Here is a 66748-nt window from a genome sequence, read left to right as displayed (position 1 = left end):
AAACCTAGCATCACAGAATGACACACACACACACACACACACAGACACACACATACATACATATATAGCTTATTCAGAGAAAACAGGGTCCCCACTCTTTTCTACAGATCATTTTCCAGGACTTTTCCAGAACATTTTCAGTGATGATCTGGCTGGTATGACAGGAAGGTATTCTGCCCATACACTAATATATTCCTCTTGGTGGAAGTCTGATTTAAAAGATGTGCAGTCTATGGCTATCACTGGCTATTGAATCTTATATGCTCAGAAGTTATAACAAATTGATCACACCTGCAGATAAACCATATCGTTTTATTACTATAACCCAGTTATAATAATGGGTTGGACATTTATAACCTCAGATTTCTCATTTCTCTGTTACTTTTCTCCTGCTCCTTCCTCTAAAAAATAAAAGCTAGGCTAACAAAAAAATTAAAGAGCAAGCAAAAGTAAGTGCAAGTGCAAGTACAATAATGAAAATGACAAAAAACATGAGTGCATAGCCTATACCCATTGCTCCCAGACAGAGATGACTCACAAACCTTTTGCAGGCAAAACAAGCCAGCTGAACCAAGCATGCTAATCAATTTAACATTATTAGTCAAAATGGGAGGAAAGAAACATTCATCTATAAACCTGATCAAAACTGCCGCAGTTACATATGAAGCATAATGCAACTTTATTTGCAGTTTCAGCCTCTCAGTTATTGTCATCCAGCCTGCAGGTGCTACTGTGTTTAGTGACTTGAGAGTGTGTTTACAGCATGCAGTCTATTATCCTTAACATAATGTTGCCCTTTGAGTATCATCCATTACAGGGAGCTCTGATAGGAAGATGTTTAAATTGTTTTTACAGCAATGCTCTGAGTTCACATTCATAAATGTTAAATTGAAATACAATATACGATAACAATAATAATTAAAGCTGCAGCATTGGGCGGGACCTCGCACCCTTGCGCACGTCGGGCCGTGGCGAAGAGGAAAGGTTTCCGTTAGGTCATAGGCCACCAAAGTACCATTTTGGAGTGTGGGAGTCGCAGCAGAGCCGTGATTGATTCCCAGTTAAGACACTCTGGTAAGAAATGCTTTACATTATGGGCTTAAAACTGCCTTGAAATGTAAAATAACAGGATTTTAAACATGCAATTCAAAACGCGATTAATCACGATTAACCATGGAAATTCTGCGATTAATGCACAGCACAAATGAGCCAGCTGCACGCACACACACACACAGTCGTTGCCATGGTAGTTAATGACTGGACAGCATGAGGACAGAGCATGCACAGACAGCATGGAGATTTAGGACTGAATGGGAGAGAAACAAGGTGCACATGTGGGTCCGCAGATGAAAAAGTATAAAACATAGCAAGACCAAATTACACACATCTATAGATGAGACTTGTGGCTACATTTTGACGTTTGAATGGAGTCTATAACTGAAAGTATGCAGGAATAATGTATATATTTTGAAATGCCTGAAAAATCGTCAAAAATCATACATTTAAAAGGCAAAATGTGCACTTCCTGTTGGATTTCGCTCAGCACGTGATTTGTAGGTCTTGATAAGACAAACAATTGAGTTTTGGTTTGATATTTCTACGACATTCCTATCAGGCGTAGTGGCCGTTTTAGTGTTTCTAGGTGGCGCTAGAGAGCACATTTTGGCACTTTTGGGGTTAATTTTTCCATTTTATCAAATTAATGGCCAGGCCTCATGTGCTTGGTGAATTTGGTCTGTCCTGGAGCATGTTTAGGTGGTCAAATTTAGGGTCAAAGTGGCATTAGACTCTCGTCCCATTCATTGTCTATGGGAGCGTTTTGGCGAGGGTTTTTGGGCACTTGACCTTTGAAGGCTTCTAAAATCCAAACTGGACGAGTAATGACAAAGTTGTTCAGAACTTTTGTTCAGCAGGGTGTGCTAAGTCAGCTATTTAAGCAAAGTGTGCACTTCCTGTTGGATTTAGGTCAGGGGTGTCAGTGTGTGATTTGTAGGTCTTGATAAGACAAAAAAATTGAGTTTTGGTTCAATCTCTCCACGACATTCCTATCAGGCGTAGTGGCCATTTCAGTGTTTCTAGGTGGCGCTAGAGAGTTCGACGTTGTTTGTTTTTCCATTTTAGCGAATTTTTCGCCAGACCTGATGTGCCTGCCAAATTTGGTGAGTTTTGGAGCAGGTTTAGGGGGTCAAATTAAGGCTCAAAGAGGCGGTAGAATAATAAACACAAAAACAATATGGGTCCTTGCCTCCAGGCAAGGGCAGGACTCCTCTGGAGTCCTCACCCTCTTGCCTTTTGGCTCGGTTCCTAATAATAATAATAATAATAGGAAAGTAACTAGTACACATGTCTGGCAAGAGTGAGCAATGACAACAGTAAAAACAACAAAACAGTTAAATCACAAATTGATAACAAACAAGTCTGCCAGAAAAAATACAGCAACAATAAAAGTAATACATTGTGGAAAAGGTCAAATTATTAACGATAAATAGCAACCATGTCTATGAATCAACCGAAGCAGGAACAGGAGTTTCACTCCTGTGAGTGTGTGTGATGACTGATGCCAGAAGGATATGGGTTTTACAAGAGCCTCATGAGCAAAAACTTCCTCCTCTGAAGTTTGGTCTTAGCTCTTTAGTCTTGTTTTTGCTCACAAGCTGTCATGCAACCTCTGACACATCTTTTAGTTGGAAATTCACTAATTATCACAGAGCTACTCTAATTGATGTGCATCTTTATGCATCTTCTTCCATCAAAAACCCCAGGACTCATGGTGATGGATGTTTTTCAGATTACAGATTTGAACTGCTTTGTTAAAAAAAAAATCATATATATACATGTATTTGTATGTAATTGTTTCTGGTGAACAAGATAAGTGAAGAGGTGTTCCTGTTATCAGACATGTCTGGACATATCCTTATGCTTATGTATAGGCTATACAAAACATGTTTACTTTTAAAAGTGCTATATTATAAAATAAACATGAAACTTAAACATATTTATTTACAATATTTCAATCAGTGTTAAAAACATAATCATATATATTTCTGTAAATATAACCTACGCTAAAACGTCACTTTCATTTTGCCATTCAAACATTAGATAGCAACGCTTATAATGAATTATAATAACTTACCCCATTGCTTGAGTTTCCTCTCTGCAAGTAGTGGCACAGTATGAAGATGCACGACCTAATACAAAGGAGTGGTAGTGTCATGCAGGTTTACTGTATATAGCCTAGGCCTAGGCATTTCCCCATACAGCTAAATATCTCGAAAATGACCCTGTCATCGATCGGTGTATTTTATCTCAAAGCGGTGTGCCTACTTCATGCAATTGACGATTTCACTTACTGTCACTCTGGAAATGCATCCAGCGTTAAACAATACCACAAAATGCCTCCCCGATCGATGTGTCTATAATTATATGCTGGTATTAAACGCACCTCAAAAGACGTAGGTTCTCCGGCTAAACCTTCCTCTACAGCTCCAATATGTAGTTATGAGAAAAAAGTGGACTTAGACAGAAAATCTTTAGCAAATATGAAATATTTACAGACTGCAGCGTTAAGCATGCTGAACTCAACTGCTTGAAATGACCCGCCCTGCTCTGCGCGGTGAGTATGTTGGGTGGTGGGGGTAATCGTGTACGCTACTTAAAGCTGCAGTTGGTAACTTTGAGGAGAGAGGATTTAACTTAGCATCAAATTTGAAGAAGTACACCTGTCAGAGGAGGAGGCTGACCTGCGCGCGACCACGTGCACGCGACCGGTAATACATGAACTACACTCCACACAGCTAGATATAAAACGCTTTACAGTGATTTTCACATGGCTACACCTTACCTAGAACATGGGGATGTGAGGTTGACCGAGCTGAGGAGGAAGCATAGACTGTATATAAGAGAGGAAGGGGGAGTGTGTGGGGCTGTGTGTGTGTGTAGCATCATCATCCTGGCTCTGGTTGGTTCTTTTTTCCGGTCGCGGTGGATTTTGGCCATTTGCAGTAGGAGCAGTAGGTCGGGCTAAATGAGTCTGTTTTATTTTTTTTTATTTATTTATTTTTTTTTACAGATTACTAGTTTCATGTAATGCTGTCTTTACATAGCCTACTGACAGTTTTTTTTTTAGCTATGAAGTTACTTTGATAAGACGCCAGAGGGAGATACCGAGGGAGGTTTGAAAGAGAACAATAGGTTTGTACTGTGTGTTGGTTTGGGGAAATGCACATAAAACAACAAATCCAATTTTTCTACTACAAAAAAGAGTAACACGAATAATAAACAGAGCTGATTATTATGAATCAACCAATATGTTATTTGTAAATTCACATGCTCTCAAATTCAGTGATTAGGTGGACATAAAATTGCACAGTTTATGTATAAGGTGAAAAATAAGTTGCTTCCAGACAGTATCCAGAGGCTGTTCCAATTTCAAATGAGTCATTATGAATTAAGAGGTATCAGCATGTTTACAAAACCAAAGATTAGAACAAATTCAAAGCAAAGATGTGTAGTACAGGTATTTAAAAATAAGACTATTAACAAATATAAAACAGAGGCATAAATATTATTGTACATGAACTTTGAACACTGTATTTTTGTGTGTGCATTATGTAAATAGCTAACTGTGGATGTTTTGGGTTTGTTAGACACATTGGAATCTATTGAATGATTAATGAAAGAAGTGGTGCTATAAGCAAATTATTCAGCCTAAACCTTTTCGGTCAAACTGCTTTATTTATTTATGTATTTGTTTATACTTTTGTTTTGTTTTGTTTTGTTTTTTGGTTCCCTTTCCGCTTTTTGGTAGATGTGGTGGACATGGAGGAAGGAAATATGATTATCTGCTTTGTTAGTCTTCTTGAACATGAGTTTTTCGAGGTCATGTGACCAAAATAAACTAAACTAACTAAACTAACCAAATGCAAGCAAACTGAATGAATAGTAGTATTGAAAATGTGAAATTCTGTATGGAATTTTCTTCTTAGTATTGACAATAAGGTATAAGCAAAACATACTGCTTTTTAAAAAAATCTTTATTGCGCTTTTGCTTGATGACGACACCCAGGTTATTTTTGTGAAAACAGCAAGGTGCTTTATTCTAAAATTGTAGCGTCAACCTCCTGGGACCCAAGCTTTTGTTTGGTATGCATGTTTAATTTCTCTTTCATATTTGGGATCAGTAAGACCTGATAAATACAAAAACTAAGCATTGTCTTTGATCAGAAAGTATTTTTTGAAAAACATAATGTCCTCATATGGGGACAATGGGTTTATTTTACTGTATAAAAATTTATTAATCAGTCTATAAAACAGTTGATTTCAATGCCTGAAACATAGCTGTGTAAAAACAAAATTGTAAACATGCAGCATTTGTATCATGAGACTAAAAAATAAAAGTAATGTGGATTCAAAGTTAAGCAGAATGACATATAAGGTCCTGCAAACCTAAAATTGAATGTCCCCATATGAGGATGCAGGGTCGCAGGAGGTTAGAGCTGATCTCAAACATGAAGTGAACAAGGAGTGTTTGAAAATTTGCATTGTCAGTCATGTCAGGGAAGCTCGTTTTGACAGAGCTGCTGATCACTTGGCAGGTTGCAAACATGTTTCAACATACATGTCTGAATCGAGCCATTTCCATGTCAACGGCTGTGCTGCATATTCTATGAAAATAACATTTCTAAAAAAAACATCCTCCCAAAACTCCAGTCTTATTGTCAAATACACAAAAAACAACAACAGACATATTGAAACAATATATTTTGGCTTGTTATCAATGTGTATGCAAGTTTGATGTCCACGACTGATGAACGTATAGTATAATCAAACGTGAGTTGATTCAGGCATTATTTCACAGTTTCAGTTCAACCAAAACAGAAACAATATTACTTATTTCTTCTTTTTAAACAGAGAAGAGATCTTTCATGGTGAGAATTCCTCAATATGGATGCACTCTTGTGGCATCACCTGCCACAAACAACCTCTGTAAAAAAAAAAAAAAAAATTAAAAAACACTGGTTTATATTGTGAGAGATTATTTCTAGAGATTTTAGCCAGGTTAATTCATTCTTTGATTTCCTTTATGTGGAAAAAGCTTTTGGAAAAAATAAAAGTTTCTATTTAACAAAAGAAATAAAGAAGAATGTCCAATGCTGTTGTTTGGCTTGTGTTTTAAGAGGGGCTGCTGAAGGGTTTGATGAGACCGAGATCCATAGCTTTGACCAGGCATGCACGTGCCACATCGATGGGCTGCTGCCTTTTTGGATTGTCTTCTGCTTTGCCGATCACTGAGAGGATCTCCAGAATCTCACACTCAATCAGTTTCTTGGCCACATCACTGTCATCACAGTTGAGCATGTTGTAGACAATCACAAGGCCACGGTGCTGGACATTGGGGTTGTCATGGAGACACAACCTCTGCAGGATCTCGAGCCACTGGGTGGTCTGTTGGGAGAGATCAGTCTATCAGTCTGTGACACTTCAGTAAAGCATGTGAATGAAGAATCAAGAATGTCACATACTGCTTTTAAAACTTGGTCAGCATAAAATGCTCTCAAACATAACACATTTTGTTCAGGTATTACAAATGAATACAATAATTATATTGTAATATTACAGTTATTCCAAAGTAAGTTCTTCATTTAGTGAGCCTAAAGAGTGACACTTGGCACAGTGAGGTGTATGTTCTCCACAACATTTACATACTGCAGCACTGCATGAGCAATCATAAGAGTAAACCATCAGTGTATTTGATAACCTCTTGACTCTTTCAGGAAGGGGTAACAGCAGATGTTGAAACAGCAGCTGCAGTGAGCTCTGATGAAAATAGGAGTTAAACAAAAGCATGTCTCTATTATTAAGAGCCATGTTGTGCTATGTGCCATCTAGGTTCTTTGATCCTGTTGCATCTGCCTGATTGTGCATATGATGAGTCACAGAGGGAGATTTCACATACTTTCAAAACAGACCCTTATATGGAACTACAATTCACCTTCTACCATAAAATACTGTTAAATGCTGTTGGACATACCACAAGGGTAATTTTAGCGCAGAGCGTCTTCTGAGCAGAAGTGAGCATGGCCAGCGCTCCAGCTGCAGCCACCTGAAGATCATCGTCATCCTCCCCACAAAGCAGCACCAGCAGCTTCAGCCTATCATTGCCATCTTCCAGATAACGTTCTTGGACCTAAAATAAACAGAGTTGAAATTAATTTCAATTAAGTCACACCTGTTGTAATACTCTGTTCACAATTTATGCTGACTTTGTGCAATATGACATTTTAGCTGCCTGTCTGTTCTCACCTTTTTTAATGTCACAAGGTTGCACATGCATTCAGTGGCAGCCTGTCTGATCTGGTCATGGTCCTCAAACATGTAGCTTTCAATGTCCGGCAGAGCATTCTCTTTGACAATCTTTACTCTACAAAGAGATGATGGGTAAGTTTGTTTGTTTTTAAACGTGATAATGCAAAACCTGCAAGCTGCAGTGAAGTCACTAAGTTGCCGGGAAATTCGCTTTTAACCATCATACTGTGTCTGAGAAATACAGGAATACCTTAGTTTTTCACTGAAACCAGCCAAGTTGGTGAGGCTTCTCAGAGCTTCATAGTTCTGTATCCCATCTCTGTCTGTGTGAAGGAGGTTGACTAATGGCCGCACTACCTCATACACCTGCCAAGAGAGATAGAAAGATATGGGAAAAAGTTGCAGTGTAGGGGATGGCTCAGGAGTAGAGCAGTTGTCCACCAATTGGAAGATTGGCAGTTCGATTCCAGGCTCCTCTAGTCCACACATTCGCAAGAAAAATCATGAGTGATTGGATGAGATTGAGTTTAGTTAGTGTCAGTTCGGTTCCATGTGAAGATGTGTGTGTGTGCAGTTATTGTTGCATTTCTTACCCTCTCACCAGGGAAGGCAATTTCTGGGTTTGAAATGGCTGCAATCCTGGCAAGGGCATGGCAGGCCTTCACCTTCCCTCCCTCTGTCCCCTCCATAGCCAGTGGTATCAGAGCCTGAGGGCAGAGCACAAAGTCTCATTTTGTATCTTTTCAGTGTGAAAGTATAAGGATGCAAAGCAACAACAACCAGTCCCACCTTCCTGAGAAGACTATATGACTAAAAATGGACTTGTTGTGAAACACACAAAAAGCTCATACTTTGTTTTATTGTCATTTCATAAAGCATTATAGATTCACTTTTACACTTATTCCCAATGTTATTACTCACCTTTCCCCCACCTTGGGCTACAAGAACGCCACGATCTTTGGGATCCTCTGATAATGCCAAGAAGACCCTTAAGATAAAAGATAGATAACAGGTTCAACAATCATATATTTCTAGGCAATGGTGCAGTTTAAAGTGAAGTGAATTAATACTATCTTTGACTTCCATTTCCTCATGGCTATACATTTAGAAAGAATGTCTGTGACTCAAAGCCATTCAGTAAGCTTCAAGAATCACTGCATAAACATATGATTATTGACTGATAAGACACCAGAATGCCACATCTACACTTAGGATTCTTCTTTTCCTACCTTGATAGCATCTCCTTGGTCTGGTCGGTCAGGATTGTACTGTCTGCTTTGACCATAACAGCAAGAGCTGATGTCACTCCAGCCTTCAGCAGCCTTTTTACTCTCTTCTCAATAAAATCTTTCTTGTCCTGAGAAGAGGAAATGGGTAATATTGAGTGTGTGCTCTATCTATTCCAGTTAATATCACAAGTCACATTTGCTGTCTGAGAGAATAATTCCTTTTCCTTCCCTTTTTTTTTTTTTTTGTACCTTGGGGTGTTGCTCAGGCACATGCTGCTTTGAGAATTTCGCTAGTTGAACCAGCTCAGGAATTATTTCCTTTTTATCATAAGAGTTGGTACAGTTAACCAGGGTGCAAGCCACTGCATATATGATGGTCTTATCTGTAGACTAAAAAAACACAGAGAAAGGAGAGAGGTTATTTCCAATGTGTAATGAATAACCTGACATTTTATGCATGACTGCTACATGTTAACTTGCAAAAATATTTTCTTTCTTTCTGTCTGTCTGTTAATTTCTTACCTTGGACAGTTCAAACATGGATCTCAAGGCAAGCTCATCCTCAACAAAGTCATCTTTCACATCAGCATCATTAGTCAGATAAGCAAGTCCCTCAATAGCCCACTTCCTTGTTTTGGAATCTATCTGGGGATTACAGAGCCACCTAGAAGTAGAAAAAAGGAAATTAAACCACAATTAGTCATGATGAAAACTGTAGGATTGCAAGTTGCTGTGATATTTTAGCACTTCATTCCTGTTATAAGGAATTATATCTATCTGACTTCAGACCAGATTGAACTTTATTGTCATTGCATGCAGTAAGTACCAGTCTGGAAATTAGATAGTAGGAAGTATCAACAGAATTTTTCCTGTCTTTATGGATAATAACATGCTCGATTCTGGCACAGTCACTTCAACAATCTGTGTGTGAATACTCACTTTCTGCACTGCTTGGCCAACTTCTCAGTGGAGCCCTCAGCAAACTGCCTTAAACTGTAGTCATCACCTCCAGCTGAGCCCAGTTTACAGAGACCCTGGTAAGGACATGGATGCATGTATAAACATACACACACTGTACAAAGGAAGTTGTGTAATTTCCTGTACTCTAATTTCCTGTCTTGTCATGTTCCTCCTGCCAGCTGGGATGTGTCATGGTATTTGTGTATGGGCTGAATGCAAAAATACACTTTGGCCTGTGGAATGTAATATAAGGTGTTTGTAATATAAGGTTACACTCCGTTCTATTTTGTTCTATTTACTCACCACAAGCGCACGTATTTTAATCTTCTCATTCTTGGTCTTCTTGTAGATGTCCTTAAGTAGTGACACGCCGTTGGTGATGATGAAACTGGCACGGCTCATCTTCGTGGAGGAATGGATCAGCGCCTCCACAGCAACCATCTGGTCCACCTCACGCTCAGAGCCACACAGAGCTACCATCATCTCCATGATACCTTGATGTCCAATCAAGGCATTACCAACATCAAAGGGACCCTGCAGCAGCCCTGAGATGACGTTGATAGCATGAATGGTTTTGTCCATGTCATTGGGGTCAATTTTGGATCTGTGGCAAAGGAAGGGAAAGATTAAAAAACACAATAGATTAAGAAACTTGTTTTATTGTCATAGTTGTTGACTTGGTCTCAATTAAGAAAGTCTTGGATATAATGCTCTGTTTTATTGGCCTACTTGATATATTCATCACAAATATCCCTGTAGTTATTCCTCTCTGGGTCACATTTGAGGTCATCATAGATCCTGTTGAGGACCACACTGGCGATCAGCTGTGTGTTCTCTGTCATGGGCAACTGGTCTGGCAATTCAGGAACCTGTCCGCACACTTTGAGGATTTTCTTCAGACCTGAGGAGCAAACATATATACACATGTATATAAAGATATCTGTTAAATACACATGTTAAAGAGTCTAGATTACTGTGATGGACAGTGGCTCGATTAAATTAGTGACCTGCTACAGCTGTGTGGCTTACCGTGATCAATAGTGAAGAGGGCAGTGGAGTTGTTTTGATCTTTCTTGGTTTTGCGAGGTACATTCTTGCTTAGCAGGTTCAGTGCCTGGTCTCTGCCATGGCCAGACACCTTTTTACTAGCAACCATCTCCAGAAGAGAGAGAAGGATCGTTTTCAGGTCTTTGGATGCATCTGCAGAGAGACAGGTGATATGGTAGATTGTATGTCTCAGTCATTTCCCCATGATATGTGGTACTATGGAGTTTCATTGAAGTTTAGAAAGAGATTTTGAATAAAATTCTGTCTCACCCAAAACTAAGGCCTCTTCTTTCCCATATTCTCTTTTATCTCCACCAGTAAGGGAGTCATTGATGCACTGGAAGAGGTTGCATGTTGCCAGTGCAATCTCCTCATTATCAATAGCCATGATGCTGCACATTTTATCAATGCCCACCATGTTAACAACGGCCATTGCCTGTGTATGGGAAAAGAAAATACATATTAAGTAAGTGCATATAGTGAGAAATAAAACGCTGCAATTCTCATTATGTATAATTGTAATGTTGTGAATATAGGAGGTTACATAGTTGACATCACTGTCTCTGTCTGCATTCTCAATAACTCTGATTTTATGAGTATGCTCACCCGAGCTTTGTGTCCTGTGCACATCCCTGACAAAGTACGAACAGCAGCCAGGATCATCTCTGGTTTGCCTTTTTCTATCATGTTGAGCAGCAGAGGCACGCCATTATTCTGGAAGATTCTTTCTGCTCCAGCATCCTCTCTGGACAACACAATCAGGTTGTTGGCAGCCTAGACATAAAATATGTAACACTGTAAAATGAATAATCTTTATACCCACATCCTAGCAAGAAGCTAGCTTCATCATATTTCTTTTTATTAATTACAGAGAAATCTTACTTTTTCCGTCTTGTCCTTTTCCATTTCATCATCGAGGAGAATTTCAAACATGTTCTGTACCCTTGAATCTGTTGAAAATGTTGTTTTGAGCTGTGGAGAAAAATGTAACCGTAAATGCACTTTGATAATGTCCTGTAGCAGTAAAGCAACAATTGACGGTGGATATACATGTATATCTGACTCTTACCTTAGCATCATGCTTCATTTAATTCTAATCTCACAAAACAATGTTGAATACACCTACAGTAACAGTGTTGAATGCATGTCTGCAAAGTCATTTTACTATCTTATATACACTTCTCCGTTTGTGTGTGTGTCTGTGTGTGATTTGTTTTGTTCTGAGTACTCACCTTGGCTTGGATTTCTGCTCCCAGTCTGCGGAGTGTCTCCAGGAAGGTCTTGTTCTTTGGTTCAATGGTGGCACATCTCTGCACATCCTTAAATGCCATGTCAAGTTTTCCTAGCTTCTCCAGAGCTTGGCACCGCCTGAATAAGGCTTTAATATCCGCTGCATCAACATCAATTGCTATATAACAGGAAGACAGAGTCATAATGAGTTTGTTGTTTGGTGTCATTGCAGTTATTATTTGGTTTTATTCAGTATTTGTTTGTGCTAATTATTCCACAGTACCTTTAGATGCATCAGATGCTGCATTGGCATAATTTTCCTGTAACAATAAAAGAAACCTGTAAATGAAAGTCTACATTTGCCAAATCAATTACACATTTATTCAGTGCTTGTTAATTTTGTACTGTTTTACCATGCTGCTTACCTTCTTTAGGTAGCACGCAGACCTATTTCTGTGAATGACAGCGAGTACTTTTTTGTCCTTGCACACTTTGATGGCGCTAGTGTAACACTCAATGGCTTTGTCAATGTTTCCTGCCTGGAAGTGTTTGTTTCCCTCATCTTTTAACTGGATTGGATCTCCCATCTAGTGGAAAATGAGATTATCATTTATTAGTTTCTTGTCTCTTGTATCTGACAGTATCAGCTCACCAAAGCCCAATTTTAACACTGTCAGTGTTGTCAACCAATCAGATGTAGTACTTCAGTAAAGCCACCAAAGAGTCACACAAAAGTCAAATAATCCAATCACACAAAAGCATTACTGAATAAAACACCTTTAAAAAAAAGAAAGAAAAAAAAAAAGCTAAAGGTAAAAAATGAATCTGCAGAATGGTTTAGCAGTTTTACTGGGTTTGACTTGCATCATATGAACTGATTTCTCATTCACCCTGAAGAATAGCAATCAAAATCTGACAGCATTATAATATTATTTTAAACTATTGTAGGAGTAGGAACGTGTTTATTCTCACCATGCTGGTCAATCAGTGTCCTTCTGACCTGGGTCTTTTGAAGCAAATGGCCATGCACATGGCATCTCTAACTTTAAATGGCCTCCCCTCAAGCCTTATTAGGGCATGGTCTTGCACCCCAGTCAAGCCTTGCAACACATGCAATCTTCCTAATGGACAGACACCCTCTCATCCTACTCCCCTCATAGGCACAGGGTATTCCCTATTTTCACCTTATCCTATCCTCTACCCATCAGAATGTCTCTCAAAAGTTGAAAAAAAAAGAACTCTGTGGAGGCTGTACAGTACCTTGAGAATTTGTGTGTTGTGTATCTTGTTCAATCCTCCCAATATTTTCTTTTCTTCTGTTTTTTCCTCCTGCTTGGAACCGCTGGATCTTCAGTCTGTCAGTTTCAAACTTTTTCTGTCTTGTGTAACCATACCCCCACCAACACCTCCATTTATATTTATAGTGGCTCTCAATGAGGTGGGACAGAACCAAGGTGTACCATCCATGACAGTAATGGCTTCCTGCCAGGAACACAAACAACACAAAGAAAGAGTTTTGGACTTAAGATTTTTATAAAATATGATCACTTATGTTGCAGCAAATTTTCCTTTAATATCAGTTACTTTATGAAGAAAACAGTTACAATGGATCCAGAGAATTTATTAAGAAAGACCCCCTCAAAGATGGTCTGCTCCTGATAAGGTCTATTTAGGGCACAGACAGCTGAGAACTCACCAGCAAATGCCTGATGCTTAAGTAGCAGGCGGGGGTTTAAATGTGTATGTGTGTGTGTGTGTGTGTGTGTGTGTGTGTGTGTGTGTGTGTGTGTGTGGAGACCGTGGGGGGACTGACAGCTGTAAGACCACAGAGAAAGCTGGTAGCTTCTGGAAAGAGAATGATCTAGAGCTTTGACATGTTGTAGTAGACCATTGTTTAATAATGTCACAGTTTGGAAATATTCTCCTATGGACAGCACCATGACTTATAATATGCTATTGATACATAACTTACAGTAACACAATGACTTTCTCCATTCTGAGGAAGCGTTGTATCGTTGTATTAATTTGACATGTCATTTAGTTGTATGAGTGTTGAGACTTGCATTTTCAATATTAATATCTACACTGTCACCGATGAAAACATTAGGTAAACAAATCATTTTCTAATTTAGTGTGTGGGTTTATGAAACACTAAATTGCTGATATAAAGGAACAGCCATCAGTCATTATAACCATCTGATGAATGAAATATTGTAAAATAATATTATACAACATTGTGGACACTGAGATCCATTTAGTTTCTGCAGTAAATAGTATTAGTTATCTGTCCTTATCACCCAAACAACATCTCATCAACAGAAGATGGTAAGTGGTGACAGGTAATCCCTCTATCACTATTGTGAGAATTTCCATTAATTATTTACCACAAGGTGATTCAAACTGCTACAGCTTAACCCTGTGTGCCCTCTGAGCAATTCACCAGTTCATCACACACATACACACACACACACACACACACACGACACACACACACACACACACACACACACACACACACACTATATATATATATATATATATATATATATATATAAAAAATTAATATTTCTATAATAAATAGGACTAAGACAAGGCCATCTTTGAATCTGATTTAGTAGGGCAATCACGGAGTGTAACCCTTTGACTTCTGTTTCTGCTCCGCACCATCCATCCCACACACTGTGGCCACAAAGACACACATATTTCCATCATATCAAACACAAAGATCAGACACTACTGCTGAACTTCTGTATCACCACCAACACTTTCTCAAAGGCCTGATTGATCTTCCCCCTTGTATTGGGCTCAGATTATGATCACGATAGAGAATGAAGTGAGGTGAGAATGACACATGCCTTGTGAATGAACACACACACACACACACACACACACACACACACACTATACAATTAATAATTGTAATAAATAGGTCTGTCAGTTGTGGACTTCAAAGTCAAACAGACTAAGACAAGGCCCTCTGAATATGATTTAGTAGAGTAAACTATCACAGAGTGTAACAGTTCAAATTGCATTATGGTTGGCCACATCACCACCAAGATTTTCAGGAAGGAAGACACATTACCCTATGACTTCTGTTTCTGCTCCGCACCCCACACACACCCCACACATCCCACACACTGTGGCCACAAAGACACACATACTTCCATCATATCAAACACAAAGATCAGACGCTACTGCTGAACTTCTGTATCACCACCAACACTTTCTCAAAGGCCTGATTGATCTTCCCCCTTGTATTGGGCTCAGATTATGATCACGATAAAGAATGAAGTGAGGTGAGAATGACACATGCCCTGTGAACGAACACACACACACACACACACACACACACACACACACATACACACACACACTATACAATTAATAATTCTAATAAATAGGTCTGTCAGTTGTGGACTTCAAAGTCAAACAGACTAAGACAAGGCCCTTTGAATATGATTTAGTAGAGTAAACTATCACAGAGTGTAACAGTTCAAATTGCATTATGGTTGCTCACATCATCACCGAGATTTTCAGGAAGGAAGACACATGACTTCTGTTTCTGCTCCGCACCATCCATCCCACACACTGTGACCACAAAGACAGTGCTAAACATGTATCAGGTAATAGCACACCTTTTAAACCTTCATAGTGCTTATTCATACACTATATTGCCAAAAGTATTCACTCACCCATCCAAATAATTGGAATTTTGTGTCCCAATCACTTCCATGGCCACAGGTGTAAAAAATCAAGCACCAAGGCACGCAGATTGTTTCTACAAACATTTGTGAAAGAATGGGTAGCTCTCAGGAGCTCAGTGAATTCCAGCGTGGTACTGTGATAGGATGCCACCTGTGCAACAAGTCCAGTCGTGAAATTTCCTCGCTCCTAAATATTCCACAGTCAACTGTCAGTGGTATTATAACAAAGTAGAAGCGATTGGGAATGACAGCAACTCAGCCACGAAGTGGTAGGCCACGCAGAATGATGAGTGGGGTCAGGGGAAGCTGTGGTGCATAGTGCGCAGAGGTCGCCAACTTTCTGCAGAGTCAATCGCTATAGACCTCCAAACTTCATGTGGCCTTCACATTAGCTCAAGAGCAGTGCGTAAAGAGCTTCATGGAAGGGGTTTCCATGGCCGAGCAGCTGCATCCAAGCCATACATCACCAAGTGCAATGCAAAGTGTCGGATGCAGTGGTGTAAAGCAGGCCGCCACTGGACTCTAGAGCAGTGGAGACCATGGACCGTATATAAGAAAGGTGGAGACGCGTTCTCTGGAGTGATGAGTCGCGCTTCACCATCTGGCGATGAGAGACAATACAGGCAGGTGAGACAATATTTTTGGCAATATAGTGTATTTTATACTTCATATAATTTATACTTCACCTTTTTTGGAGAACAGAATTCAGAGTGATAGCACAAAATGTCTGGGTTAAAATACTCCATGTATGTTTGAATGACTATCTGAAAGGCCTGCTAGTTACATAAAGAGCCTTGGTGCCATCAGGTGGTAAATTCCACACATTACAATAAGACATTTGATAATTTTTCAATAGTAAGATGGTGTTGCAGTATGCCATGCAGTAGAGGAGCTTGTGGTTAAAGTACTCATTCTACAGGCGAATCACCCTTGTTAGAGTTATATTATAATATATGATATTCTGCCTGACATATTACTGTTGTGTTATTGTGTAAGCCAAAATTCAGTGTTATTTATTGTACATACTGTTTGATTATTTTGATCAATGCAATCATATTTAATACACTATACATAATAAAGTAAATATACAGTAATAAAATAAAGGGTCATAAATAATAATTACATAATAATTATACATTATACATTTTTTTGAAATATATAATAAGGAAAGAATAAAATTAAGTCACTATAGACAGTGAGTAAAACCAGAAATGTTAGGAGGGATATTAAAAGAAAAAAGACAAGAGGAAAAGAAAATAAAACAACCAAGAGTAAAAGTAATGAAGTAAAACCAGACATAAAAGGTGGGTTGTGGGTTATCAGGAAATAAATAGGATTAAAAAAAGAATTCGACCAAGTAGTAAAACAGGCTAAACTATAAGATAAACGATAGATTTATAAATAAATAAAGTTTAATTGAGATGAATTCTCTGACTTAATTTTCAAGTCTGGTCAGTCAGGTCTTACTTTGATCTTATTTTGAAAATGCCGGACCGGAAAGGAATTAGCTATTCTTGGTAGCTACGTAATTCTAGCTCATTCTTCCTCCCCGAACCAAAGACTGAACCAGCATAAGAAGCTGCATTTCCCCGGCTCATTATAAGTCTTTAGTCCTGTTTCTGTTATTTGTATAAGTGATGTAGAATGGCGTCGGCCTTTGGGAAGCTAGTCGTCGGTACTTACGTGGAGATAAAACGCAGTGATGGTAAGTTTGACCCTGCCTTTTCTTTTCTGTGTGTTAATAGTTTAGGGCTCTTTTTGTTGCTGCGGTGCTGTTAAACACAGCAACCGTTGTTCCTGTCTGCAGAGCGTAACGCTAGCTGCAGGGAAACCTTAATATTAGCTGTCAGGGCGGAGTGCCTCAACATGGCCAAAACCTTTTGAATGAGCTCGTCTTTTTTGTTAGCTGGGCTCCTCTGCGAATAAAAGACACATTTGTCGTTACTGTTAATTAATTCATATCGTCTGATAACAGCAGGCGCCTTCTTCAATTTCGTATCTAATGTAACTACGGTTAGCCAAAACACCGACGTCCAATGCAGCTGTATAACGCTACCTAAATGATTTTATACGGACGGTAACCAAGCATTTGTAATACAACATTAGCTTAGCTGGCTAAATTGCTAACCAGGCTAACGTAGTGCGGTAGAGAGCAACATTAGCTGGAGATTAGCTTATGGGCTAAAGCTAACGTTGCCGGCTTTTTTCAATTTTATTTATTCACTTGTTTATTTTTACGGTAACGTGCATTTTTCGCTTTGGTTTTACTTTGTGTTCCAACCTAACGCTATGTGTGATTAATGTAGCCACGTTTTTTTTTTTTGCTTAGCCTCGATATTGACAGAGCCAACTTAACGCTATTATAGTTGTTATGGAAACCTTTAACTTAATTGTCCTCAAATCAGCAATATTGTTTTTTAATAAGCTGTACATTTGACACCATATCGATTGATTATAAGTGCATAAACAGACCCACAATCTTTGTTGATACATTGCTTTTGCGGATAATGGTCTGGATCGGATCACCCTTTGCACCAAAAAGAAATCCAGCCGATCTTCGATAATACATTTCAGTAACATGAAGATAAACAAACAACCAGTAGTGTCTGATATACTTGTGACAGCCTTGTGCTTTTTACAGAAGTGCTGCCTATCGTTCACTGCCAACAGGAAGAAACTGGGATGACAAACACTCAGTGGAGCTTCAGCTTTTGAAACAGAGGAGTTGTTAGACAGAGAGAGGGCAAGGCGGCTTGTTGTATGACTCCTCTTTATGTGAATGTCAGCTTTATTCTGAGTGTGTAACTGTGTAGTTGTTCTTTGCTTTAGGGCCAGGCAGCCAAAGATGACGGAAAGGTTTGTGTAATTCCCGCTAGGCCCTCTTTAGGATTAGGCTACACCCAGTGATAATGTTTTTGAATAAACCCATAAATGACAAATATCCATTTGAACACTGAGAAGAAAGCTGGTGGCGAGGGTTTGTCTTGAACCGTTTGTATTGGTGTTTGTTGATGATAATGTCCTTAATGCCATCATCCCTAGGCCATGTGATTATACTCTCCTCAGTGAAATGTTAGAAGAAATGTGCAGCCTAGAGAGTGAAGCGGTTCTGTGTGTCCGTCTCCCTGCTGGTTGGGTTTGCATCCAGAACAGGGATTGCCCTCTCTCCAGGGGGTTGGTGGCTGGGCTGGTTCAAATTCGAGCCAGATTCAGGCCATTAGCCACCACCCCATCTGTTGCAGCCAGCTCCCTTGATTCTGCCAGGACTCTCTTCTTTCCTCTGCGCCCCCCCCCCCTTTCATAGTCAGTCCTGATGAGAGCTATATCTTATAGACAACAATTTGGCAGTATTGAGCACATGGCCTGTAGTCATTGCTCAGTTTATTACCCTAGATACCCCGATTAATCCTACAAATGGATTATCTGTTGTTGTTCTTATTTGTTTGAAATGTAAATTTGTCTTTTAAAGTAGAGTACTGGACCCTGGCTGCACATCAGCCTAGTTATTGTGGACTGCATCATTTTTCTCAAACAGTGACGTGTTGACACAGTTTCATTGTGGTCCCCTTCAGTGAAACTGATGCTTTGAGGTCTTTGTTTGTTCCTCTGGCTTAGCAGGGCTTGAAGCACCCTCTTCAAAGCCCCCTGGGTTACTCAGGAAGAGTCAGCATACTCATTCAGTCAGGTTTTAGTATAAAAGTGGGACACAGTGGACAGTGAGTTCAGTTTCAGAAATCAACAGATTAAAGACTGTAAGACGAGCCCGTGTGTGACTTAAGATTTCAGCTCATGGATGCAGGTCTAGAAATAGAGTGATAAAGTGATCTTGTGTGGAACTCCACTCAACTGCTTCACTCTGGAGGTAAAATGAATGTTCCTTTATCCACGATCAGACTGTACAGGTGCTCAGAACTGTCTCTGCGTCTGGCAGATGATTAGCGTCCGAGACATGGTATGGACACCTGAACCCAGTTTAAGGCTTTGTACTGGTTTGAAGTAGGTAATTTATTAATTTGATTAATTGATCAGCAGTAAAGCCTAACCATTTTTTTCTTTCATTAAACATTTAAGATATTTAACAATTAAAACTGATAAGAAGTTTTATATTCTTACAAATGAAATACTTTTGGGGTTTTTTTTTTTAAGTTTGAGTATTTCACTACAGCACCCAGCCTCCTGCGGCTGTGGAGGGAATGAGTCCTTACAGTAAAAACACTGTGTGGGGATGGTATAGAGCTTGTTTTTGTGTTCATACATCTCTCAGCTTCTGGGTGCAGCAGGTGAAACGGGTCACAAGTTTTACCTATAAGTAGCGACCTCTTCCTCAGACTGACTGTTGATATGAAATTATCTTCATCTATCATCTACTGAACGTCAGTATTCATGCCACATATTCTCTTGATTTGTGTTTGAGGTGTAATAGGGTCTCTCTCTCTCTCTCTCCTGGCATTATCAGGGCGTCATGTAATGTTTGTTTGTGTGGAGCTGGTTCACGGCTGCTCCGTCCTCTTCTGTGAGTCCCGCTGAGAAGAGCAAAACTAAAGTTTGTGTACTTAAGTTATGAAAGTGCTTTAAATCGTATATATTTTAATAAATTTGAGCTTTAGTTGATGTAGTGTGCTGTGACCAGATATTTTCCTCTTCAGTGGTTTTTAGAGGAAGTTGCTGCTCTGCGGTAACATCACAGGGCGCTGAGAAGAGTCTGATTTATACGACCAACAGGAAGTCTGTGGTTTGATCATCACTTCTGACGTTAGCCAAGCTGTAAGTTGTAAGCAGAAAGCAGCAGTGATTTGGTGATCCTTGCCCGACCCCCTGTAAGGTCCATGCCCCCCTGTAATCCTCGGAGTATTGCGGTCACTATCTCAACACTCCTTAAGTCGAGGTGTGTGTGTGTGTGTCTGGTGTCGAGCGCCACGTGCCCGCTCCAGTCACCGTTACCACCGGTAAGGATTTCTGTAACTCCGTCATCAGGGTGTCTATCTGGTGTCAGATGTAACTGATTTTTGCAAACTAGTTAAAGTTATTGCTGTAGAGTTTCGTTCTCCACAGACAATAATTTAGTTATTCCCCCCTCCCTAAGGCATCTGAAATATAATGTGGCGTACTTGGCCGTGTAGATCCTTTACTCTGAATTTGAAAACTGCTGACATGAGCCCAGGCAGTAAGGAAGAGCTGTATGAGGATAAGTGTCATTTCTAGTAGAGGGACGGAGGATAAGGCTGCGTGTTAAGATTTACGTTATTATTGTCTGTGTAAGCTGTCAACATCACAACAAGGTTTCCCTCTTTTACACTGAGGATGAATCATGTATTATCATTTCAATATGTAATGACACAAGGATGCATCATTATAAAGCATTAATAACGACAGTGTTAATTCACTTTTGTCACAGTGAAATAAATGTTTGTGTATTCAAACATTTAATTTTTAATAAATGGTTGATTTGTACATTATTCTTTGACCTTTTTAGACATAAGATTTCCTTTTTCTGTGTTTTGCAGATGTGAAACCATTGTATGTGAGATCAGTGAAATGTTGAGCAGTAGAGAACACTAAAAGCATCTTTGCTCGTTGTGAGTCTGAATAATGCAAACAGGAACATGCACAGAGTTTACAGCCGATCGTCACAACCAGACAAAGATGGGCGGGTTGAGCCGACTCTTTACAGCTGGTGTGCTGCAGCTGTGCTCATCTCTGTTATCAGTGATTCTCTCTAACGGGTGATTATTAAACCCTATGGTCAGAGCTCAGCTCACTGAGATTAGCCTCAGGCTCTTGCCTCGCTCTGATGTTTACATCTGAAGGAGCTGGTTGCCTCCCAGTGTTTTAGAACACAGACAGGTTTTGGTTTATGAGGACGTCTTTCGTGCTGTACTCTGTGTTTCAGGCTTAGTGATGAGCCGGAAATCATGACGATATTAATGTTGATATTTACCAACACTGTTGTTTAAGGCAATGAAGTTTGTGCCATAAGACCGGGTTGGTCTACACAAAGACTTAAAATTAATTAAATGTGTTCATCTTTAATTAAACTTGGATAATTGAAATTTGTAGAATGATAATAAATTGTCTGGAGCTGCAACGATTGACACTGTAGATCGAATCAGGCTCTCAGGTGGTAATAACTCTAATATATCACCATGCTAATATTAAAGGTAAATATAAATGAGATCTATTTTATATTTCAGCCAGTGGAAAAGAGAGTGAACACAATATATTGAATTATCCTTGTTATCACTTTTTATTAGTAGAACATGAGGGCTGGATAGTGCCAGGTTTTTATCACTCCACTATTTAACAATGAAATTGTATTTGGTAGAGTTTGTCATCCTAGCAGGAACAGAAGTTTGTGCCTATGAACGCTCTACTTCCCCTCTTCAGTGTTTTTATCTGACGATGTCTCTCCTGGCTCTGTGATACTTTCATAGGACGTATACACCAAGCGATGGTGACCTCACTGAACGAGGACAACGAGAGCGTCACAGTGGAGTGGATAGAAAATGGAGACACAAAAGGGAAAGAGGTAAAACACCATTTATTACCACTCAAGGCTCCAGCAGCATGAGCTTTTATTGCCTGAAGCAATGAATAATGCATCCAATGACATCAGGAGCCATGATGATTACGCAACTGGGCTGCATGTACGACAGCCCCACCAGACGTCCCCCTCTGTACACCAACTTGCATGAGCTAACAGCCTGTACTCATATGTATATGTATGTGTATATGTGTATATACAGTTGCAATCAAAATGATTCAACCCCCATTGCATTTTAGGTTCATTAGCAAAATTAAAAGATTTTCAGGTGTTTGCAATAAACAAATTACACAAGAACAGTTTTAAATAGTTCAATAAAAATAATATTACAAGGATTGTATCCAAATTCAACACTAAATCCTACTTTCAATGACTACTGCTGTTTCAAAAAAATTCAACCCGCTGAATAGAATTCATCATAAGAGCACACATTTGCAAATCAGGTGTGGTCTAAAGCACACCTGATGCAACATATCAAGGGCTTCATTAGTTGCATCAGGTGTGCTTAATACAGAACCCCTCAAATATCTGGACTGTTGACATTGCATCTTAGAAATATGGCTGAGTCAAGAGAATTGTCCAAAACATTCAGAGAAGATCATTGCCTTGCACAAACAAGGAAAAGGATACAAAAAGATAGGAAAGGCACTGAATGTTCATAGAGATACAGTTGGAAGCATAGTTAGCAAATTTAAAGTTAAAGGAACACACTACACTACCTGGATATGGCACAAAGAGGAAGCTATCAATGGCTGCCACCAGATTCCTGAGGAGGCAGGTGGTCAAAAACCCTCGACTGACTGCAAAAGACCTGCAGCAAGACTTGGTGGCAGTAGGCACTGAAGTTTCAGTTTAAACAGTAAGGCGCATACTAAAAGTTGAAGGGCCTATGGATCAGCGGTATGTCTGGAGGAGGAAGAATGAAGCATACGCTGAAAAGAACACCCTGCCTACAGTGAAGCATGGCGGTGGCTCAGTGATACTCTGAGGCTGCTTTGCTTCCTCTGGCACTGGGAACCTGCAGCATGTGGAGGGCAAGATGGATTCAATCAAGTATCAGGAAATCCTGGGAGAAAATGTCATGCCGTCTGTGAGGAAGCTGAACCTTGGATGTCATTAGACCTTCCAACAGGACAATGATCCCAAGCATACCTCAAAGTCCACCAAGGCTTGTTTTCAGAAGAAGTCCTGGAAGATACTAGAGTGGCCATCACAGTTGTCTGACTTGAACCCCATTGAAAATCTCAACTCATTGAAAAATTCAGTTGCAGCACACAAACCCAAGAATATTAGTAAACTGAAGGCCTTTGCCCATGAGGAAGGGGCCAAGATCTCTCAGGAACGCTGCCAGAAGCTGGTGTGTGGCTATGCATCACGTTTGCAGCAGGTCATAACAGCAATATTTATACTTTCTTCTTCTCAGCCTCTCTGGTTAACTGATGAGTGAAAAGAGAGATCATTACAGTAACCTATGAAGTAGTTTGAGCCACACTGTAATACTCATTTTTATACTTTTTAGATTCAGAGACTTAACCCATGTTGGGATAGAAAGAATTTGTGTTTCCTTATTCCGAAAACAGCATTTATGGTCAGTTTGAAATAATGTCAGTCACAATGTTTTCCACTTGTAAATTCATAGTTGGAAAAAGTATCAAAGCATCCACTGAAACTCATCAACTTACTTTGGCAGCATAATCCACTCTTCTGCCGTCCATCTGTATACTCGTTGTGCTCCAAAAATTCAGTTAAGCCCTCAGATCAGAGGTTTTAAACAAACTTGGACGTATTGACCAACATGCAAGTAATGACTGGCCTGGGGAGCCGTTTTTTTAAGACAATCAGGTCATTCAAGTCAAGATAACTTAAGAGGCTTTAATGAAACATTTAACATTAAAGTCTTTATTAGATTATGATTCAAGCGTGTCTCAAGTCCAAATGACTCGTCCACACCTCTGCTAAAGTCCATCTCTGCTCTTTAGCTGATAGGGCAACTTAAGCCTCTTTGACACTGATCAGCAGAAAAAGGCTGTTTAATATCAACTTGAAAACAAATCATAAGTACAAACTTAACACACATAAAACTCACAGCTTACCGCTGAATCGCTGATCCATCTTAAAGCTTTTTTTACAAAAATTTTGGTCGGAAACTGTCGACTGTCTATCTTCAGAAATCATTTTTATGATGATTTATGATTTATGTCAATGAAACAAGATTTATTAAGCTTTATATTTAAACGACAAACATTGGTTGATCGGCATGTAATGAGTTGGTGATAATACTCTTCTGTTTCTGGACAGATTGATTTGGAGAGTATATTTGCACTTAACCCAGACGTGGCTCCAGATGAGGAGATTGCCCCTAGTCCAGAGACTCCACCCCCACCTACACCCACATGTGTGAAAGTCAACAAAATTGCTAAGGTGAGTACAAGTACACTGCCTTATCTGGCAAATCAGTGAAAGGTTTGTTTAGAAGGATTAGATTAGAGTTTACATCCTTTGTTCACATTATAGTTGTAGTGTATCTAAAATGTTCAGCTCATGTTGTTGCTGTATTTGGCTACTGTATGCTGCACCTTAATATAGGCCCTGGATCTTCCAAGGTAACCAGTCAATTGGTCTGTTAAGTACACTGTATTTACTGCACTGTAGATTAGGGATGCTTTTTATTGTAATATAATGTTTCAGTTTTCAGCAAAGAAAACATTTTAAATGAAAACTATGTATAAATTGAAAATTAGATGATTTATTACCTTGCGACGCAGCTGGATTCACGAGATCACGACATCATGAGATCACAGGAGAATCCATCTTGTCAGGCCTCAAGTTACGAGCTCAAGGCCAATCGGCGTCCTATGAGGATTCTCGTGTGATCTCATGAATCCTGCTGCCTCGCAAGGTAAGATGATGATAGACAGAGGGTTCATCCAATCACCTGCCACATGTTTTTTGAAGTGACAATCCTTGTCTAAACAGTGTCCAAGGATGACTTCTCAGACAGTTCTGTGTAACAAACCATCTTGTGCCAGATCATCTTACTTTATAAATTATAATGTGATGTTTATATTATTGGTCAGAAACTGTGTCGAGCATCAGAGTAAAATATTGCAGCCTATTTTACACACCTGCAACTCTAATAGGATACTGTAATTTTGTTGATAATTGAAGTACTTTTTGAATATAAAGTGTAGCTCTAAAGTAGTCCTCACTAATAGATGCAGAGGTGTTACAGCCTTTTGTGTTCTGGACAAAGTGTGCTCACATTTCTTTTTTAAAAGGTGTCACTACAGCAGCACAAAGCTGTGCATTTGGCAGTGTCATCACAAACACTGATGTCAACAAAGAGGCCTCTGTAATCAGCACTAATCTGATTCTCAGGCTTTGTCTATTTCTGTATCTCTATATAACCAAGGAAGTAACTAAGGAAAACAGAAGTGGTTGAAAACTGAATGATAGAAGAAGTGTGTTTCTTTATCAAATGAAGATATGCAGACATGAACTATTTACCCACTTATCCCACAATATCTCACTGCTTTTTTGTTTCACCTTGCAGAACCGTCGGACGATAGCACCTACTAAGAATGATACTCCGTCCAGGGATAATAGAGGTTTGTTTCAGACGATGCTTGGGAAATTGTACCAATGTCCAACCATAATGAATTACTCTTAAATCGTGAAATTTAATTTAAATTAACTGAACAGTTGTTATCATGGTAGAGAAAATATTTTACTATTTTGATATCAGATGTCTGTGGTATTTATGGCAGATAAAATACCAATGGTCATTATCAGATTACAGGCTTGCTATATAAGAATTAATTTATTATTTTTTGCACATTTTAAATGTTACAATGTTTTGTGTGTGTGTGTGTGTGTGTGTGTGTGTGTGTGTGTGTGTGTGTGTGTGTGTGTGTGTGTGTGTGTGTGTGTGTGTGTGTGTGTGTGTGTGTGTGTGTGTGTGTGTGTGTGTGTGTGTGTGTGTGTGTGTTCAGTTTAGTTTTTGTCATAACTGGAACCTGGAACTGGACAGCAGGTTCAATTTTAACAGCAGGCTCAGAAGTCATGTGTTGATGGCATCTGGATCAAGAGGTCTCTCTCTTAACCTTTGATGGTTTTGTGTTTCCAGTGATTCCGACCCGGGCCAGACCCCCACAGCCTCAACAACCAGAACCGGCACCGCCACCTCCATCCCAGCAGCCTTCACAGCCCACCCAAGCTCAGACACAACAGCAACTGCAGAATGGTAATAGGATTAAAACTAATTATGTGTTTTTAATTAACCAACGCTGTGATCTAATTATTGTTCTCAAATGAAAAGTGAAAAATGCTTTTTATTACTATGTGGACCCGTTTTGATCGCTAGATTTAGCAGAGAAGAGAACCTGTTTTCTAAACTTTTCAGTATCTAATGTTTTTTTTGACCACATGTTTATCACAGAATCCTCACATCAACCGATATCCAGAAAGGAGTTTGGACAGCTTTGTATGTATGACCTGCATGTTTCCCCTGCCCTCAATGCTTCTTGGTGATTCTGTTAGAGTCCCCAATAGAATCTGAGAGTCCTCTAGTCTCACAAGATGTTTGTACGCCTAAAATGTCTGCCAGATCTGTGGTGTCACTGCTGTGTTGGTGAAGTAGCCCAGATGCAATCCATCCAGCAGACAGGCTTACTGGGTATTAGACAGGGAGGGGAAAAAGCGTTTTGTGCTGTTCTTTGACTGCACTGTCTTTTCCCTGTCTGATTTCTGCTGAGTCACACACAAGCACACACATGGAAAAGCCTGTGGCACTGGGCACTACTGTGGGCCACACAGCAACAATAACCTTTTTATTTACCCTCCATTCCTTGCAAGTGTTCACTATCATTTGATGAGCTGAAAGGAGAAGTCTCATTTCCCCTCTTCGCCCCTCTGCCCGAGAGAGAGAGACTGAGTAACTCACAAGTAGTGATGGTCCTCTTACTGCCTTGTCCTAGAGCTGACCCAGCTCATCGACTCCTCCCAGATTAGAGCAGATTATTAATCCGTCTGCTCTGATAGTCTGGTTTCTCAGGGACTGGAGCCAGCAGGAGGCCAGGACTGTATTACAGGGCTTCGGACAGGCTTTGCTGTGGGAAGCTGGGGCTATAGCAGCGAGCCAGGGCTAATCAGATAACATCTGGCTTCATAAATTGCAAGGAATCAGAAGTGGCTATCACTCACATATTTGCTAACTTGTGTTCTTTTATTACCATTACTAATTGTTAGTGATTGACATGAAACAACACTAATCTGTGGGTGTGCTGTGCTGGGAGATTTGGAGTAACCTTCTGTGTGATTCCTGAACTGTTTTCTAATCATCTTTGAGCACCATTCATTTTTGTTTCCAGTAGTATGAGGCACATTTCCTCTGCTGTGAGTGATGGGTTTTAGCAACCTTTCTAGTCCAGTTGTGTTTTAGGATGCAGATAGAAAGGATAAATGAGGAGAGCAGATTTTGAACACACTGTAAAGGCCTTTTGTTTATGTAGAGAGAGCAGCTAGTGTTATACTGGAGGCACTGTGTGCCAGCCACTGCACCCTGCTCTGTGCTTAAGAACTATCACTGTTTTGCTTTGTTGGAAATAGCCCAAGGTCTCCCATAGAGTTCTGTTTGAAAGAAAAGAAAGACTTGCCGAGAGAATGATACTGCTCGAACCAAGGAAAAAGACTGAGGAAGTCGCAGAAGCAGATTGAAAGAAGGATAGAAAGAGGAAAAGCTCTCTTTTACAAAGGAAAGCTGACTGCATATCCTGTGAAAGGTAATAGTTATCGTTTCTCTTGTCTTAATGGCAGCGAGGAGGAAGTCAAACTGTGTGAAGGAGGTGGAGAAACTGCAGGAGAAAAGAGAGCGGCGTCGACTTCAGCAACAAGAGCTCAGGGAGAAGAGGGCTCAGGTACATGTTGTTTTCCTTTCTCCTTCTCAAATAACAAAATATATTTATTGAATGATGATTGCCACTTAGTGACGTTGAGATACTAATTTAAAAGACATAATTATTGTATTGGTGAGTAAGAAAACACTTAAATCTTTGTCTCTGCTCGTCTTCCTTCAGGAGGTGGATACAACCATCCCTAACTATGAGATCTTGTACATGATTAGAGATTTCCGAGCCAGCCTAGACTACCGGCCCCTGACCACAGCAGATGTGGTGAGTAAAAACTGTAGCTTCTCCTCCTATCCTGATTGTCATTTGTGTCAGAGAAGATGAATAATAAGAATTCCCATTACAATACGGACCCTCAACAACAATAAAAATAAAATGTTCCCTGTTGCATTGTCCAGATTGAAGAGCACAGAATATGTGTCTGTGTGAGGAAACGTCCACTCAACAAGAAAGGTGAGGTCCTCTGTCAGAAACAACGTTGGTCTGTGTGATGATGATCATATATCTGTGCATGCCTGAACTGTGCAATTTAAAAGTTTGGTCTCCGCTGTGTTCCAGAGTTGACTATGAAGGATTTGGATGTGATCACCATCCCCAGTAAGGACGTGGTGATGGTTCATGAACCTAAACAGAAGGTAGACCTAACCCGCTACCTGGAGAACCAGACCTTCCGCTTTGACTACGCTTTTGATGACAGCACTACCAACGAGATGGTTTACAGGTGGGTTTGATCAACAGCTGCTAGTTGGTTCACTCAGGGGAATGACTTGTTTACAGAATGGAAATACTGACCATCACGGTTCTTTTCTTTGTTTTTCTAAAGCTTGTAGGTTTATATCATGCATTTGTAACTTAAGTAATGAATCAATATGTGCTCTGCCTCATCTTGAAGGTTCACTGCCAGACCTCTAGTGGAGACCATTTTTGAGAGAGGTATGGCAACCTGCTTCGCCTACGGCCAGACAGGCAGTGGAAAAACACATGTGAGTGACATGCAGTGAAAAAAGCCACAACCACATGACTTACTTGAGGATCAACACTCAATTCTTGTTTTTTTTACACTTGCATACAATGTAAAAATATCTCTTAACTGATATTGTATTTTAGACTATGGGCGGAGATTTTTCTGGGAAGAACCAAGATTGTTCTAAAGGAGTTTATGCATTAGCTGGTAAGTCATTGAGTTATGCTGTCTACACATGTATTGCATTCTAGTGAGTGAAGATTATTAAACAAAATCTATTTGGTTCCCTATTTTAAATGGGTTTGTTAGCTTGAGTGAGGTTTTTAGCTCTTCATCTTTTTTTCATGCAGCTCGGGATGTATTTCTCATGTTGAAGAAACCCAATTACAAGAAGTTAGATCTACAAGTGTACGCAACCTTCTTTGAAATCTACAGTGGGAAGGCAAGTGATACATCATCATTTCTTTTGTTTTGTTGTTTTTTGTCCTAAATAAAACATTAACCAGTGCCCATTGTGTGTATGTACTGATAGGTGTTTGACCTGCTGAATCGTAAAGCCAAGCTTAGGGTGCTGGAGGACGGGAAGCAGCAAGTGCAGGTTGTGGGTCTTCAGGAGAAGGAGGTTAAGTGCACAGAGGACGTCTTGAAACTCATAGAAGTGGGCAACAGCTGCAGGTGTGACAACAAACTTTTTCAAAATAGTTGTCATCAGTGGTGCAATTCAAAGGCTTTGAGTTAATTTCGTCCTTTTCTGACTCCCAGAACATCAGGGCAGACGTCGGCCAACGCCCACTCATCTCGCAGCCACGCCGTTTTCCAGATCATTCTTCGGAGGAAGGGGAAGATGCACGGCAAGTTCTCCCTCATCGATCTTGCAGGGAATGAGAGAGGGGCCGACACATCAAGTGCTGACCGTCAGACTCGAATGGAGGGAGCTGAGATCAACAAAAGCCTGCTGGCGCTCAAGGTCTGTGGGCAGAGACGTAAAGTAGCAGTAATGGCAGGAGCTGTGTTTTAGTACTAGTTATGCCACCTTAGGTGCCTCTTGAGTGCACCTTACCTTTGTTTGTGATCAGACAGTGTTGTTTTTTTTTTGTTTTTTTAAAGGGTTTTATTGGGGGGGTTTTTGCCTTAATTGTGTTAGTAGGTGGCATAGAGGCTGACAGGAAACAGAGAGAGAAAGAGAGGGGAATGATGGAATCGAACCGGATGCTGCAATTATATGGCATGCGCTGTAACCACTAGGCTGCCAAGGAACTCCACAAACTGTTATTTTAAATTTGTATGTGATAGAAATGTATAATATGTATTACATCCTAATAATGCCATACAGGTAGTTTATAATGTGTCTCTGCCTTCCTTCTTGCTTCAGGAGTGTATCAGGGCTCTTGGCCGAAACAAGCCCCACACTCCATTCAGAGCCAGTAAACTCACCCAGGTCCTGCGAGACTCATTCATTGGAGAAAATTCACGCACATGCATGGTCAGTTCACTGCCTTGATATATCTACCTGTGCCCATATTTTCATACTTGAATTCATACATCTGAATGGTCTTCTCTTTGTCTGGACAGATTGCAACAATCTCTCCTGGTATGACGTCCTGCGAGAATACCCTCAACACACTACGCTACGCCAACAGGTACAAATATGTTGAGCTGCTACAGTGCCTTGTGGTCACAGGAACAGAAGTCATGCACTGTTATGAAATTATACCATCCTCATAGCTCCTAACTCCACAATAGTCCCCAGTGGTCTTTGTATAGATTGAAATGATCTTAGTTGTATCAGTATTTAAAGTGTAAACATAACATTGTGAATGTCTTTGCTCTTCGGTAGTTCTGTCTGACTCTTGTGTGTCCTCTCTCCTTTCTTTTTCCTGCCTTTTCCCTCTTCTCTCCCGTCCTCTGCTCCTCTGTGCGCTGGTGCTGCTGTGTAGAGTGAAGGAGTTTGGGATTAGTCCGTCGGACATCCCCTTCTCCCAGGGTGGTCAGGGGAGTCGCCCTGAGCACTCGCCCACCAATACCTTTGAGTTTGATGACTTTGCTGCTACCTCTCCCAGCAGGTCAAGCACTCCCCAAAGCACAGCACTGCACGCATACACAAACACACAAAACACACACACACACACACAATGTGCATGCGCTCCCTGCAGGTGTTTATGACATCATTACATAATACTCATTTATGAACTCATTTTGGCAGCTTCCATTCACTTCATCAGCTGGCGACCTTCACTATCTTCTTATCCTTCCTCTGTTGTGTCTGCATGAATTGATACTTTTTCATTCTCCTCACCTGCTGTAACTTGTGTGCTTCCATTTGGCTGTTTACTTTTCACTGACTCCTGAAGAAAAACAAACCCGTCTCTCCGTGTAGGTGTGTCTTTTGTTTGTGCTGAGCAACACCGTCAGCGGCGAGGCCTGAATGAAGCTGAGCAGTTGGATAACAGGAACAACTGTGAAAGCCGGGTGTGATTAGTCAGAGTTAATACATGGCGGTTCACGACTTGACTCAATGAAGTATCAGCTACTGTTTGGTGCCAATAATAACAGTAAGACATCCATGAAGCAGTTCAGTAATAGCATCTGGGATGAGCTCTTGTTTGAGCCAACTCGGCAGATAATCCTTCTCACGTAGTGATAATTAATTAGCGCTGTATGTGCAGGTCAAGAACAGGGCGGTACTATCTCATGAGCTCTGTGAGACCTCTGTGAGACCTCATTAAACCCTATCACTAACCATCCAGATTCATCCCCTTTAGTAATAGAAATTCCTGTGTGTGGCATTTATTGTACTACATTATATTGTAGAGGAGCCTGATGAACTGGTACCTGTGCAAGACTACAAACTACATAAACAGATGAGCCGTTTGTTTGTAGTGAAAGGGACTCAGCTAGCACAACGCTAATTATAAGAACAAACGGACATCTACAAACAAAAGCCATCTTTCCCCATGCATGATGTCACTGCTGCTGTTATGCTACCATCCTGTGCACAATGTGACTCCCCAGTTAACCTCATACCCGATCAAACAGCAGCCATGTTCAGAATGGGTCCACGAATTGAAAGAGTCGGTCCTGACCAGCTCATTGTCTCTTACATCTGCAGGGTGAAGGAGCTGACGGTGGACCCCAACCAGGTGATTGAGGGAGGTCGACCCAACATCAATACTGTCAACCAGCTGGATCTTTTGGACGAAGAGTGGTTGAGTATCTCACCACAGAGAGATGACCTCAAACTGCTCTGTGAGCAGAATGTAAGTATGCAGAGTTTGTTCATTTACATTCAAAAGGGTCATTTATTGAATATCAGTATGGAAAAGTAGAAATAGACAAGTTATGTTTTACATGTTTATGTAGTATATACAGTATATGGGCCAATTTCTGACATCTGAAAAAAGTTAATTTATTCTGGTAGGAGTGGGCAATATGGATAAGCTCCTCTGTCACATTATTGATTAACAGTGTATTGCACTACAATACATTTTCTGGCAAATAAATAGAAAAACTGATTTTAGATTAAATGGCCAACAATGTCTGTTCAGTCTGCTCCTAAAGGTCAAGGTACCGCAATGTCTCCAATACAATTAACTAGTCTGGCCAAGGAAGTTACTTGAAATCTAAAAACATTTAAAAATGATTTGAATAAAGTGTCACATTGTCATCATTGTAGCACAGCAGATTTCAGATTTCTCCATCACTTGTGAGAATTCAGAAATGTGTTTAAACTTAACTTTTCAAACAGACTCTAATCTCCTCGTTGACTCTGTAAATGTTTCCCAGGAGGAGGAAGTGTCTCCCCAGCTCTTCACCTTCCACGAGGCCGTGTCTCAGTTAGTGGAGATGGAGGAGCAGGTCCTGGAGGACCACCGCGCTGTTTTCCAGGTCAGTAGATGATACTACTTCAGCTTATTGTGTCTATTATCATTTTTTATGTACAGGTGTCTGAAGACAGATGTACGCCATTTGTTATTTACAGCATCTTTTATTTCTGTATGTATTGATGAAGGTATACAAATATAGACATTACCAAACATTGCAAATGTTTAAATAAAAGCAGTAATTAATGATAACAAGGGAGCTGTATTTTTCATGTTTTCTCCAGAGGTCATTCTTTGGTGCTACCGGTTCTATTTTGTCTCAGGCTATAAAAAACTAATCTAAATATACACTCATCTGTGTTTCCTCTGAACAGGAGTCCATCAGGTGGCTGGAGGATGAAAAGGTGCTGCTAGAGATGACAGAGGAGGTGGACTATGACGTTGAATCGTACGCTACTCAGCTGGAGCAGATCCTAGACCAGAAGATAGACATCCTCACTGAGCTCCGAGGTATGACTGAAGCATGGAGACTAATATAATACATCCTGCTCCAGCGAACTGTAATCATTATTTTATAATGATCTCTTCTCCTGTCTGTTTTTTTTCTCTTTCTTACAGACAAAGTGAAGTCATTCCGCTCTGCGCTCCAGGAGGAGGAGCAAGCCAGTAAGCAGATCAATCCCAAGAGGCCACGTGCTCTTTAGAGACTGACAGCTGGAGCGGTTTAAGTGGCACGTACAGAAACATAACCACTAGATGTTTGGCACAACTCAGGCTGTCACAAGCAGCTGTGAAAACATGAATAAAAAGGACTGATGTACCAACAGGCTCAAGGAATCGCATTTGTTATGATCCCACTCCTAACAAAACTGGCTCTTCTCTCACTATGGTCTTGTTAGAAAACTCAGGAAGGAAAATAGTTGTATTTCCTTCCTTTTTTAGTAGATTTTTTTTTTCCATGAAGAATGTTTAGTTTCCCCAACTTGGTTCTTTTTAAATTATTTTCTTTTATACTTGTTTGTACTTTCTTTGAACAGAATATTTCTGATCAGGTTTCAGAAGAGATCCTCACTGAACATGTTTTAAAAAGTTTACCACACAAAACCAGTACTTGATTCCTGGTTGCTTGGGCTGACATGTCTGCATGTGCACTCTGGTAGCGTATGTATGCCACTGTCCTCAGTTTTCATGCTTTTAGGTCCTCACTGTATAGTCATCTCATTATAAGCGGACTCTTCTCTGTTCATCTTCTTTCTCAGAGCTCTTACCAGTTTTTGAAGAAGCCTTTGACCACACTAAGCTTCTTCCTTTGTGTTTGGTTTCTTTCCTTGTGTTCCTGAACGGTTTTTACATGTAGTTGCGCCATGTCATTCCATGTGGCGACTGACTTAATAACTCTTACTTAATGTAAAACATGTTTTCCACCCTTGTTTAACACTTTGTTACAAAAATGAAACTAGAAAAAACAGCTATTAATAAATGTATAGTGAAGACCACTGACCTACTATTGGTTATGTTGCTCAGTGTTTGCACCGGATGTAATGCTGGATGAAGTAATAAAGATTCATGTGTTTCATTTGAATGTTTGAGTTCTTCATATGAATGGACAGAACAGCTTCCTGTCTCAGGCCTCAAGGATTCAACCTGGCTTTGTTCAAGCCACCACACACACTGGGCCCTTTCTACTCCACCTTTGTTTGCATGTGTGACGGATGTACAGTTTGTTATATCGTTCTTCGTAATCAGTCTTAAGTAGAAACGGATTACATTATAAAACCCTCTGACAATGAGTGTACAAGGGTGCTGAGTTTAACATTTAACTCCACTGCTGCTTAATAGAGACACATGCTCATGATTTTGGTCAAATATGCATCCCACATGCATCTGACTTCCAACCACATGTCTGCATCAATTACATTTTAAAATACAGCATGTACCTCATTGCATCATGCTGACCCAAATGATGGGTTACCCTCCACAGGCCCATGTGATGTCATGCATAATAGTGAAGCTCTGGGAACCAGTTTGGGAAAGCAACAGAAATCCATCCATTTTCATAAGATCTATTTTGAAAGGGTTTCACTGGAATTGTTAACATTGATGTAAAGTCGACGACTATATTTCCCTCCTGTGGTCAATACTATTCCACACAATGACTTCTGGCCATAGTACCAGCCAATGCAGCCTATTATAACAACTTTGCATTAAATTACATATTTTGATACTAATTAATCAATAAGGAGCTAACCAAAAGTTCCAGTACTAGTCTGCAGCAAACAGTGAAATGGTTTTAGCATAGAAAAGGAAAAGCATGGCATACAGAGAAACTTCAACAATCTGAGTTTATTTTACAACACTCAAAACAGTTGTTAAATATTTACTTTTAGCTGGAAAAAGTGATTTTGAAGTTGTTTAGAAAACATGTAGGTGATTGCTTTAAGACAGAGAAATCATTCATAGCATATTTTCTACAACCACTGACAGTAGTCCCTGCTATATTGTCCTTGTAGGTGCAGTGACAGTCTATATTCATAAAAAGGTAAAATTACACAGTTAAGAATCTCAATATGAGTTCTTTAAATGCTCTAATATTTTTATACATTTCAAACATTGCAACACTTGAGATTCAGTTGTTCAAAGCAAACCACGACAAGGAAGAGAAACGGTCAATTAGCAATCTCATCTGACCACTAAAGACTGTCCTCACACCATAAAGGCATCATACGTCATAAAGCTATTTCTGGTTCACCTGCCATTTAAGAAAAGTGGATCCCAGCAGAGTTGAACGCGTGGAGCAGTCTGGGGATAAAGAGAGCACCCGTGATTAAATTTAATTAAACCATTTATTCATTTCAGTGGGCTTTGGGGAAAAAAAAGGTTCAAAAGTAAAAAAAAAGATGTTCAACTTACACCATGAAGTCATCAATATCCATGGACCTGGCTCTCTTTTCACTGAAATCAGCCTCCTGCAAAACACTCTCTATCTTCTTGGTGATGCTAAAGTCTGCTGGGACTTCCTGTGAAGATGAAGCACAAGACTTCAGATTCAAACTGTTACTGCATTAAAAATGAGCAACACTGAATGAGAGAGAAATGTTTCACTCACCACGTTGTGCACAGAGCAGTGAATCCTGTAGTTCTTTTCCAGCAGCTGCTCGACCGCAGTGGACCTAGACGGACAAAAAAAACAACTTGAGTATTTCTGTTTCTTCCCCCTCTAGACATGAAATTTGGCGGCAACGTTTCCAGCAGGCAGATACTCACTTGAAAGCTGCATTGAGGGTTTTGTTTTTCCTTACAAAGGCTATTCTGACCAGGCCATCCCACTCCTGCTCAGGAAGACAGAACACATGTTAAATATCGTTGAACAGATGACCAGCATCACTCTCACAGCATCAAACATTCATAAATACATAAATAATTAAAATAAACTCACCTGGAAGTTAACTGGAGGAGGAGGATTTTTCGGCTCTATCCTGACAACACTTGACTCCACTTTAGGAGGAGGACGGAAATTATTCTTTCCCACCTGATCAACGGGGAAACATGAACGTTTACAGTAGTTGTATCACAGCAAAGAACATGGACAAAAACAGCTGGAGACGCTGTCATGATGTGTGCACAATGGCTGTAACCGTGTTAGACAACGCACAGCAAACACTCACTTTCATGAGATGATCTACACGTGCCAGTAGTTGTGTGTTGATGGACAGTCTGCAGTACAGCTTGTCTCCGGGTTTGGCAACCAGTCGCATGGCAAACTCTCTCTGGAACATCAACACGGCACATCTGAAAAGTGAAGCACAAACAAGCTGCAAACTGCTGCACAACAACCTGAGCTAAACTTTTTCAGTGGGCCTCAGCTGTTTACCTGAAGAAAGGTCGATGCAGCAATAGTTTGAAGACAAAAGGCGATGAAATCTGCACAATTAAGAAAGGTTCAGTTTGAGACACGCGTCATGTTATTTTACGGAATGTAAGTGTTCAGTGTGGAGGAAACATGTCTCTACCTGGTAAGGTAAATTGGCCACACAGACGTCAAAGAAAGGCAGATCTGTTTTTAATACGTCTCCGACTAATATCTGAAGCTTGGTCTGCAGGGGTCTGTTGGAAAGCACAGCGTCCTCTATTTAAAACATATACCGGTATTCACTCCATACTCAGCTGCAATTATTACGCAAATATATGGAGGCACCGTGCCAACGTCTCCACTCACGTGCACTGTACTCTTTTCTGAAGTTCAGCCACCAATCTGCAGTCCAACTCACAGGCCACCACCTGCAAAACAGCAACTTCTGTTAAAACCAAACCATCAAAAGAAATGTATCATTGCTGATGACGCTGGAAAACAAAAACACAACAACAACAGCAGAATAGGAAAGAGAAGCCAAAGTGTCACATAACTGCCCACAGAGGGAAAAAAAGTGATAAACAAGCTTATAACAAGTTATTACTCTTCAGTGGTGAAAGTACATTTCATTAGATTAATGAGAAAACTAATGAAATTAGCTTTGTGACTCATTTTGCAATGAGTAGAACATAAAGACAATTTTCCTGCGAGATTCCCATTTTTGAAGATGTTTTTTACAGGCCAAAATAACTATTGTCCCATTAGATTGATTTTCAAGCCAGTGAGAAGCTGAATCAGGGTGGAAAGTTTCTCAAAATGACATATGCTGGAAAGAAACGTTTCCCATCAGGGGTACAGGCAGTAATGGAAATACAATAATCCTGCCTGAACTACATTACTCAATCATTTATACATGCTGGAATCTTGAAGGCTTTAAAAGTGGACACAAGTACATGGGAAATAATGAGGACAGCAACATCAGACATGATACTGTCTCATCTAGGAAATTATCAAATGCATTTTCAAATGAAAATAAAAAAGTGACATATCAGGGAGACTACACACTTCAGAATGTGCTCTGGTTAAACCATTTTTGCTTCCTGTAGTTTACACAATGCTTAAACATTCAAAATATAGGGGGAGATTTGGAATAGTGAATACAAGCAACACTCACAATGCAGTTTAATGCAGTATACAATAACAGAATTAGAGCAGACATTCATATCTCAACATGAGCACTTACATGTAGGGCAAAATAGAAAACACTGATATTCTCACCTTCTTGGCTTTTTCCAGCAGTTTAACAGTCATGTTACCAGTACCAGGTCCCACTTCCAGAACCACATCTGTTGGCCTCAGGGCAGCCTGGAAAACATGTAACACACAAGTTCAGACAGTGGTGAATTAGAAATACTCTGCATCATGTTTGTCTGTGTTGTCTTTAACATTAACCTCTTAAACTCCACAAGGATGTCAGCATCCTCGGCCAACATGACTGTCTTTCAGAGGCTACAGTGAGCTCAGTTTTAAAGCTAGATACTGATATCATATGAAACTAGATGACCTGAGGCATTGGTACCAACCAGTGCCATGCTAGCTAGGGGATCAATAATGATCCAAACTGTCTGTGAATGTTCTCATTCGTCCAGGTCATAGTTATCTATAGTCTATATTATCAGCCCTTTGAACAAACGTATGGCCCAACACAGAAGGGCTAACTCCTCAGGTCAGGTTTCAGCTGTCTATTTACAGCTAAAGGAAAAGGCACATTCCTTTGAGGACAGCAATGTAAAGATCTTGGACAGGTAGGACATATGGTTTGAAAGAAGAAGAAGAGTGAAAGAAGCCATCTATGGATTACCTGAGGCACACCCTGGAGCACTAACCTCCACAGAGGTTAAATACCTGGGTTTCTCAACCAGTTAGTCAGACTAGCTCATACTGGTCAGACACGTAAGAACTGATGAAGCCCCTTGGATAAGAGGCGAAACGTCTTCACAGACATAACAAGTCCAGTTGCTTTCGATTCAATTGCCCAGAGATAACGCTCCAAAGTTTGGCTAAATGTTGGTGACGGAAAAACTGACATGGCCATTTTGAAAGGACTCCATTGACCTCTAAACTCAAGATATCTGAATGAAAATGGATTGAATGGGTACAAACAAGACTCCTCTCTACAGATATGCAAACTTTATGGTAATCCCAAGCAGTTTTGGGCAAAAACATGTAGTATAAATGTGTTATTTTCCACTATTCTAAAAATGTTGTATTTGCACACTAGGATCCTTAAATAGCCTAAGAGTTGCATACATTTGGTATGACTGGAAAGCTGAGACTCTTCTGAACTCAGCATGCTTAATTGTATTCATTAGTGATGATGATACTTCCCACAGTAGCCATTTCATTTTTTTCCAAACTTGACCTCACTGTATAAAATGACCTATTGTGACCTCTAGGATAATCACATCTTCATAAAAATGTACAACCACAAACTACAGAACTTGGGCATTCAGAAGATGCTTGGCTTTCATAGATGGATTGACAATAAGGGAGTGTCTGAGCAATTTCCACAAAAGAAGAGCTCACCATCCAATTCTTACAGAAATCTCAAAATGTCAAGTTTTTGATACTAATTCACAGCATTTCTCATGGTTTTGCTGTCTTAATGGGGTTTTGTGGAGGAACTTTGGACCATTTCAAAAAAATCTATTCTCAAGTAGTCAAAAATTGTTAACAAAATCTGTGTCAAAATTGTATCAAAAATTGGTGCAACAACTTAAGGGACATAATTGAGCATGGGAATGACCATTGTATACCTCTATCATAATGATCTAAACCCTTATACACTCTATACTGCCAAAACTTGAAAAGGCACCTAACGAAAGCACATGTTTTGATATATTGATAGAGATTTATTACTAGTAAAACTTCACACATACTGCTGTGCTGCATCTTTAATACATCTTTGGGCTCCCAGATTGGATACCATTATGTGAGATATACTGTTGACCTATAATCTTGACATAAAAAAGAAATAATGGGTGCATGGTAGGAAGGGAGAGGATTGGAACAGGTTACCCTCTCAGTCCCAGAGTGCAGTTGTACAGCTCACCTTCTCAATGATCCCATTGACGACCAGAGGATTCTTCAGGATGTGCTGACCGATCCCAGTGTTGAACATGATCCCTGCAGCAGACAGCCATCAACACATTGTTTACTGTACTTGTGTAGCTTTGTATGGTTTGTCAAAATAGTGTGTGTAAGGGGAGTCAACGCCAAGTTCAAAAAATATGTTTTTTATCTCATTATAGTATGGTTCAAAAAATAAACTAATGGTTTTAGTGTTGACTGTTTTCAGTGCAGACTGGAGTCGATGTCTCAGACTTAAACTGGGAGCATCAGCTGACTGGAAAATAGCTCACGTAAACAAGCCTTCAATGCCAAACTAAGTAACAATAGTACCCATAAATGTGTGAGTTCTTTTAACATTTGTACAACAGCAGCGTTCAGAGGCCTCATGTTAGAGGTAACACTCCTATTACTTTAAAGCCCACTACCTTCCCTCCAGCAGCTGACAGTGTTGTGAGCTAATCTGCTAACGCTAACTTGGCTTCACGGCGTGTCTACAAAAACGTACCTTGATTTTTGACTTCTTGGTGCTGCCTGGTTTTCTTCTCCGCCCTGACCTTCGGCATTTTGATTGTTGTATTCCACTTTAGTATCAAGAAAAACCTAAATTGTAAACGCTCGTGCAGGAGGTAGGTTGACTGTGCTTGTTAAACACGTGTGCAGATGGTAACCCTGGACTCGCGAGATTTGTACAGAATTCGTAAATTTTGACCCACACCACGTTCCAAGTGATTAATTACCCTAAACCACGATGGTTCTCTAACTTTTTTCTGTTCCTAAACCCAATTAGACCTTAAACACAGCGTTGTCAAGGTTAGTTTTAGATTGGATATACAAAACTCCCGCGAGATGTTCTCTCCTCTTCTTCATTGACAGCATGTACACAGGTTTAACATCTCTGCTCGCCCTGTGAGTCGCCCTCTGGTGGCATCTGGACGATATCTACGTTGCTTGTAAAAAAGAAAAAAATCACAATACTGGTTTTTACACTTTATGGTTATTTATTGACAGTTTTTACAACACAATACAATAAGACACATATAAATATGAGTTAAGTCAATCAGTCTTTAATCAGAGATGGGAAAGTCCTCCAGCGTCATGGCAATGTTTCGAAGTTCGGGATCATCCAGCCAGTTGACTTTACACGCCAAGAAGATGCCCTGAACACAAACACATACATTAATACATCAGCCGCTAATTTCACTGTAGACCTTTTCAAACACTGAGCCAACAGATATTGTGTGTATTTTCTTAAACATTTATGTTTTAATTTACCCTCAAGACATTCTGTGTCATGACAGTCATCTTTTTGTATTTCTCCAGATTTGCCTGCCCTTTCTCCAAAGCTGCTTTGTATTTTTCTGTATCTGGGTGCTCCTTCTTCTTCAACTCTTCCATCTCTTTCATTTTCTCACGTGTGAGCCGCTTCATCTCTACACACAAAATAAGTTGTTAAATTTGTTAAAAAGCATGAAAAAGAAAATCACAATCAGATAGATCACATAAATGACAAAAAACACACATAGGTTACAGAAACACACACAATGACTTGTCTGTATGAATTACCAAAAATATATATTTATACAAAAGTACTACACTAAAAAAATAAGTAGATTAAAAGTAGCTTTTTAAACTTCATGGGATTCATTGTAGATGCTCCTGCAGTGAGTGAGAATGGCCCTCTGTAACAGTCATTACTGCAGTGGAGCTGAAAACACTCCATTGTCTGAGCAGAAGGTTGTGTACAGCATATGTAGTGTTGTCCATTATGTAGACTAACTTGAGCAACATCCTTCTCTTCACAACAAACTCTAGTGGCTTTTTATATATCTGTATTTTTGTTACATACCAAGCCTCTTTTTCTGTATTTCTGTGATTTCATCTTGAAGATCTTTTGACTCCTGTTGACAAATGAAGTGGTAGTTTAATGCATAATTAATTATTTCAATGGGACAAACCACTTTCTTTCCCTTCAATTCATACATTTTTGGATATGCAAACATGTAAAGAAGCTATAAAATCTGATCAGTTATTTATTACAAACAAACCTGTAAGAAGAAAGTGATATTACTTTGATTACACACTATATCAAGGATAAACTTTAAGACTAAGTTTCAAAGTTACCAATAAATATTTTACCTAATGAAATATTGATTTAGGAATGTGTGTCCTGGGCTAATGAAGGTTATTGAAAACCATCTCAATATTCCTGCAGTATCATTCATAATACTCCGGCTTGCAGAAACATTTTTAACTGCCAATGCATCTAATGTAAAAGCACAGTTTGAATCTATTTTAATCTCCAAAAACACTTTAAACACAGCAATAACAGTGCAGACAGACACTTAAAGGATGGATACACAACAATAAGGCTACTTACTTTCTGAAGTTGTTTTACGTGTGAACAAAGAGCCATGCAGCGATCACTCACAGCTTTGAGCGAACTGAGAAAGACAAGTGTATGAAACCATTGTCAAAATTTAAAAAATAATAAATGCATCACAGTTGTTTCAGTATACTGTGAGTTAACTTACTCAGCCTCCGAATCATTCTGCTTCAGCTTTTCTCCAATAGCACGCCACATCTGCATTCTGAAAGACACCAGTCAAATCACTGATTTGTTGAAGTAAATCAACGTTTAAAGCTTCATTATTGATTATTATGTCTCTGTGGTATATAATTATATACCTGTGCAACGCCAGTGTGCTGTTAAAATGAATTGTCTTGATTCTTTCCAGCTCACTGACATAATCTGGCCTGTGATATTTAATGAAACATATGTTAATAGTGTAAACATGCACATTTGACTCAAATTCTACATCATCAAATGTTCAAATACTCACAAGTCTCTCTCAGCTTCAGATGTGCTGCATGATCTCTTGTTTTTTCCTGTTGTACAGCAGAAAAAATGATATTTACATTTGTGGACATGATGAACATACAACATGATGGGAAATAATACAGAAACCAATTGACCTGCATTGAGTTGTACTGCCATCTCAAAGCACTGGTTGGACATCTGCTGTTTGATTCTGAAAAAAAGTAATTTTAGTCATTATAAAGAGTGTAATAATTGTCCTGTAACAAGAGGTGATGTACTTTCATAGGAGCATGACACTGGTGGAAAAAATGAATTGTGTACAGTGATCTTGGAGATGAGATTCATCAAATACACCCATCAGTGTAAAAGTAGTAATAATACAAGTATTAAAGCAGACATAGAAGATCAACCTCAGCATGTCTGTAGGCAGGGTCTCCTTCTGTTCCACAGAGCCATCAGAAGCAGGACTATCATCTCTCACGTCGTCGGATGGATCCATTACGAAATAATGAAGGTCTCTGGCAGGAAAGAACAGCACAAAACCAAAGACAAAGTTCGTCTTACCTAGTATTGATTGAAGAACCACAAGCTCTGGTTCCATTTAGTCTAGTTGATGCAACTTAAATGAATTTCAGCTCATATTCTGTAAAACTATCTAATGTATTGAATCTATATCCAAGCACATTTTCAGGAGAATGACACTTTTTTTTTTTATTACAGACAGAGCTGGAAGCAACATTTAGGGTGAATCTGACAACAAGGTTAGCATTAATCATAAAAGTTAGAAATCTGATTCTCAGAAACAGATATGCCAAAGTTTGACCTCTCTTCATGAAAGGCAACAACAGAGACTCACTGTTTGTGTAGTCCATCCAAAACATATAAAGAAAGACTATTTCTGTAAATTGCTTTGTAATAGTAAGTCGTGGAAGAAAATACCTTACTTAAGAAAATGTAGCAAAATGCCAAATTACGAGCAAACTTATTGCATTCAAATTTTACAAAAAAATAAACTACTGTACTGAAGTATCATCAGCAGAATGTACTGAAAGTGTAAGTACATTTTATACATGTTAATGGCCCTGTCAGTGTTGTGCTAACTATTGTATGTAATGTATGTATACATTGTATTAAATACAATCACTAATGTTAGCAGCATTTTGAAGTTGTAGCTAGTCGAGATGCAGCTGATTGTAACTACTTTACATCAATGCATTTAACATCAAGCTTTAAAATAACTGGCTGTCAAATATGTGTAGTGGGGTGACTGCTTTCTCCTTTCATACAGTTTACATGCAGTGAGTTATAGTAAAGTGACAGAAAAATGGAAATACTCAAGTTAAGTAAAAGTACCTTAAGTACAGTAATACTCGTATCTGATGATGGAGTTTAAACAAATATGTAACTACATAATTACAAACACGAGTCAAAAACACCCGCATACAGGCCAAAGCATTTTTCTGTCCATTTCTAACATAACTGTAATTGTGCTGAAGGGCCTAACAGTTAGGATTGTGTATTAATGTTAAACAACTAGTCTTACCTTGTTTGAATGAGACTAAAGTTACCGGAGAGTCAAATCACATAAAGACAACAGCACTAAAGACTTTCTCTTACTTTTAACCACCCGAACTACCAAAAACGAGCAGACTGATAGTTAATGTTACATTATCCACTGTCTACTTCTGTTTATTAACCCTTTACAATAACTTTGTTTATTTATCGAAACCCCGCCAGGAAGTGATCTAGTAACCCTTCTTCTTCTTCTACTCTAATGGTGAGTAAATCAGAGCGAAAGCGGCTTGCTGCCCCCTATTGACAGTGTGTAATGTTTTCATTGCAGGAATTACTAATAGATCCTGTTGTTCATGCTGACTGTTAAAAGATCCTCTTCAATTGCGCTTTCAATGTAAGTGATGGGGGCCAAAAATGTGTCCATACAGTCATTTTGAGTAAAACATGCATTTAAAATAATAACAACAACAACAATAAAAATAAATGTATTTAGTATAGCACCTTTCACACAAATAAAATTCACAAAGTACTCCACAAGATACAATTTGAAGAGACCATAAAAAATGCAAAACATAAAAAAAACCCAATAACAAATGCACTAAAACATACAATCAATGACTCAGAATCGAGAAGAGCAATAAAAACTACATTCAAACGTAAAAGACCATAAAACATAAAAGCAAAAACACATGCAAACAGAGGACATAAGCTTTTTAAAAAGCCATTACAGAGGCTGTAGATCGTAACACTAAAGGTAGAGAATTCCACAATGTTGGAGCCACTACTACAAAGGCCCAATCACCATTTATTTTAGGGGACCTGCTCAGCAGAACTCAATGACCTACTGGGTATACGGATGGAGGTCACATAAGTATTCAGGTGCCTGATACTGCAGGGCTCTGTAAGTGATTACAAGAACCTTAAAATAAATTCTGAATCTGATAGGGAGACAATGTAAGGAATATAAAATGGGTGTAATGTGAGACCCCTCGGCTGGACCTGGTTAATAGCCAAGCAGCAGCATTGATTGATTAATTGATTAATGGCTTAATAATTGTTAATAAATAATTTACTAATGCTCTATACACCATTTATGAGCAGAATAGGTAGAATTTGTGGGTTGCCAGGTTGTGGAAAAACCCTCCTTTATTAATCAAAAGACACCCCCAGATCACTGATGTACTGAATCAGTAATAAAGGGTTAAATGTGTCACAGTCTAAAAAGTACATTTTTTAAGTCTCCAGGTCTGCAGTTACATTTAATAAGCTGTCAATGAAAAAGTCTGCAGTTAATTGTTAAGACATTGATTTGTGCATTTTGCATTACAGCAGTTAAACTTATGAAACACAAATATTTGCATGTTGCATGGAAGATGCATACACACAAAAAGTGCAACCCCCTAGCGTTTAAGGAGTGATGACACGGCACTATTTTGCACGGACATGAGTACAGGTATGTCTTGAGATTTTGACTTGTCTCGGGCAAAAACAGTTTGAAAAACACTAGCACTTGACCACCGCCTGTTGCTGATGCGCACTATAGCCAGTATTGCACAGCTGACCGATGAAGACTGCGCATCTTCTATCTGTGGACATGTTGCTAGGCTGGTATTGCCATAAATGTCTAACCAGCATAAACAGGTTCTTACTCCTAAACTAGAATAAGTCAAACCCATGCGTGACGTCAGGACAGCGCCCCTTCAACCTTCAGGGGTAAACAAAACGCAGCATATGTTATTGGATGTGGTGAGATAAACGGGGTAGTTTCAGCGTTAAGACAGCCACCCGCCGTGCGTCTCTGTGCAGGATTACAGCTGCATCTCGCGCATTGAAGCCAGCTTTCTTTTCAGGCTGCCATCAAAGAGTTGTTATCTACAATGGAGAGCAAGAAGAAAAGGGTATGGTCACAAAAACAACTCGTGGGCTTTGTCTTGTCTTTAATGAATCTTTTAAATTAGTTAAAATTGCCAAAATTACCTGAATGTTAAAAGCTGTATAAGGTATTTAACAGAAAAAAAATGCACTCTGAAGTTCATCCAACATATGAATTACAGAAATCTTCAGGTAGAAAAAGTGAAACGCAACCTGATATTACAGCAGATGTTGCTACTAGACAGATGAGAAGACAATAAAAATTGTTTAAGTTAACAATAATGTGACAGCTGTGGATTTATCACACTTTTGATATAATTTGCTACTCATCAGTTAATCTAATTTGGGACCGTTTAGTGCTTTGGTCTTTCATATGTGCTGTCTATTAACATGGTAGTTACAATCACATAATATTGTAGAATATTTATTACAGACTCTTAAATATGCAACAGTCCAGTAAATATTATTCACAACAGAGAGCCTCCAGGTGGGTTATGTTGTTCTACTTGAATTACTTGTTTTTATTTTGTAACAGAAGATGTTACTGATTACAATGAGGTGCTCTTTCAACATCGCCAGAGCAACTTTTCAGGAAATCTGCCAAATCCGAAGCAGAGTAAACATGAATGCAAGCCTCATAACTGTGTGTGTGTATGTGTGTGTGTGTGTCCTCAGAGTATCCTGGAGCGTTTGAATGCTGGGGAGGTGATAGTAGGAGATGGGGGTTATGTAATGCAGCTAGAGCGACGTGGTTATGTGAAAGCAGGACACTGGACACCTGAGGCTGCTGTTGAACATCCTGAAGCTGGTACGTTACATGTTAAAATGAGTCCACAATAATATCCATATAGTTTTCTTTTTATTGTCCTTACGACTGTCTATCTCTTATTGTCTTACTGTCAGTGCGGCAGCTGCACAGAGAGTTCCTACGAGCAGGAGCCAACGTGCTGCAGACATTCACCTTCTACTGCAGTGAGGATAAGCTGGAGATCAGTGGCAATGTCACCAACCTCACTGTCAGTAAAAAGAATAAATCATTAATAAAACCTTCCTCCTGTTTACCAGTCATGATGAAAAGTATCCACACATCATTCTGGTATTACTCCAGTCTGTTATCTTCTGTTCCAGGGGGCCCAGATCAATGAGGCAGCATGCAACCTGGCCAGAGAGGTGGCTGATGAGGGTGATGCATTGGTCGCTGGGTGTGTGTGTATGACTCCTTGTTATCAGAAGAGTCACAGTGAGACAGAAGTCAAGGCCATCTTTAAGAAGCAGATGCACGACTTCCTCAAGAAGAACATTGATTTCTTTATAGTGGAGGTATGAGCAGCACTCCAAGAGGAAAAACTCTACAACAGATGATGTTAAGTTTTTTAGTGTCGGATCTGGTCTCAAATCAACTTGTAATGATTTACTGCACATTTCTCCTGCAGTTTGTGGATCATGTGGAAGAAGCAGTGTGGGCAGTGGAGGTGCTGAAGACCAGTGGTAAAGCAGTGGGAGCGACACTCTGCATCTCCCCTCATGGAGACATGCAAGGAGTCCAGCCTGGAGAGTGCGCTGTCCAGCTGGTCAAAGCTGGTACACTGACTGACCTGTGTTATGATACATCAAGTTAAATGTTGGATTAATGTTAGCTGCAAAGCCTAAATATATTTATGTTCATGCACAGGAGCTGACATCGTCGGAATAAATTGCCACTTGGACCCTCTGACGTGCGTTCGCACGGTGAAGTTGATGAAAGAGGGATTAGAGAAAGCCGGTTTGAAGGCCCACCTCATGATCCAGCCGCTGGGCTTTCACACACCAGAGTGTAACTTCGGTGGATACTTGAGCCTTCCTGAGTTCCCCTTTGGTCAGCAACAACTCTTTTATATTAAATTAGATACATAGAATTTCACTGGTTCAAGTATGTTATATTATGTTTCCCTAAGTTCACTGAACAAAGTCTGAATTTAAATGGTTTTGCTCAAATAACCCCGCTATGCATTCCTAGCTTTTGGTTATTTGCAAACTGTATTTTTGTGTAGTTTGATTGTTTTTGTGTAGCATTGAATGTTTTGTCTTCATCTCAGCACTGGAGACCAGAGCAATGACCCGTTGGGACATTCAGAAATATGCCAGAGAGGCTTACAATGTTGGAATTCGCTACATTGGAGGCTGCTGTGGATTTGAGCCCTACCATATCAGAGCTATAGCAGAAGAGCTGGCTGCAGAGAGGGGGTTCCTCCCACCAGCTTCAGAGAAGCACGGACTGTGGGGGGCTGCTCTGGAGATGCACACTAAACCCTGGGTCAGAGCTAGGTAAGACTGAGCAGAAACTCTGCACACATGTGTACCATATATAAAAATACTCTGGTCAGACAAAAAAGTTTCATTATCCCTTTTCAAATTCTTAAAATGACATATCCTCCCCCTCCCTCAATAAAAATCCAGAATCCAAAAGTTTAACTGTTGGACACAAATGTCTCCTACTTCACCTCTCAGTGTTTGTGCACTGGAGCTTTCAAGTTTCCACATCACACTTTGGAAGTTGTACATTAAACCACGATGGACCACTAGTTGTAATGTTGTAAATCATTCTTGTTGGTACATGTCTTATTTTGTGACATAGTGACTGTTATTATGACAAAGGGGGCTACATAAAGTGTTTATAACCTACTAAACCTAAACCTACCAAATTTGTCTTAGGGCTCATCGAGAGTACTGGGAAAACCTCCTGCCTGCTTCTGGACGTCCCAAATGCCCTTCCATGGCCACACCAGTCAATGATTATGAAAAACAGCAGAAATAAAACATAATCAGATGTATTCTTTACATGTGTGATCAGATTATCCACATTTCTTCATATCAAGAGTATTAATCAAGCATCTCATCAATAATTGTTTTGCAGTGTGTCCAATAAAATTATTTTCACTGTATTATTTGTCCAATCCAACATATGAACATAATTGCTGATATCCTTTACGTATGTTCAGATTATCCACATTTCTTCATGTCAAGAGTATTAATCAAGCATCTCATCAATAATTCATGTCCAATAAACTTGTTATTTTCACTGTATTATTTGTCAGTCTGTCCAAGTGATTCAGCCTACCAAAACTGCTGCCTCCATTATTTTTTCTTTACTGTTCCTAAATCTACTAATAAACTGTACATGAAAAGGCAGCACAGCTTGTATTTTTACTACTTAATACAGTTGTAATTACAGTCTCCATAGGCATATCATACTTGTTGACTCTTGTAATCTGCTACTAAATATAATTCATACATATTAAATTTTTTAAAAGTCTCTTGTTTTTCCATACTTTCTCTTTGTTAAAAAACACTGCTGTATTTGTTATTGTATAAAGGTGTGAGGCAGACATTGCTTGGTTTACTGTTGTTGTTCATTATATTTTCTTCAACAATGTGCTCTTTGGATTTAATCATTTACTGTCTACATCTAAGAAAATAATTGATTCATCTTTTCAACCAATGTTGTGTTTTCCATTCTACCAATATATGCTTAAAGTTGAAAGTAGTGGTGAATGAACTGGCCCACACTGAGAAAAATCTTTTATCACTCTGGATTAACATTATCAGTATGTAACTTATTAACCTGACTCAGGGTGAGAGTAAGTGAGGACACACGCAATCTAAAAAAAACAAAAAAAACTATGATGCAGTAAAAATGAATTAACATTGTTAGAGATAATCTTACTTTGGAAATTTTCAAACACTGAGCTGACAGAGTGTTCGTATTTTCTTTTATCATTTAATTTACCCTCAAGACATTCTGTGTCATGATGGTCATATTTTTATATTTCTCCAGGTTTGCTTGCCCAAATTTGTCCATTGTAAGTCCAAATATGCTCAAAGATTTGGATTCAGAGAAAAGACCACCATAGGGTTTCTACAAAGTCGGACATAAACCAGTCTCTCTTGATGACAATATATGACAAAAGTGAGAATATAATTATTTGCAATACTGCTGTTCAGCCACTGGAAACTATGGAGTTACTGTTCCCAGCCTAAAAATAATCAGGCACATAAATCCCTGTAAAAAATGTCAAATACAAAAATGTTTCTCTTTCATTTAATTTAAACATATAGACATGAAAGTGGCATCAATCTTCCCATGTAACTTTCTGAAAGTGAATAAGCTTATTTCAAAGAGTTAAACTTTGTTAGACTTTGGTTTGTATAGAGCCACCAAGTCGATGTTTAAACAGGCCTCTACATTTTGGCTCATAGCACATGATCAATGAGACATGGAAAAAGGAGTATTTGGATCATGGATCCCTCAAAGACATGGTGGTACAGACTATGCTAACATCTGCCTAAACAGATTTTCTGCCACGGCACTTCATCTAATTGGATGTATAACATGCAGTATTTGGATTACCTAAATGTCAAGGAAATAAAGAATGATAAAAAGATGGTACAGAATCATGATATAATATATGAACGACCATAACTCAGTGGTTATGAGTCTGACCCACTTGAAATTCTGCACAATGCCTCCTTGCACAAAGCCTTAATGCTCCTATTCCAAAAACCACACTAATATCAGACAATCATAATAATTGTGACATATCACTATGTGTATTTAATGTAGATCTGAGTCCAGATGCATATTAAACATTCTAGTAGCAAATTCATATGATCCTAAGAGGATTATAAAGCATTGATGCAGGTGCAGATCTACAGTACATGTGTGTGTGTGTGTGTGTGTGTGTGTGTGTGTGTGTGTGTGTGTGTTTAGCTAGAATGTTATATGGGTCAAATGTGGTGACTCACAGGCCTCCTATAGTTTTTTATTTGTTACCTTCCCACAAATTTATCTCTACCATGTATCCTAAAACCTTCAGCAAAACAAGTCCGAACAACAAACATCTGTTAAAAATCTATTTTTGCAAAACAACTTAATGCTGCATGATAATAATGGCAAACACCACATTGTGGGGTACTGTGCATACAGTAGGAATCCAGGAAAGTGAGGACCTGTCCTCACGCAGCCTCAAGCCTTTTATCTCTCTCTGATGTAACACACACACTATATTCAGCTGCTGCACATCCTGTAAAACATTCCAGCCCCATTTAGTTATGTCTACTTACTTACTCTCTTTAACACAAAGAGCTCTGACAGGTAATAAGCACTCATTGTTTATTTAAACTTGAGGATCTCTTAATGTTTTGCATGTAATTGCAATTTCTTTTACATTATTTTTTTGTTATCTAATCAATGAGTAGAGTGGAAAGTAATCAAAATTGCTCCTAAAAAAGTAGAGTATCATTCAATTTTGTGACCCAGTTTATACATGAGCCAGCCAGACTTTTATTTGTCAAAATCGAGAGCACCTGTCCATAAGGGACTCAGCTATTTGTTAGCTGAAGGAAATATTACTTTCGCAAAAAAACTCTTTATGTCCATGTTGTCTGGGGGAGCAAATATATCAAACCAAGAGACTGTCATCCAAAAAATGGACCAGTCTACTATTCACTAACATTCAAATGAAAACTAGCCTCTAAGTGCTTCCTTTTTGAGATTCTGTCGGTGTGTTTTGCCATCACTTGGCAATTGCTGATAGAGGCCAACAGAACAGGTACATAACAATGATCACATTTCTTTGAAATACCAGGAGTACACTTTAAGTAAAAGATTTAAATTCTATTTTGAAATAGTTGTCACAAAAGAATATTTTTACTACTCAATCTTAAGTCCATATTGTGTTTTTCTTAAAATCACTAACTACTTTCTGTCTTCAGCCATGTTGTAGTTAAATGTGGCTTAAAAGACAGAAAATTCAGCTTTATCTGATGGAGGACCTCGACTGTCTGATAGTCAAAGAATCAGCTGTTTATGGCTTATTGAGAGCATAGATTGAGAGCTTTAATAGACCAATGAGCTTCATGCTTCCAGCTGACCTGCATAATGAAGTTCAGCCTGAGCTGTTGAAGTTACTATAGAAATTGTACATCAGAATGATATTTTACAGCAACACCCTGAGGTGGTCTATTATCAATGTGAAGTTTTATGATCTATTATTGTTTTTAGAATTATTGATTTTATTTATACTTTGATTCATTTTTCTTCCTTTAGTTTTAAGTATTTTCTTTTGTTTACTCATTCATTCATATTTGGCAGAATATACATTATGAAATCACTTTACTCTGAAGGTGGGTTGTATTTTGAAATTAGGCCTCGCATGTTCTTACCGTAGTGCCTAATATATACACGCACTGCAAAATAATGTGCGTCTAGTTATTCAGTTTGACCGGCATTTGTCACTACCCGATGTGAGTCGCCTACCCGATGTGAGTCTGACATGCGCAGTAGCGTTCTCGATCGTCCGCCATCTTGGACGGATATCTACGGCAACACCGCTTGGACAAACTACTGCTACCATAGGTAAGACTGGTTTTTGTGCGTTGCGTTTCTCGCGCATGCGCCATGACGCTACCTGACGTCAGTCTACCGCGCATGCGCGTTGTGTTACCCGATGTGAGTCTGGTTACCCGATGTGAGTCTGTAGCGCATGCGCTTTGTATCTATCCGCGCTGTTACCCGATGTGAGTCGCGCATGCGCCACTTTTCAATCTTGCACCGTCAATTTCAGCGGATTGATTAAAATGAGCGATTTTGAATATTTCAGTCAACTCCATGCTTACCTGCAATCGGGACAGTTTAATCCCAGTTGTGGAAAAGCTGTGAAGTGGAAGATTACTCGTTCTCAGAGTAATTACATCTTGAAAGGTAATTTGGCTAGCTAGCATGGTAATTTGATAATGATAATCATGGTAATCATTTGAATTATAATAATAAAATAATGAAAATATTTTAGCACAACATTTCCTATTTTCCAATATTTTTTTTCATATTAATCATAAATTTTATTTTTAATCTCTTCACGAAAAAATGTTTTAAAAAGTGTTACACATGGCTCATTAGTGACAAAATATGTCTGTTTCAAGAGGTTGTCATAAATCAATACATTTTGTAATCAACATTATTTTAATGAAAAACATGAATATATATTGCAAGACAGATAGAAGACACAGACAGACACACACAGAGAGAGACAGACACACACACACACACAGAGACAGACACAGACAGACACACACACACACACACACAGAGACAGACACACACACAGAGAGACAGACAGACACACAGAGAGACATACAGACAGACACACACAGATAGACACAGACACACACAGAGACACAGAGAGAGAGAGAGACACACACACAGACAGGCACACGCAGAGAGAGACAGACAGACAGACACACACAGAGAGAGACAGACAGACACACACAGAGACAGACACACACACAATTGTAATTAAAGAATTGTTTTCTACACAGATGGCAGACTGTTCTACACTGGCCCAAACAAACTGTACATGCGGCTGGTGGTTATGTCTGAGGAGGAAAAGAGCGCTGCTCTCAAAGAGTGCCACAACCAGCAAGGCACAGGCAACCACAATGGTGTCAGAGGCACCAGAAACTGTTTGGTGGCAGGATACTACTGGCCCACCATCACGGAGGATGTTACTGACTGGGTAAGGCAAAGTTTGTTATCTGGACGATAGAACTTCCAACTATATTTTTATTTCAAGAAAAACTAACTAACATGAGATATCTATTCAAGTACATTGACCTCTGTTTCAGGTCACGCGCTGTCACCAATGCCAGTTAAATGATCCAATAAAAACAGTGGCACCAGTGCTACACTCCATCAAGGTAGTGTTGAACACCAATATATAATGTTCTTTTCAACATGTGTCAGATGACTCTGTGATAAACTATCGACATTTATATTTGCAGGTGAAAGAAAATTGGAGTGTGCTTGGAATGGATCTAATTGGCCCATTAAAGGAGACTGCACGCAAGAACAAATACATTCTGACAATGACTGATTTATTCAGCAAGTTTGTTGTTGCTGAACCGCTACAGTCAAAGTCAGCTGTGGAGATTTCCGCTGCAGTAACTGCCAAGTTTTACATGTTTGGCATGGTCAGCAAAATCATAACTGACCAGGGGAGGGAGTTTGTGAATGAGGTATGATAAATACAATATTAGATAAACCGTGATCATCTTCATAGCTGCAGATCATTCATGTATTGTTTTTCTATTCAGTCGATGCTTACAGACTTTGTTGTATTGCTCTTGTATACATATTTACAGCTCAACAAAGAGATCTTCACACTGCTAAACATGATGATGTGGTCCTGTTGGCTTCATCAGACCGTGACCTCCTCGGTTCGCAGCCAAGTGTGAAGCGGCCGGGATGGGAATCAGCACCTCCAAATCTGAGTCCATGGTCCTCAACCAGAAAAGGGCGGAGTGCACTCTCCGGGTCGGGGATGAGATCCTGCCCCAAGTGGAGGAGTTCAAGTACCTCGGGGTCTTGTTCACAGTGAGGGAAGGATGGAGCGTGAGATCGACAGGCGGATCGGTGCGGCGTCTGCAGTAATGTGGACTCTGCACAGATCCGTCGTGGTGAAGAGAGAGCTGAGCCGAAAGGCAAAGCTCTGGATTTACCAGTCGGTCTTGGTTCCTACCCTCACCTCTGGTCATGAGCTTTGGGTAGTGACTGAAAGAACAAGATCGCAGGTACAAGCGGCTGAAATGAGCTTCCTCCGTAGGCTGGCTGGGCTCTCCCTTAGAGATAGGGTGAGAAGCTCAGTTATCCGGAGGGAGCTCGGAGTAGACCCGCTGCTCCTCTGTGTTGAGAGGAGCCAGATGAGGAGGCTCGGGCATCTAATCAGGATGCCTCCCGGACGTCCACCGGTAGGAGACCCCGAGGAAGACCCCGGACACGCTGGAGAGACTATGTCTCTCGGCTGGAACGACCTGGAAGCGAGGATGAGGACAATCACAGACCTCAATGAAAAGGTAGTGAGGCACAAAGCTCATGTATTGAAGTTGTTGTATTTTTGTGTTTCATGTTATTTACTTTATTTGTGGCTTTGGCCAATAGCTTCTTGCCAACATAGAAAAGGCCCAGGAGAAGCAAAAGAGCTGTTACGTAGCACGCAAAAGGAAGCGCTGCAAAACAGTAGAAATTAACACAGGTGATGACATTCACCTTTTCAGGCATGGCCTGAAACATATGCATCAAGGCCCCTACAAAGTCCTTGATATGTCAGAAAATGGCGTGGCCACCATCCAAAAGAACACTGGGTCCTTGCAGAAGGTGAATGTCGATCGCCTGAGGCCGTACTACAGACAGAAACGTAAGTGTTTTCAGTATACTGCTAAACTGTTGGTGTGGCCATTGTTCCATTCTCCACTCTTGGTAACAACCTGATTTGGTAGTTTGTACTTTGTCTATGGGATCAATGCCCAACTTCAATTTCTTGTCTTACTTCAGATTGACAGTCTAGAGGACTGTCTAGGAGAGAGTGATCAAATCTGAGCTGGACATCTACGCCAAATACAGTAAAGTCATCCTCATCATCCTCCTCAAGTACCTGCCTCCCCATCTACGACACCCTTTCAGTCTCCACTCTCGGTAAGAGCCTGATGTCAGTAGTTTGTACTTTGTCTGTAGGATCAACACAATACTTCACTTATTTCCATCTTCTTGTTGTCTTAATTCAGATTGACAGTCTAAAAGACTAGGAGAGAGTGATCAAGTCTGAGCTGGACATCTATGGCAAACACAATAAAGCCAATTGTGTTTAAATGACACCTGTTCTCGGTAAGAAGCTGATTAGGTAGTTTGTACTTTCTCTGTGGGATCAATGCCTAACTTATCTTATTTTCAATTTCTTGTTGTCTTATTTCAGATTAACAGTCTAAAGGACTGTGTAGGAGAGAGTGATCAAATCTGAGCTGGACATCTACGTCAATTGTGTTTAAATGACATCGTTCCAGTCTCCACTCTCGGTAAGAAGCTGATTTGGTAGTTTGTACTTTGTCTGTGGGATCAATGCCTAACTTCAATTTCTTCAAAAAACTTCTACTACTTCCAACAAATAACAACTACCCAAGTGAGAATGATACAAGAATTAACATTTGAACACAAAGCTTGAAGTAACATTTCACCTTGTATTCAACAACCATTTTTCTAACATTTCTTTTCTTTCAACACTGACGGCATCAATGACAAGAGGTGCAGTTCCAGGGAAGGAAGCTCTTGAGAGGAGAGTGCAGCATCCCAACACAAGACACTGAGGTAAAGTTAACTAGTATGAGGTAGAACTGCTGCTTAATTTGTTTTATTAACTGTAATATCTACTGAGTGTGTGGACACATGTTTAAAAGACAGTGCCATATAGTTTCAAGTTTACTATAATATCTGTTGTACTAATATCTTTATTTTTGTGCAATTTCAGGAAAAGATGAAGATGATCGGGAGACTGCACTGTTGACAATCATCCTTCTGCCTTAAGCACCTACATACCTGTATGCTCCAGATTCAGATTGCTTCAGTCTTTCTCTCTCTCTTTCTCTATCAACCCCAACCGGTCAAGGCAGATGGCCGCCCACCTAGAGCCTGGTTCTGCCTGAGGTTTCTTCCCGTTACGGAGTCGCCAAGTGCTTGCTCATGGGGGGAATGTTGGGTCTCTTTAAATTAAAGAGTACAGTCATAACTTATGTCCATCCATCCATCTTCTTCCGCTTATCCGGGGTCGGGTCGCGGGGGCAGCAGCCTAAGCAGGGAAGCCCAGACTTCCCTCTCCCCAGCCACTTCGTCCAGCTCTTCCCGGGGGATCCCGAGGTGTTCCCACGCCAGCCGAGAGACATGGTCTCTCCAGCGTGTCCTGGGTCTTCCCCGGGGTCTCCTACCGGTGGGACATGCCCTGAACGCCTCACCAGGGAGGCGTCCGGGAGGCATCCTGATTAGATGCCCGAACCACCTCATCTGGAACTTCTTATGTGATTACATAAAATTGTCTTTACTTGAATATGTGCACAATTTTTCATATAGCTATGTACATACATGTGTCTTTAGTTTCCTCCATTGTTTATATTCATTTTTTAAAGCATGTGGTTAAAATTCAAGATTTAAATTCTTTGACAGTACTGTTTAAGCTCTGTCTTTTGTTTTTCCATCTCTGACATCAATTTGATGGAAACACATTTTTGTATCTTTAGATTAAAATGTTTGGTTCATGTTCAAAATGGAATCCTTTGGTCCTTCAAAGTTATAAACTAAAAGTTAACAAACTTTCAGTATTGGCTTGAGCATTCATTCATTTGAAATGGTCTTGTAATAGTGTGTCAAACAGAGGCATGCATACCACAGTTTAAATATCTGTCTGCATCAAAACAACAGCTGAGGAAGTCCATCAGGTGAGTGGAGGAGCTGTGACAGAACTAGAGAGGGTGGTACCTGTGTCTATAACAAAGTATAAAAGAGTGCACATCACACATCAGATAAATCTTGGCCTCTTTTTTGTTAACAAAACTGTTCCAAAATCAAAGCTCTATGAATGTAAAATGGATGTAATGTAATGTTAAAAACTTCAGTTAGTTTATACCATTCTCAATTGAAAAAATATAAAATATATAATATGTTTATAGTACAATACATCTATATGTACATATATATAATAAAATAATATTATATAAATAAAAAGATAGATACATAAGATAGTGTGTATATATCTATATATAATTATATATTGTATATATATACTATCTTATCTATCTATTTTATATATGTATATAATAAAATAATAATACAATATAAATATATCAATAAAAATATAGATAGATAGATAAGATAGTGGATAGATAGATATAATTATTATTACTATTACTTTGTATTATTTTATTTCCATGTCTGATTTCCAGATAGTTCCATGATATGTATACTTACTCTTAACCTCTGACAACTATTTATAAACAAACTATTTATATTCATTCATATTTATGTATTTATACTATTGATTTATTTTATTTATATTTATACATGTCTGATTTCCAGATATTTCCATGATATGTATACTTACTCTTAACCTCTGACAACTATTTACAACCAAACTATTTATATTTATTCATATTTATACATTCATACGATTGATTTATTTTATTTATATTTATATGTTTATACAACTGATTTATTTCGCGTATCGCGTTTTGAGTCTGGGGGCGTTTTTTCCAAGCGGAGTTGCCGTACATGACCGTCCAAGATGGCGGACGATCGAAAACGCTCCTGCGCATGTCAGACTCACATCGGGTAGGCGACTCACATCGGGTAATGACAAGGAGAAAAAGAAAAAGAAACGGAAACGGAAACGGATTTCATATTTCACCAGAATGGATACTTGGCGAGCTGTACAGAAAGTCCTGAGTCATAAGATGATCGTTGTGGATAAAGGGAAGACATTGAAGGTATGTAGCATTATAGCTTTTCTTACTTTAGCTGAGTGGCTAGCCGAGCTAATCGCTAATACTATTACGGCTGTGAGCAACCATATAAGTCGTGAGTGGTCTTGAATGAATCAGGGCAATCTAAGCTTTCTAACAATGTATACAACAATATATATGTTTAAGGGTTGGTGTTTAAACAATTCAGAAGAACTTGTCGCTACCTCCCAACCTCCGACCCGTTCCGTAGGCGGAACACAATGCCTTCACGGTGCTTGATTTTACACATTTTTAATTCAGGCCGCCCCTCTGGCCCCTTGTAGCAAGTTTTGGGACAATCCCCCACCCTTCCCATTTTTGACTTTTTCAACACTACCGGCCCTGTCATTTTTTTCAATTTTTGCCCCCTATGGAAAATCCTTGACAATTTTCACACAATGCCTTCACGGTGCTTGATTTTACACATTTTTCATTCAGGCCGCCCCTCTGGCCCCTTGTAGCAAGTTTTGGGACAATCCCCCACCCTTCCCATTTTTTACTTTTTCAACACTACCGGCCCTGTCATTTTTTTCAATTTTTGCCCGCTTTGGAAAATCCTTGACAATTTTCACACAATGCCTTCACAGTGCTTGATTTTACACATTTTTCATTCAGGCCGCCCCTCTGGCCCCTTGTAGCAAGTTTTGGGACAATCCCCCACCCTTCCCATTTTTGACTTTTTCGACACTACCGGTCCTGTCATTTTTTTCAATTTTTGCCCGCTTTGGAAAATCCTTGACAATTTTCACACAATGCCTTCACAGTGCTTGATTTTACACATCTTTAATTCAGGCCGCCCCTCTGGCCCCTTGTAGCAAGTTTTGGGACAATCCCCCACCCTTCCCATTTTTGACTTTTTCAACACTACCGGCCCTGTCATTTTTTTCAATTTTTGCCCCCTATGGAAAATCCTTGACAATTTTCACACAATGCCTTCACGGTGCTTGATTTTACACATTTTTCATTCAGGCCGCCCCTCTGGCCCCTTGTAGCAAGTTTTGGGACAATCCCCCACCCTTCCCATTTTTGACTTTTTCGACACTACCGGCCCTGTCATTTTTTTCAATTTTTGCCCGCTTAGGAAAATCCTTGACAATTTTCACACAATGCCTTCACGGTGCTTGATTTTACACATTTTTCATTCAGGCCGCCCCTCTGGCCCCTTGTAGCAAGTTTTGGGACAATCCCCCACCCTTCCCATTTTTGACTTTTTCAACACTACCGGCCCTGTCATTTTTTTCAATTTTTGGCCGCTTTGGAAAATCCTTGACAATTTTCACACAATGCCTTCACGGTGCTTGATTTTACACATTTTTCATTCAGGCCGCCCCTCTGGCCCCTTGTAGCAAGTTTTGGGACAATCCCCCACCCTTCCCATTTTTGACTTTTTCGACACTACCGACCCTGTCATTTTTTTCAATTTTTGGCCGCTTTGGAAAATCCTTGACAATTTTCACACAATGCCTTCACAGTGCTTGATTTTACACATTTTTCATTCAGGTCGGCCCTCTGGCCCCTTGTAGCAAGTTTTGGGACAATCCCCCACCCTTCCCATTTTTGACTCTTTCGACACTACCGGCCCTGTCATTTTTTTCAATTTTTGGCCGCTTAGGAAAATCATTGACAATTTTCACACAATGCCTTCACGGTGCTTGATTTTACACATTTTTCATTCAGGCCGCCCCTCTGGCCCCTTGTAGCAAGTTTTGGGACAATCCCCCACCCTTCCCATTTTTGACTTTTTCAACACTACCGGCCCTGTCATTTTTTTTCATTTTTGGCCGCTTTGGAAAATCCTTCACAATTTTCACACAATGCCCTCACGGTGCTTGATTTTACACATTTTTCATTCAGGCCGCCCCTCTGGCCCCTTGTAGCAAGTTTTGGGACAATCCCCCACCCTTCCCATTTTTGACTTTTTCGACACTACTGGCCCTGTCATTTTTTTCAATTTTTGCCCGCTTTGAAAAATCCTTGACAATTTTCACACAATGCCTTCACAGTGCTTGATTTTACACATCTTTAATTCAGGCCGCCCCTCTGGCCCCTTTAGCAAGTTTTGGGACAATCCCCCACCCTTCCCATTTTTGACTTTTTCAACACTACCGGCCCTGTCATTTTTTTCAATTTTTGCCCCCTATGGAAAATCCTTCACAATTTTCACACAATGCCCTCACGGTGCTTGATTTTACACATTTTTCATTCAGGCCGCCCCTGTGGCCCCTTGTAACAAGTTTTGGGACAATCCCCCACCCTTCCCATTTTTGACTTTTTCGACACTACCGGCCCTGTAATTTTTTTCAATTTTTGCCCGCTTTGGAAAATCCTTGACAATTTTCACACAATGCCTTCACGGTGCTTGATTTTACACATTTTTCATTCAGGCCGCCCCTCTGGCCCCTTGTAGCAAGTTTTGGGACAATCCCCCACCCTTCCCATTTTTTACTTTTTCAACACTACCCGCCCTGTCATTTTTTTCAATTTTTGCCCGCTTAGGAAAATCCTTCACAATTTTCACACAATGCCCTCACGGAGCTTGATTTTACACATTTTTCATTCAGGCCGCCCCTCTGGCCCCTTGTAGCAAGTTTTGGGACAATCCCCCACCCTTCCCATTTTTGACTTTTTCAACACTACCGGCCCTGTCATTTTTTTCAATTTTTGCCCCCTATGGAAAATCCTTCACAATTTTCACACAATGCCCTCACGGTGCTTGATTTTACACATTTTTCATTCAGGCCGCCCCTGTGGCCCCTTGTAACAAGTTTTGGGACAATCCCCCACCCTTCCCATTTTTGACTTTTTCGACACTACCGGCCCTGTAATTTTTTTCAATTTTTGCCCGCTTTGGAAAATCCTTGACAATTTTCACACAATGCCTTCACGGTGCTTGATTTTACACATTTTTCATTCAGGCCGCCCCTCTGGCCCCTTGTAGCAAGTTTTGGGACAATCCCCCACCCTTCCCATTTTTGACTTTTTCGACACTACCGACCCTGTCATTTTTTTCAATTTTTGGCCGCTTTGGAAAATCCTTGACAATTTTCACACAATGCCTTCACAGTGCTTGATTTTACACATTTTTCATTCAGGTCGGCCCTCTGGCCCCTTGTAGCAAGTTTTGGGACAATCCCCCACCCTTCCCATTTTTGACTTTTTCGACACTACCGGCCCTGTCATTTTTTTCAATTTTTGGCCGCTTAGGAAAATCCTTGACAATTTTCACACAATGCCTTCACGGTGCTTGATTTTACACATTTTTCATTCAGGCCGCCCCTCTGGCCCCTTGTAGCAAGTTTTGGGACAATCCCCCACCCTTCCCATTTTTGACTTTTTCAACACTACCGGCCCTGTCATTTTTTTTCATTTTTGGCCGCTTTGGAAAATCCTTCACAATTTTCACACAATGCCCTCACGGTGCTTGATTTTACACATTTTTCATTCAGGCCGCCCCTCTGGCCCCTTGTAGCAAGTTTTGGGACAATCCCCCACCCTTCCCATTTTTGACTTTTTCGACACTACTGGCCCTGTCATTTTTTTCAATTTTTGCCCGCTTTGAAAAATCCTTGACAATTTTCACACAATGCCTTCACAGTGCTTGATTTTACACATCTTTAATTCAGGCCGCCCCTCTGGCCCCTTGTAGCAAGTTTTGGGACAATCCCCCACCCTTCCCATTTTTGACTTTTTCAACACTACCGGCCCTGTCATTTTTTTCAATTTTTGCCCCCTATGGAAAATCCTTCACAATTTTCACACAATGCCCTCACGGTGCTTGATTTTACACATTTTTCATTCAGGCCGCCCCTGTGGCCCCTTGTAACAAGTTTTGGGACAATCCCCCACCCTTCCCATTTTTGACTTTTTCGACACTACCGGCCCTGTAATTTTTTTCAATTTTTGCCCGCTTTGGAAAATCCTTGACAATTTTCACACAATGCCTTCACGGTGCTTGATTTTACACATTTTTCATTCAGGCCGCCCCTCTGGCCCCTTGTAGCAAGTTTTGGGACAATCCCCCACCCTTCCCATTTTTTACTTTTTCAACACTACCCGCCCTGTCATTTTTTTCAATTTTTGCCCGCTTAGGAAAATCCTTCACAATTTTCACACAATGCCCTCACGGAGCTTGATTTTACACATTTTTCATTCAGGCCGCCCCTCTGGCCCCTTGTAGCAAGTTTTGGGACAATCCCCCACCCTTCCCATTTTTGACTTTTTCGACACTACCGGCCCTGTCATTTTTTTCAATTTTTGCCCGCTTTGGAAAATCCTTGACAATTTTCACACAATGCCTTCACGGTGCTTGATTTTACACATTTTTCATTCAGGCCGCCCCTCTGGCCCCTTGTAGCAAGTTTTGGGACAATCCCCCACCCTTCCCATTTTTGACTTTTTCGACACTACCGACCCTGTCATTTTTTTCAATTTTTGGCCGCTTTGGAAAATCCTTGACAATTTTCACACAATGCCTTCACAGTGCTTGATTTTACACATTTTTCATTCAGGTCGGCCCTCTGGCCCCTTGTAGCAAGTTTTGGGACAATCCCCCACCCTTCCCATTTTTGACTTTTTCGACACTACCGGCCCTGTCATTTTTTTCAATTTTTGGCCGCTTAGGAAAATCCTTGACAATTTTCACACAATGCCTTCACGGTGCTTGATTTTACACATTTTTCATTCAGGCCGCCCCTCTGGCCCCTTGTAGCAAGTTTTGGGACAATCCCCCACCCTTCCCATTTTTGACTTTTTCAACACTACCGGCCCTGTCATTTTTTTTCATTTTTGGCCGCTTTGGAAAATCCTTCACAATTTTCACACAATGCCCTCACGGTGCTTGATTTTACACATTTTTCATTCAGGCCGCCCCTCTGGCCCCTTGTAGCAAGTTTTGGGACAATCCCCCACCCTTCCCATTTTTGACTTTTTCGACACTACTGGCCCTGTCATTTTTTTCAATTTTTGCCCGCTTTGAAAATCCTTGACAATTTTCACACAATGCCTTCACAGTGCTTGATTTTACACATCTTTAATTCAGGCCGCCCCTCTGGCCCCTTGTAGCAAGTTTTGGGACAATCCCCCACCCTTCCCATTTTTGACTTTTTCAACACTACCGGCCCTGTCATTTTTTTCAATTTTTGCCCCCTATGGAAAATCCTTGACAATTTTCACACAATGCCTTCACGGTGCTTGATTTTACACATTTTTCATTCAGGCCGCCCCTCTGGCCCCTTGTAGCAAGTTTTGGGACAATCCCCCACCCTTCCCATTTTTTACTTTTTCAACACTACTGGCCCTGTCATTTTTTTCAATTTTTGCCCGCTTTGGAAAATCCTTGACAATTTTCACACAATGCCTTCACAGTGCTTGATTTTACACATTTTTCATTCAGGCCGCCCCTCTGGCCCCTTGTAGCAAGTTTTGGGACAATCCCCCACCCTTCCCATTTTTGACTTTTTCGACACTACCGGTCCTGTCATTTTTTTCAATTTTTGGCCGCTTTGGAAAATCCTTGACAATTTTCACACAATGCCCTCACGGTACTTGATTTTACACATTTTTCATTCAGGCCGCCCCTCTGGCCCCTTGTAGCAAGTTTTGGGACAATCCCCCACCCTTCCCATTTTTGACTTTTTCGACACTACTGGCCCTGTCATTTTTTTCAATTTTTGCCCGCTTTGGAAAATCCTTGACAATTTTCACACAATGCCTTCACAGTGCTTGATTTTACACATCTTTAATTCAGGCCGCCCCTCTGGCCCCTTGTAGCAAGTTTTGGGACAATCCCCCACCCTTCCCATTTTTGACTTTTTCGACACTACCGGCCCTGTCATTTTTTTCAATTTTTGGCCGCTTTGGAAAATCCTTGACAATTTTACACAATGCCTTCACAGTGCTTGATTTTACACATTTTTCATTCAGGCCGCCCCTCTGGCCCCTTGTAGCAAGTTTTGGGACAATCCCCCACCCTTCCCATTTTTGACTTTTTCGACACTACCGGTCCTGTCATTTTTTTCAATTTTTGGCCGCTTTGGAAAATCCTTGACAATTTTCACACAATGCCCTCACGGTACTTGATTTTACACATTTTTCATTCAGGCCGCCCCTCTGGCCCCTTGTAGCAAGTTTTGGGACAATCCCCCACCCTTCCCATTTTTGACTTTTTCGACACTACTGGCCCTGTCATTTTTTTCAATTTTTGCCCGCTTTGGAAAATCCTTGACAATTTTCACACAATGCCTTCACAGTGCTTGATTTTACACATCTTTAATTCAGGCCGCCCCTCTGGCCCCTTGTAGCAAGTTTTGGGACAATCCCCCACCCTTCCCATTTTTGACTTTTTCAACACTACCGGCCCTGTCATTTTTTTCAATTTTTGCCCCCTATGGAAAATCCTTGACAATTTTCACACAATGCCTTCACGGTGCTTGATTTTACACATTTTTCATTCAGGCCGCCCCTCTGGCCCCTTGTAGCAAGTTTTGGGACAATCCCCCACCCTTCCCATTTTTTACTTTTTCAACACTACCGGCCCTGTCATTTTTTTCAATTTTTGCCCGCTTTGGAAAATCCTTGACAATTTTCACACAATGCCCTCACGGTACTTGATTTTACACATTTTTCATTCAGGCCGCCCCTCTGGCCCCTTGTAGCAAGTTTTGGGACAATCCCCCACCCTTCCCATTTTTGACTTTTTCGACACTACCGGCCCTGTCATTTTTTTCAATTTTTGGCCGCTTTGGAAAATCCTTGACAATTTTCACACAATGCCCTCACGGTACTTGATTTTACACATTTTTCATTCAGGCCGCCCCTCTGGCCCCTTGTAGCAAGTTTTGGGACAATCCCCCACCCTTCCCATTTTTGACTTTTTCGACACTACTGGCCCTGTCATTTTTTTCAATTTTTGCCCGCTTTGGAAAATCCTTGACAATTTTCACACAATGCCTTCACAGTGCTTGATTTTACACATCTTTAATTCAGGCCGCCCCTCTGGCCCCTTGTAGCAAGTTTTGGGACAATCCCCCACCCTTCCCATTTTTGACTTTTTCAACACTACCGGCCCTGTCATTTTTTTCAATTTTTGCCCCCTATGGAAAATCCTTGACAATTTTCACACAATGCCTTCACGGTGCTTGATTTTACACATTTTTCATTCAGGCCGCCCCTCTGGCCCCTTGTAGCAAGTTTTGGGACAATCCCCCACCCTTCCCATTTTTGACTTTTTCGACACTACCGGCCCTGTCATTTTTTTCAATTTTTGGCCGCTTTGGAAAATCCTTGACAATTTTCACACAATGCCTTCACAGTGCTTGATTTTACACATTTTTCATTCAGGTCGGCCCTCTGGCCCCTTGTAGCAAGTTTTGGGACAATCCCCCACCCTTCCCATTTTTGACTTTTTCGACACTACCGGCCCTGTCATTTTTTTCAATTTTTGCCCGCTTAGGAAAATCCTTGACAATTTTCACACAATGCCTTCACGGTGCTTGATTTTACACATTTTTCATTCAGGCCGCCCCTCTGGCCCCTTGTAGCAAGTTTTGGGACAATCCCCCACCCTTCCCATTTTTTAATTTTTCAACACTACCGGCCCTGTCATTTTTTTCAATTTTTGGCCGCTTTGGAAAATCCTTGACAATTTTCACACAATGCCTTCACGGTGCTTGATTTTACACATTTTTCATTCAGGCCGCCCCTCTGGCCCCTTGTAGCAAGTTTTGGGACAATCCCCCACCCTTCCCATTTTTGACTTTTTCGACACTACCGGCCCTGTCATTTTTTTCAATTTTTGCCCGCTTAGGAAAATCCTTGACAATTTTCACACAATGCCTTCACGGTGCTTGATTTTACACATTTTTCATTCAGGCCGCCCCTCTGGCCCCTTGTAGCAAGTTTTGGGACAATCCCCCACCCTTCCCATTTTTGACTTTTTCAACACTACCGGCCCTGTCATTTTTTTCAATTTTTGGCCGCTTTGGAAAATCCTTGACAATTTTCACACAATGCCTTCACGGTGCTTGATTTTACACATTTTTCATTCAGGCCGCCCCTCTGGCCCCTTGTAGCAAGTTTTGGGACAATCCCCCACCCTTCCCATTTTTTACTTTTTCAACACTACCGACCCTGTCATTTTTTTCAATTTTTGCCCGCTTTGGAAAATCCTTGACAATTTTCACACAATGCCTTCACGGTGCTTGATTTTACACATTTTTCATTCAGGCCGCCCCTCTGGCCCCTTGTAGCAAGTTTTGGGACAATCCCCCACCCTTCCCATTTTTGACTTTTTCGACACTACCGGCCCTGTCATTTTTTTCAATTTTTGGCCGCTTTGGAAAATCCTTCACAATTTTCACACAATGCCCTCACGGTGCTTGATTTTACACATTTTTCATTCAGGCCGCCCCTCTGGCCCCTTGTAGCAAGTTTTGGGACAATCCCCCACCCTTCCCATTTTTGACTTTTTCGACACTACCGGCCCTGTCATTTTTTTCCATTTTTG

The 66748-nt window shown here is 40.1% G+C and overlaps 5 protein-coding genes and 1 long non-coding RNA gene across 9 annotated transcripts; 3 read left to right on the top strand and 3 right to left on the bottom strand.

Moving 5' to 3' along the window:
- Positions 1-6109: 6109 nt before the first annotated feature.
- unc45b (unc-45 myosin chaperone B) lies at positions 6110-12358 on the bottom strand. Its single transcript, XM_053325271.1, has 19 exons — positions 12197-12358; positions 12055-12091; positions 11774-11949; positions 11424-11513; positions 11148-11315; positions 10812-10977; positions 10524-10694; positions 10224-10395; positions 9798-10098; positions 9474-9568; positions 9057-9198; positions 8784-8924; positions 8535-8662; positions 8227-8293; positions 7899-8012; positions 7556-7671; positions 7303-7420; positions 7031-7186; positions 6110-6444 (listed from the first exon to the last, which is right to left on the bottom strand). The coding sequence occupies exons 1-19, from the start codon at positions 12356-12358 to the stop codon at positions 6172-6174; spliced, it is 2793 nt and encodes a 930-aa protein (XP_053181246.1). The 3' UTR covers positions 6110-6171.
- A 4580-nt stretch (positions 12359-16938) lies between these two features.
- On the top strand, positions 16939-34288 carry LOC128365048 (kinesin-like protein KIF2A). 4 transcript variants are annotated; one of them, XM_053325667.1, is made up of 22 exons: positions 16939-17180; positions 21907-22001; positions 24315-24437; positions 25570-25624; positions 26143-26259; positions 26455-26499; positions 27831-27931; positions 28091-28186; positions 28321-28375; positions 28481-28643; positions 28815-28905; positions 29030-29093; positions 29237-29328; positions 29419-29561; positions 29649-29853; positions 30259-30369; positions 30459-30526; positions 30824-30949; positions 31996-32143; positions 32670-32771; positions 33082-33217; positions 33326-34288. In XM_053325667.1, exons 1-22 carry the CDS (start codon positions 17120-17122, stop codon positions 33409-33411), a joined length of 2283 nt encoding a protein of 760 aa, XP_053181642.1. In that variant the 5' UTR covers positions 16939-17119; the 3' UTR covers positions 33412-34288. The 4 variants fall into 4 exon arrangements, with proteins under 4 accessions (XP_053181642.1, XP_053181643.1, XP_053181640.1 ...); XM_053325668.1 differs by lacking the exon at positions 26455-26499; XM_053325665.1 differs by lacking the exon at positions 30824-30949.
- A 749-nt stretch (positions 34289-35037) lies between these two features.
- dimt1l (DIM1 dimethyladenosine transferase 1-like (S. cerevisiae)) lies at positions 35038-40333 on the bottom strand. The gene is made up of 12 exons (XM_053325276.1): positions 40195-40333; positions 39670-39743; positions 37836-37922; positions 36924-36985; positions 36718-36811; positions 36579-36628; positions 36373-36496; positions 36144-36236; positions 35972-36036; positions 35814-35877; positions 35618-35724; positions 35038-35506 (listed from the first exon to the last, which is right to left on the bottom strand). Exons 1-12 carry the CDS (start codon positions 40250-40252, stop codon positions 35464-35466), a joined length of 921 nt encoding a protein of 306 aa, XP_053181251.1. The 5' UTR covers positions 40253-40333; the 3' UTR covers positions 35038-35463.
- A 344-nt stretch (positions 40334-40677) lies between these two features.
- Positions 40678-44183, bottom strand: cenph (centromere protein H). The gene is made up of 10 exons (XM_053325749.1): positions 44051-44183; positions 42918-43025; positions 42663-42718; positions 42530-42575; positions 42375-42443; positions 42221-42277; positions 42067-42130; positions 41536-41587; positions 40962-41119; positions 40678-40846 (listed from the first exon to the last, which is right to left on the bottom strand). Exons 2-10 carry the CDS (start codon positions 43004-43006, stop codon positions 40754-40756), a joined length of 684 nt encoding a protein of 227 aa, XP_053181724.1. The 5' UTR covers positions 43007-43025; positions 44051-44183; the 3' UTR covers positions 40678-40753.
- Positions 44184-45646: 1463 nt separating this feature from the next.
- Positions 45647-48957, top strand: LOC128364815 (betaine--homocysteine S-methyltransferase 1-like). The gene is made up of 8 exons (XM_053325430.1): positions 45647-45920; positions 46570-46702; positions 46798-46910; positions 47023-47214; positions 47328-47475; positions 47567-47749; positions 47970-48198; positions 48586-48957. The coding sequence occupies exons 1-8, from the start codon at positions 45900-45902 to the stop codon at positions 48686-48688; spliced, it is 1122 nt and encodes a 373-aa protein (XP_053181405.1). The 5' UTR covers positions 45647-45899; the 3' UTR covers positions 48689-48957.
- Positions 48958-55101: 6144 nt separating this feature from the next.
- LOC128365056 (uncharacterized) lies at positions 55102-56615 on the top strand. The gene is made up of 4 exons (XR_008321794.1): positions 55102-55121; positions 55677-55776; positions 56001-56065; positions 56226-56615. It is a non-coding gene; the product is annotated as an uncharacterized LOC128365056 (long non-coding RNA).
- The last annotated feature ends 10133 nt before the right edge of the window (positions 56616-66748 follow it).

This window comes from Scomber japonicus, chromosome 9, assembly GCF_027409825.1.
Source record: "Scomber japonicus isolate fScoJap1 chromosome 9, fScoJap1.pri, whole genome shotgun sequence".
In the NCBI taxonomy this organism is placed as follows: domain Eukaryota; kingdom Metazoa; phylum Chordata; class Actinopteri; order Scombriformes; family Scombridae; genus Scomber; species Scomber japonicus.
Note: the sequence above shows the minus strand (reverse complement) of the source record. Positions and strands in the feature narration are given on the sequence as shown.

Bases quoted from the DNA above. Each gene is read 5' to 3' on its own strand.
- unc45b (XM_053325271.1), bottom strand. From the start codon at position 12,358: ATGGGAGATCCAATCCAGTTAAAAGATGAGGGAAACAAACACTTCCAG. The intron at 11,514-11,773 runs GTGAGTACTCAG...TTTTCTCCACAG, and splicing joins GAGCAGAAATCCAAGCCAAG to CTCAAAACAACATTTTCAAC. The intron at 10,695-10,811 runs GTGAGACAGAAT...GTCTCTCTGCAG, and splicing joins AGAAGAGGCCTTAGTTTTGG to ATGCATCCAAAGACCTGAAA.
- LOC128365048 (XM_053325667.1), top strand. From the start codon at position 17,120: ATGGCGTCGGCCTTTGGGAAGCTAGTCGTCGGTACTTACGTGGAGATA. The intron at 28,644-28,814 runs GTGGGTTTGATC...CTCATCTTGAAG, and splicing joins ACCAACGAGATGGTTTACAG to GTTCACTGCCAGACCTCTAG. The intron at 28,906-29,029 runs GTGAGTGACATG...ATTGTATTTTAG, and splicing joins CAGGCAGTGGAAAAACACAT to ACTATGGGCGGAGATTTTTC.
- dimt1l (XM_053325276.1), bottom strand. From the start codon at position 40,252: ATGCCGAAGGTCAGGGCGGAGAAGAAAACCAGGCAGCACCAAGAAGTC. The intron at 36,986-37,835 runs GTGAGAATATCA...GCTGTTTTGCAG, and splicing joins TGCTGGAAAAAGCCAAGAAG to GTGGTGGCCTGTGAGTTGGA. The intron at 36,037-36,143 runs GTGAGTTTATTT...CTTCCTGAGCAG, and splicing joins CTCCTCCAGTTAACTTCCAG to GAGTGGGATGGCCTGGTCAG.
- cenph (XM_053325749.1), bottom strand. From the start codon at position 43,006: ATGGATCCATCCGACGACGTGAGAGATGATAGTCCTGCTTCTGATGGC. The intron at 42,719-42,917 runs GTTGATCTTCTA...ACTTTTTTTCAG, and splicing joins CTGCCTACAGACATGCTGAG to AATCAAACAGCAGATGTCCA. The intron at 41,120-41,535 runs GTATGTAACAAA...TTTTGTGTGTAG, and splicing joins AATACAGAAAAAGAGGCTTG to AGATGAAGCGGCTCACACGT.
- LOC128364815 (XM_053325430.1), top strand. From the start codon at position 45,900: ATGGAGAGCAAGAAGAAAAGG. The intron at 46,703-46,797 runs GTACGTTACATG...TCTTACTGTCAG, and splicing joins TGTTGAACATCCTGAAGCTG to TGCGGCAGCTGCACAGAGAG. The intron at 47,750-47,969 runs GTCAGCAACAAC...TCTTCATCTCAG, and splicing joins CCTTCCTGAGTTCCCCTTTG to CACTGGAGACCAGAGCAATG.